Below are 71,479 nucleotides of genomic sequence, written 5' to 3'. Positions count from 1 at the left end.
AAAAATATAGCTTTATGAGCAATATCGTTTATTGATTAGGTTTTCTTTGTAAATGTGTTTCAGCCAACGTGAAATCAAGGAATCGCTAATTCGCTCACCAACCAACAACCCAAAAAACAAAAAATGTACCGTGTTTCATCTGGTCTTGCAACGACATCAAAACTCTCTACCGTAAGTGGCACTAAAACTGAAAAATCATCGGTTGATGGGTCTTCAAGAAGTAGTGGCTCATCAAGCTAAGGATTGTGACAGAAATCGCCAATGTCGGTAGGCAACAAGAGGCTGTTATTACTACTATCTTTCCGGAAAATCCTGAAAGTTTTCAGAAATTCTGTGAACTGGTTCGTGTTTGATATACAACATGTAGCAGTTAATCCTGTTATATAATACATCTGATATGATGCAGGTTGGACCAATGAATATAACTGATTCAGTATAGATGTGGGTCTGAAAAGGAATTTGTTGTACTGTACAGGTAAGTTTATTCATGGAAATATTCTTTTTTTCCCCAGGCTGTTGTTGTTATTCGTCCTCTAATCCGGACAGTGTTGTTTATTGATGGTTAGTGTTGGAGTGCACACACCCGGAGAGCTCAAAGCACTAGAGAAGAGAATGGAATCTTCTCAGCTCTGAACTAGGAACCTCACAACCAGTGACTTAGTGAAAGATCACCTGCGTTACTTGGTAAGTCTCTTTAGGCAATAACTCTCGTTGATTAATGCAAGTGATATGTGAACCTCACTTTGTATATGTTCAGATGGGTGGAAGATCAAGTGTTGAAGAAGAGGTTCTCTGCAAGTTCACCTTCCCTGAGAGACATGGTGCTCTGATGAACTTCTTGGACTCTTTCAGTCCACGTTGGAACATTTTTATTAATATAATTATGCAATTGTTTTAGGCTTCTCCTTCGTTGGTGATATTGACACTTCGGCTCCATTCGAGTCAGTGAGAGAAGCCGCCACTCGCTTTGGCGGATTCGGTTTCTAGAAACCTTCTTCCCTTAACAACATCCCAAAGCATCTCAGGTCTCATCTCTCTCTCTCTCTCTCATCTTGGTTTATAGGGTTTATTTACTGAATTTGTTAGAAAAACATCTTGCTTAAATCTTAAAATGTCGTGATGCGTGAAGCTTAAAGTTTCGAACTTTTGCTACAGGACGATGTGGACAAAGCTAATATTGTGGCGAGTGAGTTATAGAAAGAACTTATCTCCAAAGAAGGAGAAGCTTTGAAAGTCTTGAAGTCTCGAGTCGACCAAAGCCATAGTTGAAGAGCTCAAATCAAAGCTACACGGAAAAGAAGACAACGAGAACTGCGACATGAACGTTCTGAAAGAGCTAAACCAAGCCAAGACGAATCTTTGCAAGACGACAGTAGATCTCGCTGCTATATGTGAGTCCGTCGAGTTACTAAACAAGAGACTTGAAGAGGAGCGAGCTGCGCTCGAGAAGACACGAGAGAGGTTAAACTCTGAGAATGCGGCAGAGATCTCAAAGGAGATTCAGAGACTAAGTGATGATGTGTTGGAGTTTAGTAAAACAGGGTAAGAAGCGCGTTTTGCGGTTGATAAAGCTGTGTTTGAGATCGAACGGATGAGGAGCAAGATCAAAGCTGCTGAGATGCGTTTGGTCGCTGCTAGGAAGATGAAGGAAGCTGCTAGAGTGGCTGAAGCAGTTGCAATAGCTGAAATCAAAGATGTCACCAGGAGTAGCAGAACAAGAGAGACGTTGCATGAGGAGACTCTTGAGAAGATAGAAGAAATGGCTCAAGAGATTAGAAGCAGCAAGAGGACAATTGAGGAAGGTCTGGAGAGAGTGAACTCCGCAAAAATGGAAGCAGAAGAATAAGAGACACAATGGCAGTGGTCAGAACGTAGGAGGAGATCATCATCATCTTACAAGGGCAAGTACAAGAACAAGAGAGAGACAGTTCTGATGGATGTAAACGGTCTGGATATGTATTACAAGATCAATCTCAAAATAGGATAAGAACAAATCTGTAACTGCAAGTCCACTTTTTTGTATTGATTCGAAATGTTTTGTTACAAGAATAAGACAAGGTTTTCTCTCTCTTGCACTACACTCTAAATCATACATAATGCTCACAGACGTTATTCATTACTACTTTATAGCTAGAAAGGACATACAGTCCCATGTGCTGTTGTTCTCGCACGTGAGACAGCTCCTCTTCCTCTCCACGCTTTATTTCTTCACTTGCTTTACCCTAGATCCTTCTGCTCCACAATGAACCAACTCACCATAGGCCAACTATTTCTTTATGTTGCTTACTTCAGATGGGCCTTTCCTTTCCTTTGGTACTGATAAATCACAGGTGGGTGTGTAGCAGCATATGTATCAATACCTCCTCCATTAAAATTGACCTTGTCCTCAAGGTCAAAGTCAGGAAACTGACCCTCGATCACTTGTCGCCATTCCCACGAACTGTCAAACGCCGGTAATCCTTTCCACTTGATAAGTACTTCTTGCTGACCGGTTACTGGATGCTTCCTGGTGTTAAACACTGCTTCTGGCTCAGTGATCAACTCCCCTTCTTCTGTTAATTGAGGTGGAATGGTGACTGCTTCTATCTCATCCCCTACCATCTTCTTCAGTTGAGAGACATGGAAGGTTGGATGGATCTTCGCTTCTGCCGGTAAGTTCAGCCTATAAGCCACCTTGCCTACTCTTGCTGCTACCTCGTATGGTCCATAGTAACGAGCTGACAGCTTCTCGTTAGCTCTTCTTGCTAGAGTATGGCGTCTGTAGGGTCTCATCTTGAGAAACACCTTATCTCCCACCTCAAACTCCACGTCATTCCTATGACCATCCGCTCTTAACTTCATGGCCTGCTGAGCCTTATGCAAATGCCCTTTCATCACTTCTAGCATCGCATCTCGCTCCATCAATCTCTCCTCTAAGTCCGCATTTCCTGTAGACCCGTTCTCGTACTTCAGCAGAGTAGGTGGTTCTCTTCCGTAAAGGGCCTGAAACTGTGTCATCTTGATTGCTGAGTGATGTGATGTGTTGTAACTAAGCTCTGCCCACAACAAGTACCCAGCCCAAGCGCGTGGTTTGTCACTGGTGAAGCAACGAAGATAAGTCTCTAGCCCTCTGTTTGTGACCTCAGTCTGCCCATCTGATTGGGGGTAATAAGCAGTACTGAAACACAATTGCGTTCCCGCTAGCTTGAATAATTCCTTCTAAAATTGGCTAGTAAACAACTTGTCCCTGTCAGATTCAATCGTTCTTGGAAAGCCGTGAAGCTTCACCACTTCTTGATCAAACACCCCTGCCACATCAACCGCCATATAGGGATGCTTCAACTTGATGAAGTGTACGTACTTAGTAAGCCGATCGATCACTACCAGAATAGAGTTGTATCCCTCAGAACGAGGTAAGCCCTCTATGAAGTCCATGGATATGTTGTCCCATACTTTCTCCGGTACCGGAAGAGGTTGTAGTAGTCCATTGGGAGCCAGCGTCGAGTATTTGTGACGTTGACACACTTGGCAAGAAGCCACATGTCTTCGTATCTCTGTCATCATACCCTTCCAGTAGAACAACTCCCCAATTCGCTTTTGTGTCCTCAGTACTCCACCGTGACCTCCAACCTTGCCACTGTGGAACTCCTTCATTATCATTTCCCTCAACGGCGAGTCTGCTGGTAACACTAGCTTCCCCTGTCGTAAGAGTCACCCTTGAGCCACTGTATAGTCTGTATGCTCCGTTGAACTTTGCGACACTGAATGTCTTATCGCGCTCAGCCCATGATCTCGATCTACTTCGCTTGCAATCTCCTCCAACTAAATGGCCTTTGGTACTGATAGAGCCATTAACTCTGGTGCTCCACCCTCCTTGATAAAGCGTCAGCAGCCTTATTCTCCAACCCGGGCCTATACAGAATTTTGAAATCGAATCCCAATAACTTAGTTAGGCACTTCTGATACTCAAGGTTGACCTCTCTTTGCTCTAGTAAAAACTTGAGACTCTTCTGGTCTGTGCGCACCATGAATTTTCTCCCACTAGATAGTGCTTCCACTTCTGTATGGCTAGTACGATTGCCATCAGTTCTCTCTCATACACGGACTTGAGACGCTGACGATCAGATAGAGCCTGGTTGTAGTAAGCTAAGGGTCGTTGATTTTGCATCAACACTGCTCCCAGACCTGTACCTGACGCATCGAATTCAATGACAAATGTAGCCTCGAAGTCTGGTAGTGCAAGAACCGGTACCGTAGTCACCGCCGTCTTGAGGTTTTGGAAAGCAAGCCTGGCCTTTGCTCCCCAACTAAATTGGTCCTTTCGGAGTATAGTGGTTAAGGACCTTGCTATCAGTCCATAATCTTTAACGAACTTCCTGTAGTAGCCAGTTAACCCCAAGAAGCCTCGCAGCTCTTTTATGTTCCTCAGTTCTGGCCATGCTACCATAGCTTCTATCTTCTCTCCATCCGCATATACTCCTTCTGCAGTAATGATGTATCCCAAATACTCTATTTTTTTTTACTTCCAAAGCTGCACTTTTTTCGGTTAGCATATAGTTGGTGACGCTCCAATTGTGCCAACACTTCTCTCAAATGGTCCTGATGCGCTTCCTCGTCCTGACTGTAAACGAGGATGTCATCGAAGAACACCAGCACGAACTTCCGCAAATAGGGTCTGAAGACTTCATTCATCAGCGATTGGAAGGTTGCTGGTGCGTTTGTCAACCCAAAGGGCATGACAAGGAACTCGTAGTTCCCATCATAGGTTCTGAAAGCTGTTTTTGGTACATCCTCACTCCGAACTCGTATCTGGTGATACCCTGCTCTCAAATCAATTTTGGAAAACACCTTTTCCCCTTGCAACTCATCGAGCAACTGGTCTATCATCGGAATAGGATACTTGTCTGCCACCGTTGCTTTATTTAAGTCTCGATAGTCGACACAGAATCTCCAGCTCTCGTCCTTCTTGCGCACTAATAGAACCGGACTAGAAAACAGACTGTTACTCTCTTGAATGATGCCTGCAGCGAGCATCACCGCTATCTGCCTCTCTATCTCTGCTTTTTGAACATGTGGGTACCGGTATGGTCTCACGCTCACTGGACTGGACCCTGCTGCCAACGTAATTGCATGCTCTCTCCCCCTTGAAGGTGGCAACCCCGTCATCTCCTTAAATACAAGTCCAAACTCGTCGTTAATCCAAAGATAGCCTGGTGGAAGCTCCTATGTGGCTCCTTCCAGTGCCGCTTGCATTCCACCATACTCAACAATCAGTCCCTCACATGTCTCCTCCATCGCTTTCCATAGCGCTTTCAGAGAGACCTGAGCCGAAAACAAGATTGGATCTCCTTGTATGGTAATGGTCTCACCTCTGAGTTGAAATTTCATCCACTGTAACTTCCAATTGTTCCTCGTTTCTCCCAAGGTTTCTAGCCATTGTACGCCCAAGATAATGTCGGCGATTCCCAACTCTAGGGGTAAGAAGTTGGAGTTCACCTTGCAAGTCGAAAGTTTGATTGAGACACCCTCACAAATTCCTTTCCCTCTCACTGTCACCCCTGCGCCCACCATTACTCCAAATCCTTGAGTTGTACTCACCGTCAATCCCAACTGTTGCACCAAACTCTCCGAGATGAAGTTGTGCGTGGCTCCGCTATCAATCAGCACCACGACATCTTCCCCGTTGACGCTCCCTCGAAGCTTGATCGTGTGGGGGGAAGAGATTCCCACCACCGTGTTTATTGATAACTCCGCCACATCTGTATACTCTTCCCTATATTCCTCATTTTTCTCATCGGACTAGTTCCAGATCTCCCTTTCTATCTCATTCTCGTGGACCACCAAAACCATCAATTCCTTCCGCCCACATACATGAGTGCCCGTCCACTTCTCGTCGCACTTGTAGCACAATCCTTCGCTCCTCCATTTTGCGTACTCCGCCGGCGTGAGCTTCCGAAAAGGAGTCTTCAATCACCCATGAGCCGCCGGAGCTTGATTCTTGTTGTTGGGTCCCTGAAACGTCGTCGTAGGGGTTTGCGTTGAGTGAGATGGTATTTTGGGCTTGTAGTTATTGGGCCCTTGTCTGATACTCGGCCCACATGTATTCTTCTCCGAATTGGGCTTTGAGTGTTTAGGGCTTCCTTTTGAAATGTTGGCCGCCGGTTTGATCTCCGACGTCGACAACTCTTCCACCGTTTTTGCCAAACTCATCATCTTCTTCAGGGTTCTGGGTTCAAACATCTTAACACCGGCCCTGATTTTTGGTTTCAACCCCACCATAAACGCGAGCTCCAGCACCGCCTCTGACAGTTCTGGTGCGTTATTGGCCAGCGCGACAAAGTCGCGAATGTATTCCTTCACCGTGCCCACTTGTCGTAAGGTGAGTAACCGTTCCCCCGCGGTGGTATCCTGTACCTCCGAGAACTTCTCCAAAATCCTCTGCTTCATCTGTTCCCAACAGGTGAAAGGATTCCGACCCTTTCCCACCGGTACCACATCAACGCCTCTCCATCGAAACACATCCGTACGGCCTTGAGTTTTTGCTCCTTCGTTAGCTCTCTGAGTTCAAAATACTGTTCAACTCGTAACACCCAGATTTTTGCGTTCTCTCCGTCGAACACCAGCACCTCCATGCGACGTTGTATAGACCGATCTGTCGTTGCGAAGAAAAAGTTTGTGGGGTCTTGGGAAGTTGTTTCAGAACCGCATGGCTCTGACGTCTCTCCCCGTACTGCTTTGTTTGCTTCTGGCTCCTTCGTCGTTGACGCTACACCGGTAGCGCTCTTCTCTTCGTCACCCATCACAACATCGCCACCTTTTCCCTTCTCAGCGGGACTTTGCTCTAGCTGTAACATCTTCCCACGCGCCATCGCCATCAACCGTCGCTTCTCCTCTTCCTCCTCGAGGAAACGTTGTTGCATCTGCTCGAGAAACGAGAAAGACTCCAACTTTTTCTGCACCGCAACCATGGCCAGTTCCAGGGATTTAACTCTCTCCCCTCCCTGCCTTTGTTCGACCAGCATCGTTGTTATCTTTCCCATCTCTTGTTGCAGCTGCTCCATCGTCGGATCAACCTCGGTATGCTTTGGTGCCATGGTTTCTCCAAGATAAACTGCTCTGATACTACTTTGTTACAAGATCGATCTCAAAATAGGATAAGAACAAATCTGTAACTGCAAGTCCACTTTTTTGTATTGATTCAAAATGTTTTGTTACAAGAATAAGACAAGGTTTTTTTTCTCTTGCACTACACTCTAAATCATACATAATGCTCACAGACGTTATTCATTACTAATTTATAGCTAGAAAGGACATACAGTCCCATGTGCTGTTGTTCTCGCACGTGAGACAGATCCTCCTCCTCTCCACGCTTTATTTCTTCACTTGCTTTACTCTAGATCCAATCCCTCTGCTCCACAACGAACCTACTCACCATGGGCCAACTGTTCCTTTATGTTGCTTACTTCAGATGAGCCTTTCCTTTTCTTTGGTACTGATAAATCACAGGTAGGTGTGTAGCAGCATATGTATCAATATGATGATGAATGGAGACGAGACAGCGTTTTCAATTGCTGTCTTGAAACCAGCAATGACTATTGGGCAGATACTGAGCAGGAAGCTACTTCTTGTGGATGAGTCAGCGATGATGATGAACGGAAGAGTGTCTTTGGGTCAGATTCTTTGAAAGACTAATGTGAAAGAAAGAAATGTTGAAGGGAAGGAAAAAGAGAAGATGGTCAATGGGAAGAGGAAGAGGTTCGGATTGGCTAAGTTATCTGTGATGTTGAACAAAGAGTGCAAGAAGAACAAGAAAAAGAAGATAGCTTTGAATTTAAACTAATGAAGCGAGTGACTGACTTATTTGAAAATGGTTAAATCTCTTATATGTGTTTGTGTGTGTTGGTTTTCTATAGCTATTGGTTTTCTATAGCTATTGGTTTATGATAGTAAAATGTAGTGTCCTTTGTTTTTAAGGGTTTTCTATATTATAATGAGAGAAAAGATTACAAAGCTAAAACTTACATAGTCATACAGTTCGAGAAAGTATATTCAAAAGAAGGGGAACTTCTAAACACAAAGGAGCAGTATAAGTTGATGAGAAGTGAGGAGGAGATAGACCGACATGTCTCCACGGCCGCTGTTCAACACAAATGTCTGTGGTGGGAGATAAAACTCGCAATCAAAAATTTAAATAAATAAAAGTAAGGTTTAGGAACACATAACAGTAATAGTGTCGACGTTGATTGTATTTGTGGTGTAGGAAGTTGTGTAAACGGACCACATAACAATTAGAACATATTAGTTTCTTTTTCTTTTGGAAATTGGAACTATATGCAAATTGCTTTTCTTTTACTGCTTTTCTAACTATCAATGGAAAATCAGTAGAAATGCAGCCTTAATCACATCTCGCCTAGGTTTAACACTCAAAACATTGATTATTTATAATATGTATATATTTTTGAGTTTAGTTTTAGGTTTTTTTTTTACATATTTTATCTTAAAATTAGTGATTTAAATATTGCAATTGCAAAAATGAATATATGATTTTCTTTTTTTGAATGAATATATGATTTTCAGTAACAGGAAATTATTTGTTTTGATAACATAATGAAGATATCATATTAGTTATTAAATATTTAAATAAAAATACATGACTGAATATTTTATGTTATTATATTTGAAGACTGAATAAACAATATATATCAAATAACCAATTAGGTGTTATAAGAGAAATTTTACACATTAATTTTAGATTTTTTTTAAACATTGACTTTTTATATATAATTTATTTCTTTTTAGGGAAGGTTACTGTATTTTTTTTCTGATTTACTAGACTATCATTTATTTTAAATATAAGTTATTTTATACACATAAATCATGTGAAAATAATTTTTTTTACTATAACTTCAGATTAATCAATGTTTATTCACTAAAATATGCATCTTCTTCTTCACAATCAGAACATAGTAGACGGAAAGCGAACTTAGACATTACTCTATACCTTACTAATAAAACCTTATAAATAAAAACTTGACGAAAAACATTACTCTTTCTCTTCAGGAAATGTTTTGCAGGAATGAGCTTAGATGTTGTACAATAGTTTTGGTTTTGAAGGTTCCTTTTTAAAAAGTGGGTTGTTTTGTGGATGGAATCTGTCAAAGCTACTAAATTATAGGTTTTCATTTTGATTTGCTTATTGTGGTATGTCTTTTGTTTTGTTTTGTTTTGTTTTTAGGGGAAGTTCACTACTGAACATCTTTAAATAAACCAACTACAAAAAATGCTTTTATGGAAAAATTAGCGGTCACTTTTTTTCTTCTTTGTATTTGTATATTGTTATGTATGTGTTCGATTTATGTTTTATTACAGATTTAGTTTATTTTGTAAGTCTGAAGTTCACAAGAAAACACTTCTAAGTTAATTCTACAATGTAACTATGTAGGGTCATAGTCTACCCTCATAGACAATGCTTATCTCTATTGAAATAATCTGATGCTTCAGAAACTATAACAATAATGCTTCTTTGATTGTTTGTTTCTTTTTCTAGGTAGGCTTCTTCTCCCATTTTTCCTACTAGAGTTAATTAGAAATCAAACCAAGCTTTTTTATTTTCTTCACATTAAATGTTTTTTTCCTTTCATTCTGTTGTCATAAATTTATTAATCATCTTATGATCATTCATTTATTGTTGTGTTTGAAGTATTTTGTGGTGTTGTAAGTTTGGGATCTAGTGAGTTTGCTTAATTATGTTAAGTAATTCCTCGCTGAAAATTATTACAAATTTTTTTATTTGGTCACGAATCTCTGTTTTTCCTGCATTCATTTTTGGTTCTCCAGAAACAGCTTTGTGGTAACAATGCAGCCATTTTCCGCAATGTGAGATTTGCAAGTTTGGGCGTACCGGCAAATTTGATCTCTCCATGAGCTCTTATTCTTCTTCACTAAGCTACAGCCCGACGGTTTCATCACTCACTGGCATGCCCCTCATGACTTACCCTATTGAGTCCTCGTTGTTGAGCATAATAGCTCCATCAACATCATCCTCAAATGAAAACTCACAAAGCTTCACTCTTCGAGATCTGACTGAACTCAAAACCACAACACAGGTGGTGGCTCTGGACTGTTGCAGATGAAGTCTATATGTTTTCTCTTTTGACCACCAGCCTGAGCAATTCTGATTCTGTTGAGACCAAAAATAAGACTCAATTAGCATTGAGTTTAAGACTTCGAAGTTAAAGGTACAAAACTCACAGGAGAAAACCTCACTCTACTTCTTCTATTGTTCTCTCTATCGCTCTTTTTTTTTATCAAACTTGCATGAACGGAAGAACATGAAAGCTGTCTATAAACTATAAACATGTTTGGGACGAAGTAAGATTATATAAGGAAGATGAAGTTTCTTTCATGATCAAAATTTGAGTATTACTACGAATTTTTTTAACTTTATATTCTTAAATAGTATAGATTAAAAAAATTACAACAAATAGAAACATATGCAATTTGCTTAAAAACATCTGTATAAATACCCTATTAAGTAAGAGTATGCTGCACTAAAATAATGTAAAGCTTATTGATTGCTTGGTCAATAAGATATTGCTAAACAAATAGAAACATAACAAAACCAAAAGAAAGTCGATCCAATAGGCTACTAGAAAACATTACATACAATTGACAAGTCCATACAAGACAACATTAACAAAAGTAATAGTCCAATGTCTCTAATGTCCCTATAAAATACAGCCGACATAGGTTAGAACATATTACATGTGTAACGACTTGAAGTCACCACCTCTTTCAAATATCCCATACAGAAACAATCAACACAACATGAAACTAGACAATGCCTAAAAAACAATTGCTTTTACAATTATGTTCAAATGGAAAGGACACGTAATCCAAATTCAGCGCGTAGCGCGGACCGACCCTAGTATACTAATATACTACGTGTATTAGTCAGTTTACTTGGAGTACTGCCCAAAAAATATATACGGAGACTGAATGAATACAATTAATTTACATATCAAATATGCCATTTATTTACAATTAGATACACATATATAATATACTTAGAGTAATGGTAATATTTGCAATATACTAATCACGTAATATAATCTATGTATTAATGACAGTGACTATATAGCTAAAATTTTGTATGTAATAATTGATTTTATATTCTAAAATTTTGTATGTAATAATTGATTTTATATTCTTATACGGAAGTGTTTCAAAAAACAATTCTTATATGGCAATTTAATTTACATGTAACCACTAATTTAATCTATTCATACGATAAAAATTTGTTATAAACCGAAATAACTAAAATTATTAACTAAAAAAATCAATAATATAAAACTAAAAATTTTAACAAAATTTTATTTATGTAATATTAATATTTTTTAAAGTATTTCATCATGCTCCTTGGACACAGGCCACCCAGTATAGTTATATAAAGTATTAAGACAAGTATATTAGAAAAGTGTTATTTTTGGGTTCACCGAGGTTGAACCCAAGAACAAGTCATTAGAAAATATATCTGGAATAGTAACGGACATTCTGATCTATATAATGTAATCACATGGATTCCAAATAAATAGCCTATATTCTGATCCGGATCGAATCAAGAAGCGACATAAAATAGGGACCTACATTCAAATTTAATATCATATCGAGAAGACTTTTTATTCCATATCTGTATTTGCTTCAAAAGAGGAAGGAGGCTTTGCTTAGTGCGGAATAATAAATAATCTCTCAACTTGGTGAACATTGGGTTAAATGTTACGTTTATTATGCTTAAGAGTTAAGAGATCCAATCCAGTCTTGGTACATAAAAGAAATAAGCCAATGAGAAAGGTCCACGTATGTGGATAGAGATAGTTGATAAATGTGAGGGACAATCGAGTGCATCATCATCGAGATCATCTCTCCTTCAACTTTACTGTGGTGGTATCAATCAATCACTTCCCCCTCGACTTTTTTCTCAATCACGTCTCTTCCTCATTATCTTCGGATCGTAGAGAGAAAACGTGTTTCTCAGATTGATTCTTTGATTGTAAATTATGATTTTGCGACAGGTAGATTTGGGGGGTATGGAGATTCGTCATTTGCTGCTGGTAGTCTCTGTGTTGTTGAGCTCAGTTTTACATGGAGAAGGTGGGATCACAAGTAGCTATGTCCGCTCCGAATGGCCCGCCGTCGATATTCCACTCGACCACAAAGTTTTCAAAGTCCCTAAAGGCTACAACGCTCCTCAACAAGTGAGTCATCTGAATCCAACATTTTCTTTCAGGATTTGGAATCGAGAAACTAATTAACAAACAAACATATGATAATTAAATTAAATTAAAATTAGGTACATATAACTCAAGGTGATTATGATGGAAAGGCTGTTATCATCTCTTGGGTGACTCCTGATGAGCCTGGCTCCAGCACGGTCCATTACGGCGCCGTCCAGGGCGAATACGACTTTGTGGCTAAAGGCACTTACTCTAACTACACTTTCTACAAATACAAGTCTGGCTACACCCATCACTGCCTAGTCTCTGGCCTTGAGGTAACAACAGTACCCACATGTTTCTGTTTCATTGGTGGCAAATTGTGGACATGGAACTGCATATTTTTATTTGATCTTAGTTTATATATCACATGCAAATTATTGGGGGTTAATATTGCAGTATAATACAAAGTACTATTACAAGATTGAAAGTGGTGAATCTTCTAGGGAGTTTTGGTTCGTTACACCACCACATGTACATCCAGATGCATCTTACAAGTTTGGTATCATAGGTATGTCACTCTCTCAACTGGTTCTTCTGCTACTGCTGCTCTTTCTTATAAGATTTCATTGTTAGGCGACCTGGGACAAACATTCAACTCCTTGTCCACACTGGAACACTACATGCGGAGTGGAGCTCAAGCTGTCTTATTCCTTGGAGATCTCTCTTACGCTGACAGATATCAATATAACGATGTTGGTGTCAGATGGGATACTTGGGGCCGTTTCGTGGAGCCCAGTACCGCTTATCAGCCCTGGCTCTGGTCTGCAGGCAACCACGAAGTCGATTACATGCCATACATGGTAACATATATCTTGAGACTCATCTTACTTTGTTGTAACTTGTCACTCTATTCAGGTTTTGGCTTGTGTCTTTTTTCTTACAGGGGGAAGTGACACCTTTCAAGAATTACCTTGAGCGTTACACTACGCCATACTTGGCTTCAAAAAGTAGCAATCCTCTCTGGTATTCCGTTAGGCGTGCCTCCGCTCATATCATTGTCCTCTCCAGTTATTCTCCTTTTGGTAATAAACATCATCCTCTGCTTCTAACACTTGTCTTATACATAAAAGGTTGGTTTATACCACTGAGTAGATGTGATTGTTGTGCAGTGAAGTATACCCCTCAATGGAGATGGCTTGATGAAGAGTTCAAAAGAGTTGACAGGGAGAAAACTCCTTGGCTAATTGTTCTGATGCATTCCCCGATTTACAACAGTAATGAAGCACACTTCAAGGAGGGTGAAAGCATGCGAGCAGCTTTTGAGGAATGGTTTGTCGAATACAGAGTTGATGTAGTCTTTGCTGGACATGTTCATGCCTACGAGAGATCGGTAACATAAACTTCATTTAACTTAAAAACTCTCCATAGATTTTTTTTTTTTGTGTATGCTTCATTGTAAAATCTTTGTTTGTTTTAAATCATCAGTACCGAGTATCAAATGTACGGTATAATGTGTCAAGTGGAGACCGCTTCCCAGTTCCAGATACGTCAGCTCCTGTTTATATCACAGTTGGAGACGGAGGAAATCAAGAAGGTCTTGCGGGAAGGTGAGTGACATTAACAAATCTAACAATGAGCCTTGGAATTTGATAAGGACAAAGCTATTCTTATTCCAGTTCATCAAAACTACAGTAAACCTAGAGCTAAGACTAAGATTTGAGCCGCTGAAAGCTGATCCTCTTTTGGTATCAGGTTTATGGAACCACAGCCAGATTATTCTGCATTTAGAGAAGCTAGCTACGGACACTCCACTCTGGACATAAAAAACCGAACACATGCGATATACCACTGGAACCGCAATGATGATGGGAAGAAAGTAGCAACAGATGAGTTTGTGCTATACAACCAGTACTGGTGAGTTTGCTAGTTCGCTTATTTACTAACGCTTAAAGTAGTAACTGCAGAGCTAAGTGAAAACAAAATTGCGCATGAATGCAGGGGAAAGAACATTAGACGGAGAAAGCTGAAGAAGCATTATATCAAGAGTGTCGTGGTTGACTGGATTGCCAGTTGATTTGCTTACTAAGTATAGGCGAAGATATTCGTCCAACTCTTTGCTCTTTTTCTTTACTACCTAAACCAGATCTTGATTACTTATATGCTTCTAATATTTGTTTGTGCTTATTCATCCATGAACTTAATAACACATAAACTGGCTAAAACGTATACACTTGCCTGTAACATTGTTAGTTAAACTGTCGACAGTTGTAGAGCCAGTGATGTGCTCAGAGATTTACGCTTGAATGTATTCAAGCAAGTGAACATCAAAATGCATTAGTATGGTTACCTTTGCTATTTTCCTGTGTTTTTTCCTTAACATGCAAACATAAAAGCACTGACGTAAATAGCTTCTAAAAGGCTCAAAAAGGTTTATAATTTATCTATGGATAACCTATCTGTTGTATAACGCTCTTTGATGCTTTCTAGCAATGAAGAATATTAGTTAAGAGAGTTACTTCTCCTAACAACCTCATTAATGTTCGTTCCAAAGAAGAACACAATTAATTTTACATGGGGAGAAGTCGCTGTGGCTTTGGTGACTAGAAGAAGCTTTTCTTGTAGCTTCGTTCTAACTCTCTAGTGGGACCGTCTGTACAGTCCCAACCAGTTTGAAACTGTTAAACCAGAAATAAATTTTTGAAAAAGAAGTGTTTGGAAATTATTTCATTGCATTTATTTGGTCTATAAAGTTTGTTCTGAAAGATAGGTACACTTCTTTTTCTAATCAAAAAATTGAATGGAGCTGTCATAAAAGTCCAACATGCAGCAGCTCCCCTAAGCACATGCAGGTACAACAACGTTGGGCATATGCACAAACACAATAGAATATGGAGCTATTGTTATTGGATCTGTTGAGTTTACATGTATCGGTTCCAGTGGAGGTATGTCACCTATCGAGTTAACCTGCAGTGCATGACCGTTGAGTAGCATAGTCTGGCTGTGTAAATTTCCGTCCTTTGCTGTCAAATGGTACTCTTCTCTTTGGGTTTCACCATCAGAGACCCAAGGCATCTGGGAAGTCCTTGCTATTTTCTGAGACGTCTTCCTGTGTCTTAGTTTGTAAGTGTTATTTAGCTCTACGTTCGCCACAACTGTTGTAGTGTTGTCAAGGTTCATCAGTAAAACTGTGATCCCTTTCTGCATGATTAAAACTTTTATTGTTACATCAGAAGAAATAATGCGTTTTTTCTGAGTTACAAGTATGGAAACTATGACTTACCGATTGTCTTGCACAATGGGTGTATGAACGTATCTTTTTGGTTCCGGAAAAGCTTGTGAACAATGCCTTTCTTCCCATAAGTCGTCGCCAGATCAGAGCACTGCAATTTGACAAGTAGCATCACTTGGTTAAAATTTTAAAATTTGTTCACAGGTTTCATCTTATATTAGTTACCTGTAATAGTCAGGGTTAGGAGTGAAATTAGTAGTATTTAGCAGGCCATAGTTTCCTCCGATCAGAGACTGTCTACAATAAGTTTTTGTATCATAAACTGATGCCATACCAAGCTGGTCCAGGTACCTACCATCGTGCAATATATTATCATTTTTGAGTAAAAGTCAAGCTAATATGTCTATATTCTTCTTCTGGTATGATGTCCTTTTCTTACCAGAAACTATAAACGAAAGCATTAGAGACAAGATTACGACCGCTATTGTAAGCGCCACCAGCCTCACCAACCCATGCCACAGCCTTTGTTGAGGAGTTGTTGATTATGTTCTTTAGGCTGCGAAACGTTATTGCCTCTTGGTCCAGGTACGAAGGGTTTAGAATCTTTTCTATCAGATGCTGGTCCACCCCTAATGCATCAAAAATGTAGTTTTGTTTTCTCTTCCATTTAGGTGATAATAAGGGGGCACTGAAGAAGCTGCTTGATGATGCGAAACCTTTACCTGGACCGAGATTGTAGATGTGACGAGTAGTTGCATTGAGAGAATTTTCAGCTTTGTTCAAGTATTCTGTGAACCAAGCAGCGTCAAAGAAACCACCAGGACCTATCACCAGTGGCATGGGACTCCCATCCCTATAAACCCGGTTCACAATGTTTCGCAGAGCTATGGTGTCCGTAGCATACTGACTTGCTGCAACTCTTGTACCAACACCACTTCCACACAGCTCATTTCCTATTGAGGAAAATTAAAAAAAAGATTAGAGAATGTAAAGATATTTGCATATTGTTATGTCAGGTGACTTACCGAGCTCCCAACCATCGACCGTGTGGTTGTTCTGTACTATATATCGGATGAATGATTCAGCATTGGTGTAATCCCAGGCTCCGACGGCTTCGCCATTAGATTGTATGCTCCGACCAGAGAGTGCATTCAGCCCGAAGATGACTTTAGCTCTGATTCAAACCACACAAGAATGTAGGAGAGGATGGAAACATAGTTGAAAGAAAGAAGATAATTCAAAAGGTTACCCGGTTTTGCTAAAGAAGTCATTAAGCTGGTTCCATCGGCGCATGGGCAGACATCCTTGTGTGTAGCCAAAGAGAAGGGAAGTGTTTTGGGTGAAAGGAAGACAAGGCTGTTTCTGATCTGGTGTCTCATATATCACCAAGTCTTGTAATGTTCCTCCTATTCTTATTTTCAATGGAGCAAATTCTGTATATTTTTTTGAAATTGAAAAATGTCAAATTTTGAACATTAAGATTTAGAATTATCAGGAATATGATATGGTTACATACCTCTGATTGCATTCTGAAAAATAGTGTTATTCAGGTCCTGCAAGAAAGATCAACGTATATCCAAGTTAAAGTACGCTTCATTTTACTAAAAGGGCATTGGATTTGGATCTTGGTACATAATGATATTTGACTTCACGTTCCATAAATGGTAAAAAGAGTAATAAATGGAGTTTTATATTATCTACAATGTTCTTTTCTATTTTATTAATTCCATTTCTAAAAGAAACAAACAAAAAAAAAAAATCGTCTCAAACAACAGAAAAGAGACCACATCAAGATCTTAGCTAATAGTCGGCAGATATATGATTTCCAGAGATAAAGCCAGAAGGGCTAATCACCCAACATCCCAAAAACATGAAAAAACTGCAAATCCACCTCTTAAAGCTATACTAGCTCAAAAAAGCTATACTAACTCAACATACAACAGAGTGAACCTCTACTAAAATAAAATAAAAATAAACTTCTACTGTTTTATTTCCTGGTAAAAGATTTTCAACAGAAAGTAAAGATTTTCAACAAAAAGCCTGCTACACCGACTTATAATACACGTGAAGTGTTTTTCTTTTTCTTTTTCTTTTTAAAAATACACAAGTTGCATTGTTTTCGACAGAAACAAAAACGGCAAAAATGTAAAAGAGAGGAAGAAGAAAACCAGGTTAAGAATCGAAGCATGGTCCCAAGCACAAGTTCCGTAGTCACATTTCTGAGGTGGCCACCAATCCAAAGTGGCGCAGATGAAGTCTTCGTCTACTGTTCCCACGGCCGCTCTTCCGTACACAAACACCGTTCCTTTCTCTTCTACGGCCGAGCTTACGACGGTCTTGTCCGGAAACTGGAACACCCAAAGGAATAAAACTATCATCGATAATTGACGACAACCCATTTTTCTCTTCCTTATTTTTTCATATAATAAAATGGGATCTGGTTTGGTGGTGGTTTTTATATATATGCAAATGGAAGACAGAGACCTCACTGAAAAAGTAAAATTGTTTTAATTTTCTTAATTTAAGTTATTTATGTATTTGCTTTTGTTGTTTGAGTTGTTTACTTGAAGTTGTTAAAAAAAGAGTTGTTTACTTGACCTTTCATAAAGTAAATACATAAAAAGATGATCTAATTAATAAAGCATATTGAGCCAAAACATTAATAAATAATAATAAAGTATACAATCTACCTGCACAACTTTGATATATTATTGCTTTCAAGTTCCATGAATATTTTGCTTACATGCAAAGGGTTTCCACCAAATCAAACTCTTAATAAAGCCAAAATAGAAAGGAGATAGCCTAACCACCTTAGATTACGAATCATCCGAAAGGGATGTTTAATCTAATAACTACTCGTGGCCTGGTGGTGCGAGCATGGGTCAGTCTCCAATACTCGAGTAGTTGCACCGAACTTATATTATATGCACTTCAACATAGAGGGCATGTCAATTGGCATTACAACGCAACTCGTAATTAAGAAGAGAGATAGATTCTCTTATTATCAAAGGTTCTGAAGCCAATAGGGATGAGCAAAGCCACATACGACTCAAAAAAATCAAGCAAAGTAAAGCGATGGGCATGGTTTACCTATATAACCTATGGCCCAAATTAAAAACCCAAAAAGATGTTGAAGAAAACTTTAAAGTTATGAAGTGGAGCTGTGAAGATGAATTATCATCATAAATATTAAGACAAAGGGGATGCTATCATACTAATACATATTATCTAGACAAATAGACTTGCAAAATAATCTAGAAACTAGGTTAAGATCTGCGCCTTGACTTGCGCGGAATGAATATTATATATAAATTATTTTTATGTATTATATGTTTTTTACATATTATTAAATAATAAATATATATATTGAATAATTAAAATTTTAGTAACTATTACATATATAATTAAATTGGTGTCAATACATAAATAAATTTTATTAGTCTAGACAAACACCTTTTTCTATTTTATATAGTATAAAATTAAGTTTAAATGATATTAACATAGACATATAATACATTTTTAATATTGACATTTGTTATAAAAAATTTTATACTCATATTATTTTTGATCATTTGTATTTCTTTATAACAAATTTTTTAAATCACTGATAACAATAAACAATTTTTGGGATGTTTAATAGTTTTAGTAATTTATAATTTTAAACATCATTCAATGCAAAGTTAAAAATCTAAATATTAAGTTGTCAATATTTGTTCAAAATGTTTTTCAAAAAAATTCAAAGCAAATTTCGAAATTAAAATACTTATGTATTTTATATGGTATATAATTTATTTTAAAAAAATATTAATATACATATATACATAATATTTATTAAATGAGACTTCCTATTTATGTAATTTCCTAATCAATTGTATCTTGTTATACCAGAAATTTTAAACTATGGATCACAAAATTTTTAATGTGAGATTTTTAACAACTTTAGTCATTTATAGTCGTTTTTAAAAATTCAAAATATAACTTATATGAAAAAATCTAAATTTTTATTATATAGTTAATGTGGTTGTTTAATTTATTTTAATAAGTTAAAAATTTTAAAAAATGATAGAGAATAGACTAATTTTTATCAAATTTTTATTACTCAAAATCATTAATTGTCATATATACTTCAGCCACATTAAGTAATTACGTGATTTCTATTTAAGGAAACAATGAAGAACATTCATAATTAATTTATGGTTAGTTTAATAAAAAGCTTATTATATATTTATATGGACCAACATGTTTTTATAAGGATTCTAAGAATGATTGTGGTGATGACACGTGAGTACAAAAATATGTTATAATGCTTCTCTTTTAATATATAAAGGATGCTAAAAATGTGTATATATAATGTTTAGAGATTATTTTATAATAATTTTAACCTTTCACTAGTATAAATATAGGTGTTTGATGGCATTTGTATTCATCCATCCAAGAAGCAAAACATATAAGAGTGTACCCAAATAACTACTCCCGTAATAATCCGTTTCTTAATATAAAAGATTTTACTTAAACTTTTAGTTGCCTACTTCCCTCTTAATCACTAGAAAAAGTATTATTGGATAGTTTTTCAACAATTGTGAGATAGTTTTTCAACAATTGTGAATTTCAAATTTATTTGCGAATTCAATCAATTCACACAAACATTAAGAATATATTTTATATGTTCATCCTTAATATTTTACTCGGAACCAAGCATCACCGAATTAAAATCTTTGCTTAGAAAGTTCATATGTCACAGAGGATGTATAATCTTATATGACAGTTGATAACTAGACATATGGCTGTGACAAAGAACCTGACACTATGTCATATGCAAGGTGATAATTATTGTCTAAGGTTTCGAGAACAAGATGAATCTGCTAATCATGCCATTTTTTAGTGTCCCTCAACATTATAGGCATGGACCTTATCAGCTACTCCTTCTAACCCATATATTTCCCGAGTTTCAAATATCTTCACAAATACGGATTACCTTTTATGGAGGAAAAACAATATTGAAGATCCGACATTAGATGGAGATTCACATCCGTAGATAATTTGATATTTCTGGAAAGTTTGGAATGATCAATTATTTCGAGCAATTGACATGGATCCGTCAGAAATAATCAGACATGCGAAAGGGGAATTTCATGCTTGGTATGCAGCGAACGAAATATGTTCTCAGACCCAACAACCAGAATGTGTGACAAGCCATATGCTTGCAAAACATATGTTTAGTGGATGGTGCTTGAACTTATACAACACAATTTAGTGGTTATGAATGAGTCTGAAAAAAACGTGACACGACAAACCTAATTAATGGGCATAAATAATCAGATAAGAAGAGAGTCTTCATTGCACTTTGAGCTCGAACCACTTTCTTGGACAATGGAAAACATGTTTTGGTATTTTACATGTCAAAATTTTGAAACAAACTGCAAGAATTTGATTGCCATGATTCTGGAGCCTAAAACATGGCCAAACATTTTAATAGAGCTAAAGGTGATAGAGGCTCGGCAACAAAGATTCCACAGCTTTAAGATTTTTTTACATTTCTAAAAGACAAAACGTTATTGCTGATTTTTAGCTAGAACTGCAAGAGTTTTTCATAGGATTTTATATTTTGTTGGTTGTTCTATTCCGATCTTGCTATCCAAACTATCTCAAGCTGAGTAATAAAATGATTTTTGATGACAAAAAAACTTTATAGTTAATTTTTTTTATATAATTTGGAGTATGCTCATCGAATGTGGGGGACGGGAAATCATCTTTGCATAGATGTTTTCTTATTTTCTGCAAACATATGTTAATAAATAAGAATTTGAAAGTTAAAAGCATTCTTTTTATTCTCAAATCTCTTAAGATATATTTTAATTATTTCATATATTTTCCTCAAATCCCATATTTCTTAAATTTCTCTTGAATTCAAGATATATTAAAAAAAAATTAAATCATCAAAGCAAAGTAAAATACTATTTCCATTAGCCAAATAGAGATAGTTTGATAATTCAAAAGTTAAAGAATATGATCTCTAACTGAAATCACAAAATACCTTAATTTGTTTAACATATAAAAACATATTTTTTTTACCTTTTCATTATTTGATTTCTTTTTTGACACTAAACAATTATTCTATTATTCAAATTTGAGGTGATCCAATAGCCATACATGAATAAAACAATCAATCAAATACCTATCTCTATGAAATGTTCTTGCTATTTTTCTAATTAATGAATATGCCAAACTGCTCTCTGATCAGGTATAAAATTATGAAGTCTTGGAGTCTTCTTTTAAATCTGATAATTGAAAAACTTGTCATACTTCTTGGTCTTCAATCATCTATATGAGCTCCATGCTATTATTCATTCTAAAAGGCTGACATATTGAAAATTCAAACATACTTTCCCTTATCCCATGGTACTGCTTCTAGCTCTACTTGTAAGGATGCCACTCATTGTCTTTGGTTCTTAATACTATAATTAAGTTGGACTGAACCGATCAAGTCTTTCCAAGTCCAGATATAACCACTATAGAATGATTCATAAGTCTAATATCCATCCACCATTCATATTGGCTGAAAGCTTACGTCTTATGTAGGTTGTGAAGCTTGTTGTGTTTCTGCTAACAGCTTGTGTAGGTTGTGAAGCTAGGCACTCGCTCTCCGCCTCCTCAAAATTTCTAAAAGATCTTTGTTGATTCTTCTAATAACTTTTCTTTGAGGGCTTTCCTAACTTAACAGACTATCTATGAGTAAAGATCTCTATACATGTCTATATTTTCAAAATTATTTTTTAGACAAAATAAATAATTCATATTGGTATACACATTTATATCGAATTTTAGGTTCATCTTAGCATATGGATTTTTAACATATGCACACAATAAATGTGTTATAAACTCAAATACAAATTCTATAATAATAAGAAGTTAATAAAATAAAATCTATGAAAAATCTAGTCTTATGAAATGATTGCGAAATCATCCACCAATTCCATAACATTAAAGGATACATTTCAAAAAGTTTAATCCCAAATATTCCCTTGCTCACAACTAACAAATGTAATATTCGAATTCAAACAAAAAATAAACCTCATTTTAATTGGAAACTTTAATACCCGTAAAATAGTAAATTTTCAACTTCTTCTCCGAAGTTTTAGTTTAACATTTGATTTGTTCTTCTTTTAACATTTGCTTCTTTTCTTTTGGCTGTGTTTCAATGTCTCTCCTTTCTCATTCTATTCTCTTTGAATAGATCATAAGCCAAACTAAAAAAAAAAAACAATGAGCGAATCAATGAACCATCATCGCATGTCTTTTACAAAGAAACTCAAATCAACTTTTTCCATCGCCGGGTGTTTCCGAACGACCAACCATCCCCAAAGTCTCCCTGAACAACCACCATCTCCGACAACTCCAAATGAGACATCTACACAAAGCCCCATCAAGACCAAATCTCCTAGACTCACTCGAACCTTGTCCAAATCACACGAAAAATGCAAAAATCTGATCCACCGGATCGGGGAAGGCGGACACGGTAAGCACATTAGACGCCACACGACTGATTTTCATTATGATCCGTCGAGCTATGCGCTTAACTTTGACAGGGGAGAAGAGGATCAAAATGTTAATCGTTTTCCACGTTACAATTTCTCCTCTAGGCTGCCTCGTTCACCGCCTTCCTCCACCACGGCGACAGAATCGTCGTTCACTATTCATAACCTTTTGCGGTGATCATTGTTTGACTCAGATTTTTTTATTTCGTTGTGTCGTTTTTGTTCTTCCAAAATTGTGGATTCTTTTATGTTTCAAGAAAGAAAAACTTTCAAGAAAGAAAAACTTACGAGAACTGAGCAATGATATCGTAGGCCTAAGAAAAACAAATTTGTACATAACGTATTTTATTTTTATCAGTTTCAGCGGGTTTCAAAAACTTTTGATTGATATCTTATCTCTCTCTTATGTAACTTGAGTAAAAACGTCTTTGTAGTAATAACTCATAATCTAATGGTATGGAGAACTTCACGCGGCTTATCAGTACGTGTACGTTCGTAGTCTGTTTTGAACAGGAGACCTGCTCCGGTTAGCAACATGTTCTAATCAGCTCCGCAACTCAAACTTTGTAATAAGGGAACATGTGTTCCTTTACTTTCCGTTGCCCACATAGCAACGATTTTTTTTGTTCCCAAGCTCTACTGTTCTTTGGCTTCTTTGAAAACGCAGAAACTGTACAGAAAGACCCTGAACACGATTACTCAAACCGCAAACAGTCATTTCCCGTTGGTGGTTTTCGTCCCACTTTTTTGACAATTACATTCTTTTTTTTGTAACTTACTTTATTTATCATTTAGCAAAAAAGAAAAACAAACTTACTTTATTTATGGATAATCTCAAGTATTTTCTATATTTATAAGTAGTTTTAAAAATGCGTATATGGCTGGATATTCACTATATTTTTTTTCTTCACTAAAGTTGTTTTTTTCTTCACTAAAGTTGTTACATATGACAATTACATTCTTTTTTTTTTTGTAAAAAGACAATTACATTCTTTGAAGATAGATTATTTCAAATTTACAACCATGCGTCTTCCACTAGAAGGTTAATTCCAGAGAACAAGTCAGAACCCCCATAAGCTCTTAATCTTAAGCTACCAGCTGATGAAAAACTTGAGTAGGATTAAATAATAATGGTTGAGAGTACAAGCATGATTGTGGAGGATTACTATATGTGAGCAATGCAATGAATGCTTAGTTATGCTCAAGTGAGGTTAGTGAAAGTAGAAAACAAACATAAAATCTGAATATCTCATTCAACAAGGAAACTAGAATAGAATCAGTGTCATGCGTGGCTAAATTTTATTTTAAACATTTATTTTGTTCTATAGATTGTTTGAGTTCGTCTTTTCTATTTTCTAGAAGTACCGTAAGTTGTCATTGGGATCTGAAAACCGAATATAAGTCCTCGTATATGAAATGTCAGGCAGAAGTCTATACCAACTCTAACTCTAAATTATTCATCTTGAACTACTAATCCTAATCTTAATTTTCCATCCAGTTTTAAATGGTTTGAGATCTTTTATAAATATTTTTTTATAATAAAATTTAGATGATTTAGATGAACTCGTGTTTGATAGTTCAAAATTATAATATAATATATGAAGTCCAAAATATGAGTCTAATTTAATATATTGGATATATTTTAATATTTTTTTTTAATTTCAAATACAAATGAATATTTTTTAAAAAATTCTAACAATTAATTTATTTCCCAAAAGCAATTAATTTGAATTTCAATTATCAGTAAAATATAATGAAATATTTTATGTGATTTTAATTTTAATTTTTAAATCAAAATTGAATTAATTTTAATTTTAATTATATTTTAATGATAATCATAATTTTAATTAATTAATTACGAAAATAAATTACAATAATGTTTTAAGATTTTGTTAGAATTTTTTAAGGAAAGCTGTTTATTTGTATTTCAGGATAAAGATTAAGATATTAAAGGGTATTGTAATTAAATTATGTGTAATTTGATAAAAAAAATTTAAGGAATGGTCAAAATAAAAAATCATACCTAAAAAGTCATAAGACTCTAATTTAATAGATTAGATATAAAATAAAAAGATTTATGTTTGTCTTCGAGAAATAAAAATACCGAGTGGTTTATCCTTTATATACTAAAGCACAAATCATTTTACCAATCATATAATGACATTTGGCAAAGCTTAAAAAAACAATTAAATTTTCCTTTTTTTCAATCTCATATTTTTATGCAATCCAAATCTTAAACTAACCAAATTTCTTTTCTCTCTAAATTTTAATCACACGTTACTTTTTTAATCATCAAACTGTTTTCTTTTTCTCCGATATAATTTTTAAATGTACTGGTTTTCTTTTCTACGTTTTATCTATTACCAAAAAGTTTTCCATTTGTTACTGAAGTATCAGAACCATGAGCCATATCACGATATCAAAAGGAAGAAGTAAGTGCTTCATTGTTATTATTATAAGGATGGAAAATCTGAGTAACCAATTCCAAGTTTTCTTGCAACTACAAGTCTTTTAAAGAATAATTTAAAATTTTATAGATTAAAATTTTCCATCTGTTTTTGTCGACTATATTTTTAAAAATTATGTTACATATATGCTATATATAGAGAAAATGTATGTGAAAGAAGATGAATCATTGAAAAAACTTGAGGAAACATAAATGTTTTAAAAGATAAATTGTTAACAACGAGGAAAGCATGAAGAAACAAATCATAGCTTCATTTGATCTTAACTGCAAAAATTAAATCCCTTTTTTTCTGTAACTATAACCATATCATGTTCTACATATCAACAGTTTCATCTCCTATATATCATTTATTTATTTATTAGTTTTCTATAATTGTACCTTCCTCTTCTGCTTTATCATTCCATCATTTTGTCGTTTCTTTTTAGTTTTGTATATGGCAAAGATATTTATTCTACATTCTTCTCTTTCTTTTTTTCTGAAAGAATTTTACATCATTCCTTCTGCATAAGTCAAGTTGAAGATTTTATCAGATTATACTTCTATTTTGTTACTTTATTTTTATAGCATAATGGAAAATTAGGGTTTTGTTCAGAGACGCATCTACATTTATAACTATGATATTTAAAGTTGTTTAAATAGATGAGTCTCAGATTTGCATACATTTTTTTTATATCAGAAGGATCTACAATTCAAGCTTTTGTGATTTTTTTTTTTTTTTTTTGAAAAACCTTTTGCAAAGCAAAACATGATAAAAACAACTTAAAAGACAATTAAAAAAATGAGATTATGGTTGATTCTTATTTTCTAAGTATATATGTATATATTATTTAAGGTTTGTTAGATTTACTAATTGTATTAAACTTTCTGCAGATATATAATTTAAATATGAAAACATGTGTGCAGATAATTATTCATTTAAGAGATTTAATGACAATTTACATACATTTATAGATTAAACACGTTCTATGAAATCTATACTTTTATACAATGTATTTAAGTTTATGTTCTAATGTGCTATCTAGATTTTGAAAACATGTGATAAATTAATAATTTATTTTTTCATATCCTTCTTTCAAGGTAGTAGATCTTTACCCTGTGAAACAACTGTCTGACCCTTATTAGATGATTATCAAAATTGAAAAGGCTTTTGTGAAGATGAGCTTATTCATCATATAAACACCCCAAAAACTAATTATTATCTTGTCGTTTCAGGTCTAAAGGTACGAATGTGCATTTGAGTATCACTTCTCAACAAAACCAAGTATGCACTCATCAAAAAATCATACGACATATGAATATGTGACTTAATCATCTCAAATTTAGCATGATACTCCAATATTCCTTATGTCTCTTTTAACTCTTTTAACTCTGTAATCAGATTATCAAGAATTTCATCGGATCTGCTCTAATCAACCGTTTATATATGTTCTCCAACTACACATCTCTTTGTTCATCATCATGTATCACATATTGATGCCAAGTAACTCCATCTAAATGTAAGGATGTGATTCCTACCTCAAATTCTTCTCAAGTATTATCAATCACAAAAATGTTAGCTTTGTTTACCATTTCTCACTATCAAATCTCAGAAAGTCAATTTTTGTTAATTGTGTTAACTTGTATAGTGATTAGGCATTATTCCTTGAAAATACTTATGAAGAATATGTTCACTTTGGATATTCGGCATCGCTGATATTGCCGACAATTATTCTGATCCTTAGTGTTAGATGAATTCCTCACACTATGTGACATCATCTTGATCGCTTCAACCATATCATCAATTCTCGAGCAATTTAATAGTTATGTGATGCTATTGTACTCTCCAGTGACAGAGCTTGATCCATAATTTGATTGAATCAATGCACCATTGCTTTCTCTGCTTTGCATCACTGTTTTCTCAAAAGAGCTTGTGCTTGTGTTTCTACCATGGAATTCCCCAAGATCGTTGCCTCTAATACAGTGACAGAGGTAAACACAGTCTCCATATATGAAGATCAAATTTCCGTTCGTAAAACAACAGCCCGTAGCTCAAACATAAAAGGTTACAAATTAAGAAGAGCCTTTAAACGAAATGAAACGAAGTACGGATTGTATTAGATTTCAAGAGAAGAATTACGATGAATATTTCTGATTGAATCTATGTACAAAAATGAATCTACTATTTATCTTCTTTGAACGAGTTGTAGTCATTCAATTATGTTATTGCCACATTTCGACCAAATGTTGGTTGCTCCCAACTGCCTCAACCGGCAAACGGCCAATACCAACAAAACCACTCAACTTACTTCTTTTTATTTACTCTATCAAATTACCATACTTAAGAAGACTCACAAGAGTTGAAAAAATGATATTGTATGCCTAATTGATAAAATGTACATGTGTATTTTATTTGAATCAGTTACAGTAACGTTTTGAAATTTTTTTGATTGATCTCTTATCTCTCCCTTATGTAACTTCAGTTAACCTTCTTTGTAGTAATAACTCATAATCTTATGGAGAACTCAACATGGCTTATACCTTCGTCTGTTTTGCACCAAATATTTGATCATGAGTTAGCAGCTCTGTTCAAGTAAGCTCCACAACTCTATCTTTGTAATAAGGTAACATATGTTCTTTTGCCCACGTCAAGACAAAGATTGGTTGAAGTTCTATTATAGTTCTGAAGAATGTTCTTTGGCTGCTTTAATACACATAATCTGTAATCAAAGACCCTGAACACATCACTCAAACTGGAAACGGTTAAACTTTTTTTGTAGTCTATTTTGCACCTAATACATGATCATCAGTTAGCAGCTATGTTCAAGTTAGCTCCACAACTCTATCTTTGTCATAAGTGACCATGTGTTCTCTTTCCCACGTAACGTTTAAGTTTGGTTACAGCTCTAAGAAATGTTCTCTGGCTCCTTTGAAAACGTAGAATATGTAACGAAAGACCCTGAACACATCACTCAATCCGCAAACGGTCATTTCCATTTGTGGTTTTCAATTGGAACTATTTCTTTGGCAATTACATTTTTTGCAAATGTTTACAAATTTACAACCATGCACTTGAACTAAAATTAGATTTTCATCTTCATTTGAAAACACGAGATTATGTAAATTATAACTACATTCATAATTTATATACTTTAAGTTTTTTATAATTTTATTTAAATTTGTGCATTTTTCTATTAATTTGTTTTTAACAAGTTTAAGCTTTAAATTTTAAGAAAATTATAATTACTACTCTATGTGGATTTTATTAATTTAAATATATGAAATTATATGAAAATAATTTATGAGAAATGTTAATTTTTAGTTTTATTACATGTGTATAAATTTAGATTTCAATTTTTGAAATAAACCAAAATCGTTAATTTGAGATGTTAATATATTAAATGTTTTAGATTTGATGAAGAGTAATTTTTAATATAAAATGCAAAAATATTTGTAATTATTATATTAGCTAACCCATATTATTACACAATATCATAATTTAAAAATATTTTGCTTTTATAAAGTAGTCATTAGAAGTTTAATATGTATTGCGTTAATTTATAATATTTCTGTTTTACGGAATAACATATGTTCAAAAAAAATTTATTTATGTATTTAATATTTTATAGTCTAATTAAAATTTTATATAAATAGAAACTATATAATAATCAAAAATATTTTAAAAAATGAATAATAATTTGTTTCTTAGTGTGTCGGGCATTTGTTTGAAAGAGAAATGTACCTCTTTTAATGTCTTACATTCGTCAATATTTGTTTCTATTAATATAAATGAGTAAATGTATTTGCTAAAATCGTCTTGTATTTGATTAATGTATTGTATAATTGATGAAATGACCCGTAAAAATCTATAATTGTAAAAATATCAACCTTAATCCGTTTCAATATACTATAAAATAATATAAATAAAAGTTAAATCTTTAATGTTTCATTTTTATTAAGTGAATATATATTTATCTAATTTTCAATATCTAATTTCTTTAAAAAATATTTTGTAAATTATAGTTAATTATCATAGATTTAATATTTACTTTTTAACTAAATTTATAAATGAAAGTATATTGTAAAATCTAGGGTTTTTGTTATTTTGTGTGTATATGTAATTTAATTTAAAAAAGTGTAATTTAATTTACTTTTATAATTTACAAATTAATTAAGAAGTTAAATTAGTTTATTCTATTTATTACTTAATTTTATATTTTATAACGAAATAAAGTTATATATAATATAATAAATTTTATATTGCATACATAAGTCAAAATTAAAATAATATTAATGTATAATAATTAGTTAGAGTTTTATCCAAATCAAATTTATACTATTATTAAATATCATGTTATTCCCAATAAACATCAACCAAATCTACCCTTAGTTTATTCTATTTATTATTTAATGTAATATCTAAGTGATGGAATAAAACGACATCAAAAGAGACTTATCAATAGTTCTCTTTTTTTTTTTGTAACAGACTGTCAATAGTTCAATTACAAGAAGACAGCAACAAAACCATGAATTTTAGCAAAAAAAAAAAACAAACAAACAAAACCATGAAGAATCAAAAGGGAAAAAGCATAACAATTCTGGAAAAAGATATGATTTTGATTCTTCACGGTTTTCCCGATAAATTTGTCATGATAATATAATAATATAATAGCAGACACCAAGTAAGAACCACCACAACATCAAAGGTTAAGACTAAATTCAGATTTATATGACAAGGTGTTTCAGGTATATTTCTTAGTGTTTCAACTATAAGATCTTGTATATGGTAATCTTTAGCAACCAGCAGAAGAACTGTTGAGTAGAATTGAATTATAATTGTTGAGAGTAGAAGAAGCAGAGGATTACTATAAACACAAAATAAGAAAAGATTTGACACACATCATATATACTTAAGGCAGAGATGGAGAGAGAGAAGGCTTAGTGACCTTAAGCTCTCCACAGTCACTAATGAAAACCGTCTTGAGAGGTCTGTTCCACAATGATCTTGCGTTCTGAGCTCTTTCATCTCCCAGAAACTCTGCAAAATCGTTGAACTGTCGAATCTTCTCCGACGGCTTAAACGTTGGCACTGCAGCTATACTAGTCACCACATCTAACCCTGTACAGAGATTTTGATTTCTTGAAATTAAACTCAACATTAAGAAAAATGTCAACAAATAAAGTTGGTTTTAAATTACCTTCAAGGACAGTTCCGAAGACAATGTTGCCACCGTCGAGCTGCGGACAAGGACCAGGTCCTGTAGTGATCAAGAACTCGACATTTCTGTACTCCGGATCGAGTCTGGTTTCATCGTCGTCGTCGTTTTCAGACAAGCAAAGAGAGACGAGTCCAGGACGAGCGTGAGGGAGGAGGAACGACTTGGAATTGACGACGTCGGTGTTTCGAGGCAAATTAAGAGGACCAACCTCCGCCGTGTCTCGACGTAATCCTTGTCTTCCGGCGAGGAAAAACTGACCGGGGAAGATTTTGTGGATGGGAGTGTTTTTGTAAGATGTAGAGGAGGAAGTGCACATGAGTTTGAAAGTGGAGACAGTGAGAGGAACATGACGGCCGTATAGTCCGAGAACGACGCGGCCAAGAGGAGTGGAGTCGGAGCAAGGCGTGGTGGAGGAGAGTGTGGCGGAGGGATCGGAGCGGAAGTAAGTGGGACAGAGGGAGAAATCGAGGAAGACGCGATCGGTGATTGTTACGTCTGGGGAAGGAATCTGAGGGGACGGGGATACGGTAGCGATTGTGGTGGAGAGGAGGAGGTTGCGACGGCTGATGGAAGCGGAGAGAATCGGAGGGATGAGAATGGATGATGATGCCATGGTGGAATGATTGCAACGTCTCTCTCTCCTCTGATATTTAGCTTTCTTCTACGACGCCGTTTAAACAAGCCATGATTACTGGACCGGGCCGACACGTTTCGTTCTTCTTTTTTTCTCTTCTAAACCGCATTTCTTATGGGATTCGCCTGATTTGTATTCTAACTATTTGGATCATATTCCAATCAGAATTTTATATATTTATCAAATATAAAAATACTTGTAGACATCGATTTTTTCTTTTCAATATGAAAATAATAATAGTATTAAAATAAAATATAAAATTATATAAATATATATTACGGAATATAATGCAATGTTATAAATTATTTAATATATATATATTAAAATTATTAATGATATAAAAATTATATTCTGATTTTAGATATTGGAAAAGACCTAGATTAAATTTTTACTGATACAAATTCTACCATTAAAATTTTAATCTGAAAATTTATATATCTGAAATTTGTAAATGATTTAAAAGTGCATCACTACAAGAAAATACGCTATATTCCGACGGACAACAAAGTCGTCGGACACATTTGACGATTTTCCGACGGCATTCCAACGAAAACAAAATATACTACTTCGTCGGAAATTCGTCAGAATATACCGACGACTTTCCGACCAAAGAGTGTGCGTCGGTATATACCGACGCAATTCCGACGACATTCCGATTAAATATATAACCGTTACGTTCGTCGGAATTCGTCGGTATATACCGACGACTTTCCGACGACATTGCGATCAATAATATAACCGTCGCTGTCGTCGGAAGTTCGTCGGTATATACCGACGAATTTCTGACGAACCTTTTGACTGTTGCCGACAAATACATATGATCGTTTTATAGCCGTTGAGATAGGAAAATACCGACGGAATTTCAACGGATATGACCGTTAAATTTATGACGAACCTTTTGACTGTTGCCGACAAATACATATGATCGTTTTATAGCCGTTGAGATAGGAAAATACCGACGGAATTTCAACGGATATGACCGTTAAATTTATGACGAACCTTTTGACCGTTGCCGACAAATACATATGACCGTTTTATAGCCGTTGAGATAGGAAAATACCGACGGAATTCCGACGGATATGACCGTTAGGGTCGTCGGAATGTCGTCGGACTGCCGTAAGCAATTTCCTATAAATACAATCTCTCCTCATTCAACTCATTCACTCCTCATTCTCTCTTCACTCTCTCTAATCACAACAATTCCGAGAAAATCATGTCTTCAGGAGTTTATTATCGTTCGTGGATGGATAAACCTCATATGGATCCCAACACCAATTTACTTACAGAAGAATACGTTCAAGGGATTGGAGAATTCATGAAGCTTGTTGAACAGCAACCGAATGCAAAAACCGGTATGTTAAGATGTCTCTGCTCTACTTGCAATAATAATAGGATTATAAGAGAATTTGATGTTTGGACTCATTTGTATATGAGAGAATTTTCACTTAATTATAAAGTTTGGTATCTTCATGGGGAAACTGGTTATGAATATGGTAGTACTAGCGAACCTCAGCCTGTTAACGAACCTCAGCCTGATATTAGGTTAGAAGAACCTAGAACGGATATAGATTATGGTGTAGGTACTGTGCAGATGGTACATGATCATTATAGAGGGGAATAACCAAATCCCGAATCTAGGAGATTTTTTGATATGTTGGATGCCGGAAAACAACCTTTGTATAAAGGTTGTAGAGATGGTCATTCACCCTTATCATCTTCAACTAGATTGATGGGTATTAAGAAAGACTATAATTTGGTTGAAGAATGTGTGGATGCGATTACTGATTTTGTCAAAGGTATTCTACCTGAGGATAATCTTGCACCGGGTTCATACTACGAGGTTCAGAAACTTGTTGCGGGTCTTCAACTACCGTACGAAGTGATAAATGTATGTATTGACAACTGCATGATCTACTGGGGAGCGGATAAGGAACGAGATAACTGCAAATTTTGTAGGAAACCTCGTTATCAGGAGACGAGGGGAAGAGTTCCGATCCCGTTCAAAAGGATGTGGTATTTGCCTTTGATGGAAAGATTGCAGAGGTTGTATCAGTGTGAGCGCACAGCAAAAGCAATGAGATGGCATGCAGAGCATTCCACAAAAGGTGAGATTAGACATCCTTCAGATGCGAAGGCTTGGAAACATTTCTAGTCAACATATCCAGAATTTGCGGAAGAGAGAAGAAATGTTTATCTTGGATTATGTACTGATGATTTCAGCCCATTTGGAAAGAGTGGAAAACAGTATTCTCTATGGCCAGTTATTGTGACACCGTACAACTTACCGCCAAGCTTGTGCATGCGACGAGAGTTTTTGTTCCTCTCAATTCTCGTCCCTGGGCCAGAGCATCCTAAGAGATCACTAGACGTGTTTCTTCAACCACTGATATATGAGTTGCAACAACTATGGGCGCATGGTTTTGAGACATACGATGTTTCGTGCAAAGAAAACTTTTATATGCGGGCAGTACTTATGTGGACAATAAGTGACTTTCCAGCATATGGTATGTTATCCGGATGGAGAAAACATGGGAGGCTATCATGTCCATATTGTCAAGATGACACAGATGCTTTCCAACTAAAGCACGGAAGGAAAACGTGTTGATTTGACTGTCACAGAATATTTCTACCACCTGATCATCCATACCGTAGGAGTAAGACTTTGTTTACGAAGAACAAGCAGGTGTTTGATGGTCCACCTGAGGAAGTTAGTGGGGAAGATTTGTGGAAGCAGTTGAGGGATTTTGGTGCAGATAGGACGCCAGACGTAGGTGGACATGAAAACATTCGAGTCGATGCGGTTGGAGAGCTACATAACTAGCACAAAAAGAGTATTTTCTGGGATCTGCCATATTGGAAGGATCATCTATTGTGGCATAATTTAGATGTCATGCATATCGAGAAGAAATTTTTCGACAATCTGATGAACACAATCCTTAACATCCAAGGTAAAACGAAGGATAATTTGAAGTCAAGGTTGGATTTAGTCGATATTTGTGATCGTGATCGTTCTGAACTTCACGTTGATGAGAACGGTACGGCCCCTTTTCCCATTTATCGGCTGGATGGTGCTGGAAAAGAAGAGTTCTTTGATTGGATTACAGATAGAGTGAAATTTCCAGACGGTTATTCATCAAATTTGCGAAACTGCATTGATAGAAGCGAAGGAAAGTTTACTGGCTTGAAGAGTCATGATTGTCATGTAATTATGCAGCGCCTCCTTCCGTTTGCTTTTTCCGCACTATTGCCACGTAATGTTCATGAAGCAATTGCAGGTATAAGTGTTTTTTTCCGCGATTTATGCACCAGAGCAGTGACTGTAGAGGGTATTAGTAATCTGAAGGCAAACATACCAGTCAGCATGTGCAACCTCGAGAAGATATTTTCTCCATCATTCTTTGATGTAATGGAACATCTTGCTATTCATCTCGCAAGAGAATTGGAACTTGGTGGTCCTGTGCAGTACCGATGGATGTATCATTTTGAGAGTTATATGCATCATCTGAAGAAGAATGTCAAAAATTTAAGCAAGGTGGAAGGATCTATAGTCGCCTAGGTGATCAATGAAGAAACTGCAATCTTTGCTGAAAACTATTTTCCATCAGAAGTGCATACAAAAAACCGAAGACCTGCTCGGCATGATGACAGAGGGGAGAGGGCAACATATCATGTTACTGTCCCAAGCATGTTCACGGAAATAGGACGACTTAGTGGAAAACCCACGAAGCGGAGACTTACGGAGACTAAGCACGCTCATTTGCAAACATATTGGCTCACCAACTGTGAAGATGTTCTACAATATGAGAGGTAAAAATAGTTATTCATTTAAATTTTTTGATTAATATTCAATAATTTTATTTTATATTGATAATATCTTTTTATATAGTGTTTATATGGCAGAGTTGCGTATGACTCACAGGCATGCAACAGAAGATGAGCTTCAACAACTCAGACATAACGGATTTGCTGCATGGCTTCTTAGTTATGTGAGTCATATATCATATTACCCTATGCATATGATTAATTTATATTTAATATAAAGTAATTAACTTTTCACTCATATATATATATATATATGTTTTTAATTTATAGGTGAATGATGGTTTGGCCAGAGGTTTTGTGTTCGATGATTGGATACGCGAATTTGTGCGGAGACCAAACTATGTGGTCAAATCATATCCAAAATATTGTACGCGAGGATATGCATTCACAAGGAAAGGTCATTCTAGGACAACATATGATGATGGTGTTTCGTCTTGTTCCGGTGACGATGTCTACTATGGCAACATAGAAGAAATATTGGAAATCTAGTTTCCTGGTATGGTTGGATTGCGGTGTGTAGTATTCTATTGTGATTGGTATGACACCACCCCAGATAGAGGAGTGAAGACTGATGCGTTTGGTGTTACATCGGTTCATTCGCGGCGGAAACTTCAATATTATGATCCCTTCATTCTTGTTTCGCAAGCTGATCAGGTATGTCAATTTATTCATAATTAATGGTTTATATTTTACTAATACCTTGTATAATTGATAGGTGTGCTACATCAGTTACCCTCGGGTGACGTACAGAGACGATCCTTGGGTCACTGTAACGCAAATCAACCCAAGAGGACGAGTGGATGGAACTTCTGATAATGAACCATTACAACCAGACTCTACCAGCAACTTGAGTGCAGTTGAAGATTTGACAGATGTTGAACTCGTTGAGAATTTTACCGAGTTTGGACTTGATGATGTTGTACATTCAGAGGACGAAGCTGAGGTTGGGGAGTTTGATGAAGATTCTAATGATTCTGATTAGAAATTCTTATTATTTGACTTGTATTTATTAGTTGTTGTAATTACATAAGTTGTTTTTTTTTTAAACAAGTCCGTCGGTATTCCGTCACTATATACCGACGACATAGCGACGAAATATGGTTTCATTCTAAGTGGACAAGTTCCTCGGAATATACCGAGGACATTCCGACGAACTTGTTAAATTTGTCGGAATGTCCTCGGTATATTCCGAGGTATTTCCGAGGACTTATGTTTTTAAAAATTTTCATATCAAAATATATATAAATTTGGATACCGAAACTATGAAAATAACACATAATAAGTGTTTAGTATAGTATTAGATCGTAACCGTTCAAATATAACAACTCATTAAAATATTTATGTATGTATATCATGGTTTTCATAACATCTCATCATAACACTCATATACTTATACAATCATACTCATCTAATCTTATACTACAAAAATGTTTTTTGTGTAAATCGTGTTATGTAAACATTTTTATAGTTAAATCTTTATGTAAATACTATATATATTATCAAAGATTTGGATTTTGCATTTAGAAACTTTTGTTCAACCCCTAAACACTACGTCGTCGGAATTCCGTAGGAAAAACTCGTCAGTAATCCGTCGGAAAATACCGACGACTTACCGACGACTTACTGACAGATTTAATATCCAACGAAATTCCGACCACATTACTAATTCAGTCGGAAATCCGTCGGAATATCAAATTACCCGGGAAAAGCAAACCGCGTGAAAATTTTCGCGAACCGCCAATTGGTATATATAGTTAATGATTCCGACGAAATTCCGACGGATACGTGTCCGTCGGAATCATTAAAGATAAAAACCCTAGACACTTCCTTCTTCGTCATTTCCGCCTCTCTCTCTAAACTCTCTCCGATTTCTCTCTCTTTGACGGCGACTCCGGCGATTTGCGAGCTCCCATCTCCGGCGATTCCTCTTCCCACCGTTAGATCTCTTTCCCACTCCACAAATCATGTAAGATTCTATAAAACCTTTGTGTATTTCAATTTTTTAGGGTTTAGGAAGTTAGATCTTAGGATTTAAGGTTGTTTGATTGAAAACTTTAAGATTGAATGGATAGTTTAGGATCTATTAGTTAGGATTGTTGTTTAAATTTTTTTTTTGATTGAAAACGTTTTTGTATTTTTAAAATTATTTTTGGGGTTTCCATTATTATATTATATATAATAAAACGTTTTTTAAAAGTTTTATATATTTAACAACCTTTTCTATATTTATAAACGTTTTATAAATATTTTTTTATAGAAAAAAACGATTTTATATTTTTTTATATAGATAAAAACGTATATATATATATATATATATATATATATATTTTATATATTTAACAACCTGTTCTATATTTATAAACATTTTTAAAAATATTTATAATTTTTTATACATACATATATATATATATATATATAAAATTTTTAGATGTAAAAATAATTTTTAATATATTTAACAACCATTTCTACATTTATAGTTTTTTTAAAACATTTATAATTTTTTTATACATACATATATATATAAATTATTTTTATATTTAAATATATAAATTAAAACATTTTAAATAGAAAATCATTTTTTAAATATATTTAACAATCTTTTGATGTATTAACATTTATTTTTTAGGTCCGAGGAAGCACGCCATTCCGCATCCCGTCGTTCTGCACCCCGTGGCGGCCGAGGTAGTTCGGCGAGCAGTTCCCGTCCATCGGGATCATCTCACGAACAAAACTCGGTTCCCGCATATGTTCCCGCTCCCGCTCCCGCTCCCGCTCCCGCTCCCGCTCCCGCTCCCGCTCCCGCTCCCGCTCCCGCTCCCGCTCCCGCTCCCGCTCCATATGTTCCCGCTCCAGGTGCTCAAGAGGATCCGGGGGTCATGTCAGTTCAACAATTGGTTCAACAACCAGGTCGAGAGCATCTCCCGGTTCTCCATCCCAACCCATGACCGGGACATACAACTTGGTTAGTATTTTTATTTTATTTGTAGTGTTTTTCCTTTAATTAACTTTCTAACATGCATTTTTTTAAAGGTTCGACAAGTCGAGCAATGGCATTAGCAGGAGCATCAACAATATGATGTATTCCATGCTCCGTATCGGATATTCGAAGTGGAGTGTGATTCCTCGCGAGGACCGGGAGTTGTGGTTTCGTCAGTTTGCGGTAACTCTTCAGTTTTTTTTAAAGCATTTTTCAAATTTTTTATATATATCTACTAATTAAATTATGTGTGTTTTGTAGCAAGAGTTCACTTGGGAGTCCGGTCTCCGGAAAGAGTCCGTCAGAAATTCAACGAAAAGGCCATGGACTCTTATACGAAGCAGATCAACGCTTGGAAGACAGTATGGCAGAAGAACAAGAGGCCACGGTACATCAACGGGATGGTGTGGGAGCAGTTGATAGTCCATTGGGAGAAGGACGACACCACAGCGACGTCTCGTAAGAACTCCAAGAAGCGGAAGAGCGATCGTGGCGGGAAAGGTATGTATGTGAACAACCTCGGTACTTGCTCTATGTCTTCTAAGGAGGATCAACTTGTAAGTTCTATTTTTTTTTATCTTTATATTTATTTAAATAAATATTTTTATATATTCTTTGGCTAATGACTGTTTTTTTTATTGAAGCAAATGACGGTAATCCCGTTGATCGTCTTCAAGTTATTAAGGAGGCTCACACTAACAAGAAGACGGGTCAAATTCAGGACGCCGTGATCAGATCCATTGTTGACTTGGTGGAAACTCAAAAAGAAGCTCTTCTATCTTCTCAGCCTCTCTCTGATGACGGCGATTCTACGGGAGATTCTACGGCTATTTTATAATGTAGTTTACTAACTTTAAATATTTTTGTAGGCGGTTCCTAAAAGGAAAGGAGGATGTTTAGTTGGGTTGGCCAGCCGTGCTTCTTCGTATCCGGCGTCTTCTTCGCAAGTTCCGTATACCGATCCCATGATTCTGGAGCAGCTACAGAACAAAAATGAACGGATTGTGGCCTTGGAGGAGCAGAACGCCACTATCCTTTCTGAGAATGCCACTATCCTTGCTCAGCTGGAATCCCAAAAGAAGACCAACGCCGAGATATTGGAAAAGCTAGATCGTTTGTTGCCTTCGGGTTCTTAGTTTTTTATGAATTTTAAAACTTAATGAATGTTTTTTTTTTCTATTTAAGTTTCTATGAATTTAAATTCTATAATATTATTAGTTTTAAATTTCAGATTTTGTGTATTTATTAATTTTTAATATAAAAAAATATTTATAAATGCAAAATTTATTCATATTTAAAAATGGTATATTCTGACGAATCTCAGTCGTCAGAATATACCGACAAACCGGTTCGTCGAAATATACTGACGAATCATAGTCGTTGGAATATACCGACGAGTACCAGTCGTCAGAATATACTGACGAATTTGTGTCGTCTGAATATTCTGACGAACCTGCTTGTCGCTATATTCCGACGACTCTGATTCGTCAGTATATTCTGACGACCTAATTTGTCAGAATATAGTGTTTCCGATGAATTCTATTCTCGGAATATGTTATCGAAGTGTCGTCGGAAGTTCGTCAGAATGTGGTTTATCGGTATTCGTCAGAAAGTCGTCGGAAACTCTGACGAAATTCCGACGAATTTTTTTTTCCGACGAAATGATACCGACGACCACTTTCGTCAGAAATTCTTCAAATTGTCTCTATTCCGATGAACTTCTGACGATTTTGTCCGTCAGTATCCGCATGTTTTCTTGTAGTGCATTAAGATTCACATTTAGCCCGAGTATTTTTATTTGTAGCAAACATATGATAAAATTAAGTTGAATTCTTAATTAATGGAACTGCTATAATCTAAAAGGAATTTTTTTATAATATGAAATGGAGTTTAATCTAAATCATATTTTGTTATATATCAACGAACCTGCAAAACAAGTAATATGGCTCGTTGTTATATTTTGAAAAGAAAACAACACTATACAAAACTCTAGTGTGAAGCCAGCCATCTTCTCTTTTTATTGCTGTAGAATTTTTTGCAAAACACTAAACAATTGCTTTGGATATTTGGCTCTGCAGAGCACTTGTATAGCTGTAGGTTATTTCAAGAGCTGTGGTTTCAAAAAAAAAATGTAAAGCTTGATTGCTCTGAATTTGGTGCTGTAGAAATAAATAGGACCGTGGACACCTACAACAACTACCAATCACCCATGTTGCTGAGAGACGGCTGTGAGATTGGAATGACCCGCTTTGTGGCCCAGGTCTCCACCACTCCCCGTCTAAAACCTATTCATAAGCTGCCTTTCCAGAATCAAAAGCTCTTGGAAATAAAAGTTGTAAGAGCATCTCCAAAAGACACTTTATAACTTTAAATATGAAGTTTTATGTTCTCCAAAAAGAAATTTCAAAACTTCAAATTTAAAGTTTTGAGGAGTGAAACTCTATATTTGAAGTTTCACTACTCAAAACTTCAAATTTGAAGTTTCATATTTTTATTTGTATTTTGGTCCCTACAATCACATATCACCTTTATGATTCATAAATATTTTCCCGTTTATTGTTTTAATCCTTAAAAAAATTATATCTCATAAATATTTTAAATTTTGTTTATAGATTTTAAATATTACACATAAAATTAAATAAAACTTTGAAATAAGATTTAAAATATTTTAAGCTAGATTTAGACAACAATAATATACAAAACAAAACTTAACAAATTTTTTTTTAAAAATTACATGAAGACATAACTATTACACAAATTTAAATATTACAACAACACTAATAGTCAGGTAAGTTTGATCCGGAACCTTCAAAATTTTCAAATATGTCCAAATTTTTTTGTGTAACTGAAGATGGTTGTTGTTGTTGTTGTTTTGATGTTTTTTTCGTATAATTCTTTCTTGTTCATATCAAATATATTCACGAGTATTAATATAATCGAAAAGAAATTTGTCTTTTAGCAATATTTTATGTTTCTCTTTTACTTTCTTATTCCGATCTAATGTATTTACAAGTATCAATATTACCCGATTTCAACAACTTTTAGTTCGTAATCTACAAAGTAAAAATGAGGAGAGCCATTTTTACTTCGAAATGCACTAATAGATCATATATGCATTACGAAAATCATTTTATGAAATAATATGGTATTTTGTTTGAAGTTTAATATTAATTAATTTATTTTTATTTAAATTTTATATTTTAATAAAATATTTTATTAATTAATATTGTTTCAATATGTTTGTATATGTGCTAGTTATTTACAAAAGTTTTATGAATTCAAATTAGTTATGACAAATATAAGGACCATATTATAAAATATAAATAATTTTGAAGTTGATTTTGAAGTTTTGCTTTTGAAGAAGAACACTTTTAAACTTCAAATATAGCGTTTTGAAAACTTCAAAATAGAATTCCCTTTTGGAGATGCTCTAATGTCGTTCATTTCTCACCCTAGGTTGATTTTCAAGAAAGAGTTGTGAATATGGAATTGTCGGGGAAGATTTTGTTAGACTCTGAACCATTGGGGTCAGCTTATATTATGGGACATTTTGTGGTACATGCTTTCCATGTAGGTAAAGTCCATGCAATTTTAATTAGGATTTAATCCTTACCAGACAAACCTGTCAAGATTGATGATGTAGTCCTTAGTTTGAGGGAGGGAATGAGAGATGTCAATCTAAGTACCACATCGGAAGTTTAAAAAAGGAGTGTCTAATATATAAAGAGAAGTTCAACTCTAATTAGTACGAGGTCTTTTGAGAAATAAACCGAAAAGTAAATCCATGCGGACTAAGCCTCTTAGTCCAAAAGTGGACAATATTGTACTAATCTGACATTAAAGAATTGGACATGAATTTCACAGTCCCAACAATTGGTATCAGAGCACCAGGTTTGATGAAGATGTGCAAGAAGACTAAAATACTCTTCAAGTAGGAATGGATCCTTCGAGTCAGAAGATGAGGTCTGTGGTAGAAACGTCAGAAGATCATGGAACCTGTGATGTTGTGGGAGAAACATTCTCATAGGAAACCCTGCGATTACTGGTACAAGGTGGTACCAAGATGATTCGCTAAAGGAAAAATACACGAGATGAGTGTAGTCATTAGTTTGAAGGGAAGAATGAGAGATGTCAATCCAAGTCTCACATCGGAAGTTTAGACAAGGAGTGTTTAATATATAAAGAGAAGTCCAACTCTAATTAGTATGATGCCTTTTGGGAAGGACACCAAAAAGTAAATCCATACGGACCAGCCTCTTAGGCTCAAAGTGGACAATATCGCACTAATCGGACAATAAATAGTTGGACATAGGCCCACAAAATCACAACAGATGCATAGTTCATCAGCCCTATGACGGTCTTGTTTCACATAGACAATCCTTAACTAAAAGCAAGATCCTCAAAAGAAACTTATGGCATATTACATATGTCTTTGGGCATATTACAGATGTCCCTCTGGTTATACGGGAATGAAGCCCTACAACAACTTCCGATCATCCCGACATCACAGGGACGACCTAAAAGGAGTCCCAGATCATCTATTCTCCCATAATGACCTCACCTTCTTTGGTGATTTTATCGGAAAGACATTCAAACTTCACCCAAACATGGAGTGTTGTGTTAGACTTGAGGTTGCTTGCTTACTAGTTGTAGTGAATCGAAAGATCCCTCCTAGTGAGTATTTCTTCCGTCGTTCAGGGGTTGTTATCCATGTTAGATATCCATAGCTTCCACCATAGTGCTATGGACGCCAGGAATGGGGACTTGCTCCAAAAATAAATAGATCAAGAAAAAATTATAGAATGAACAACACAAAAAGAATCTAAAAGATAAGAACGTGGAGACTATACCATGGAGAAAACGTCAGATACTGAAGATGCAATAGCCAGTGAGAATTCAAAGTTGATTGACATAGAGAAACCTGTGCTGGAAGTGGCAAATCTAAACCTCACTACGGATGAAACCATCACCCAAAATTCTGCAATAGTGGCAAGTCATGATAAGGAAAGTTCTCCAGCAACTGGATACAATGGTGAGGTCCCAGTTAAGGAAGTGAATGATAAGGTCAAAGTTCAGGAAGACAATGATGAATGGTCGACAGTACCTCATAATAAGTCACCATCTGGTTGCATGAAAATGGCAATCTAGTAAGTATACTGACATTGATCATACTGCTACTAGCTCGCTGTTCTGGTACCATCTGCTCAGCAACGACTTAGAAGAAGGAGAGGTTAAGGAAGATATTTCTAACAAGGATATTTAAGTGGAGTCTCAAGCTGCATTAGCCAAGAGAAAATAAATGGTAAATAAAAAAATGGGGATCATAGTAAGGAGAATCAGAAAAGCAATCTAAGTGTGAACAATGGGACAAAGAAATATCAGAATAAAGGTGTCTAGAACAAACAAACAATTCAAGCTTCCACACGGAGACACTATATGAAGATATTGATTTTCATCCTGGAAAACCCGTGGCTTCAACAAAAGGTACAAACATACAGGTGTTCGATTTTGGATTCAGTTTACCAAACCATGTTTTGGTTGTCTAATTGAAACACATGTTCAAGAAGATGATAGTGTGACTGTTCTTAACTCTACTTTTTCTAATTGGAACTTTCTAAATAACTACGATCATCACCGTCTCATCAATATCTTGGTCTGCTGGGACACAAATTTTACTGTCTCGCTGCTGTATAAGAGGTACCCAATGAATTACCCAGTGAACAATTTCTCTGCTTTTGTGTCTACGCATCAAACTTCTTATTGGATCGATAACAGTTTTACTTGTGTCTACCGTTAGGAACTAATCCACTGTTTCTTTTTGATGGCGGATGAATCAGTGAGAGTCTCACATTTTTCTGTAAAATAAAGAGATTAACATTGTTTTGGACAATCCGTTCCTGGCAGGCATTGTGATAAAAATTAGTGTTCTGATCTCCCAAAATCATTCATTGAATTATAGACTTATGCCAATATAACTTCTCTTCAATGCATGCTAGATGAAGCCATCTATCTATTCATAATTTTTAAAAGACTTCCATTCCGGCATAGCTGAATTAATCACTGCAACGTGATTGTCAATGCATTATGATTTTTGTTTTCTCTACAAAACACTCTAGAGTGGGATTATTAGATGAATCTTACAATTTAAATCTTAAAATATTTATATTAACAATAGATTTCGAAGTATTTATCAAAATGCAAGTTCAATAACACTAAATTTTAAAATAATATTTTAAATTAATGTTTGAATAACATGAATTATCATTTTAATACAAATTAGCGAATTTTTTTAATTGAATACACCTTTTTCAATATTATTTTAGGAAATTGAACTATGTGGATGTGATTAAAAAAACTAAATTTTGGTTTGATTGAAGATAAAACTTGGATATTTTCTAAAAAAAAATTAAAAGAATCTTATTGTTCTTAAGCAATAAATTCAAATTTGATCAACACTAAACATTATACCCTTGTAGTGATCCGAAAAATAATTAGAATATTTTAAAAAGATAATAAATTAAAAAATTTACAGTGAACGTAATAAACATACATGAAATTTATTAATAAATTTATTGTCAAACTGATGTTTAAAATACACATTTTGACCATGCTCTCGAATTTCAGAACATCTGAACTACCTTCTACACCAAAATTTCCAAAATCTCTTTTTCCCTTTTCATTTTCTTCATTTTTTTGTATATAACATTTTCTTTTGTATTTTTTAATTATTTGGTTTGTCGTAATATGCTTTGAATATGTGTGGTAGGGATCGGCCGATCTAATTGCCGAGGACCGGTCAATCCAAGGTGATTATTTACGAAATTTTCTTTTAGAAATTTTGCATTGGTTAGCCGATCTGTTGCATAGCGATCGGTCCATCTTTGTCAAAATCCAAAAAAAAAAAAAAAGTTAGACAAAAACCTTAGTATATAGGGCAAATTTGTACTATGAAAATCACCTCCATCTAATAAAGTAATTTCTTTACTCGTAGATGTAGCTCTAGTGGTAACCCACACTAAATTTTACTATGAAAATCACATCCATCATAGTAGTCACACATAACATATGACATATTCATATGTCAGGTACCCGATTAATTCCAAGTCTTAATCCGAACGGAATCGGAATCTCAAACTCATCTGATGAGGAAGTCTTCGAGTTATTTTGTATAACCGAATTGGAGCCAAACCTCTTTTCTGGTTGGTTGGGCTTTTCGGAGATGTCAGGTTTTTCCGGGTCAGGATTATATATCTATTTGACAATTACAAATTTTATTCACATATATTTGACCGTTACAATTTATATTCACATATTTGACCATTACAATTATAAATAATAAAACAAATGATATTCAAATTCTTTTTATTTGGGAAGCAACCCAAGAAACCTTTCTAATTACACAAGAACAAAAAAGATCATTGGACTCTCTTCAAAAAATAGGTAATTGAATGTGTTAACTAATATTTTAAGCCTTCAATGGATGAATCAATATCAGACATGGTCAAAGAAGCTGTGGAAGATAACGATGCAAGCGTAGAAATAGACGAAGACGATGAAAGCGAGTGGAGATTAGAGGAAGATGAAGACGAGGTGAGATGCAGAGCCATACTATTGCCTTCGCTCCAGGACCGTGTGATAGGGAACCAGACAACCTCGGACCTTTTGTGGCGACAAGATCTTTTATGAAGCGCGCAGCTGCAGTTTTTGTGGTATGGACGTCGTTCGATGGAAGCGTCGCAGCTAGAGATGCATCCTTCGAAGATGTTACGGAAGATCCCATCCACTGATCCAGCAGCCATCATTCACCGTGAAAGAGAATCACTGTGAACGCGTTGTCGTTTACGAAGAGAGTTTTTATTATTGTCAAAGATGAATGAATTTTGATTTTGGGGTTATTAATGTTTTTTATAGTTAAGCAGAAATAGTGGTTGAAGAAGTTGGCGATCGATCGTGAGAAGCGTGTGCGTGTGTGTTATGGCTCTCTTTTCGGGATCTTTGACTAAACCACCTCTTAGTATTTCTGCGTCTAATTTCAGTCTCTTTCTTTTAATCAAAAGATTGTTGAATTTTTTTAAAATTTTGGTGAAAACTAATGGTAGTAACCGAGTACCTGGTAATAGAAAAAAAACAAATTCCCTACGATGGCCTTATAAAAGTTTTTGTGACAAATATAGTTCCTAAGAATCAAAATGACCAAAATGTTTTATTAAGGGACGTAATCAAAATGACCAAAATATTTTATTAAGGGGCGTGTTTTTAGGTTTAAAATTTAGGGTTTATGGTTTATGATATAGGGTTTAGGGTTTAGAGTTAAGGGGTGGGGATTTGAGGGTATGATTTCAAGTTTTAAAAACTGAAAAAATATTAAAATTTTCAAAATAAAAAGTCTAATTTGGTCATTTTGTTTTTTGAAATCTATTTTTGTGACAAAAACTTAAAAAAATCTCTAGAATTGCTCTAGAAAAAATCACATTGATAGCTGTATACAGTTTAACAAAGGTTCAGGTTGTAAGAAACAAAGGTTCATGTTGTAAAAAATACAAAGTTTCATATATTGTGTAGACAAATATGCGAATTTCAGTGAATAAGTGATCAATATCATATGTGATTAGTAAGAAAATATCTAAATTATTTTTTTTCGACTTTGGGTTCTGAAGTTAAAAGTTATATTGGTTAAAGTTATTAATACCTTTAATGTACGATTAAATTTTTTATATATAATTGCAATATTATAATAAAACAATTTCCTCCAAAAAAATAAAAACGTGCTTTAAAAGTTAGTTGACTAAACTATAACTAAAATATACGAAGGTTCACTACTAAACCTACTCTCATGATCGAATAATATTTATGTTTTTTGTTATACGAAAGTTCACTACTAATTAACCATAATGATCGAATAATACTAATATTTATTTTTGCTAATATATAATTAAATTATAAATTTAATTGAATATTCATCATTTTTATAATTATCATTATCTAAAATAGTTTATATTATGTTACCAAAGTGTTATTTTCCATCACAAATTTTTAAAATAGTTTCGTGAATAACATAAAACTCTTTTGATAAATACGTATTTACACATGATATACACATTATTCTTTCGCTTTTTTTTGCGCAACCAGACATTCATTAGATAATTAAAAGGGACCTAAATAAGGATTCACAATACAAAGGTGGACTTTTGCAATGGAGTCTACTAGCCCATTAGAAACCCTAAAACAGAAAGAAAAGCGACAGAAGTTGAAAGAAAAAGAAAGCGAATCGATATCCGACAGGATGCCGTGGAGTTCTGCCGGTCTTCATTTCGTTGAAATCGCCGTGATGAGCGCTTGAGCATCTGATCGTAGCCATACTGAGGTGATACTGATGGAGCTTGCGTGGAGGAGGGCCTCTCTTATCGCTAGTGCTTCTGCCATCATAGCTGAGGAGACATGGAGGTGGGACTTTCCTCCTCTACTGATCGTATTTTTTCACTAAATCTAATTTTACACAGGGTTTGACGGCTCCATGGTGACAAGATTGGCGATTTGGCAACTCCTTCAAGATCTTCAATTCTTCAGTGAGATTAAAATTTATTGCTCCTTGGTTTCAGTTGTTCACCATACTTAAATTTGTTAAATGGTTCATTTAGCGCGCAGTTGAGCTTGTCCAGAGACCATTTTAATATTGAGCATTAATGTCGGTTGAGAATGGGCAATCGTCCAGAATATTTCCAAGACCAATAGAGATATTGTCTAAATAGACAGATCCATGAACGTCCCAATAGTATTTATTATAATTTAATTATTAATTAATAGTTTTTTCTTTCCAAGACTTTGAAATTGTGTTTCAAAACTATAAACCTACGTTTTTCGTCAAATCCGTAAAATAATATTTTTCCGTTAAAACTGTAAAATTACATTTTTTGCCAAAAACATAAAACTACATTTTCTCGCCAATGAGATTGTTTTGCCGTCAAATCCGTAAAATCATATTTTCTCATCAAAACTGTAAAATTACGTTTTCTTGCCAAAATTAAAGAATTATGTTTTTCCGTCAAAACTGTAAAATTATGTTTTTCCTTCAAAACCATTAAATTGTGTTTTCCGCCAAATTAATAAAATTTTGTTATCCCGCCAAAACCATACAATTAAGCTTTCCCGCCAAAACCAAACAATTATGTTTTCCATCATAACTATAAAATTGTGTGTTTCCCGCCAAAACCGTAAAAATATGTTTTTCCTCAAAATTGTGAAATTACGATTTTCATCGAAACCGTAAATTTTGATTTCCCACTAGAACAATGTTTTCGGCCATAACCGTAAAACTACATTTACTTGTCAGAGATGTAAAACTAAATTTTCTTGTCAAAATCATCGAAGTATGTTTTTAAGAGGCTCATGGACACCCATTGTAGATTTGGTCTTTGCCGAGTTAGACCATGTACCAGTTGGTCTTTTGTCCAATTGGCCCATTTTTTAATTGGGTACGTCCCCAAAATGAATTAGACTGGGTTAGCCCATGGCGGCCCGACCATTTGATAGCTCTAATCTCACTTTTCTTTATGACTTTATGACTTTCCAACAACGAAAGCTGCAACGACGAGCTGACCTAGTCGATACGGAAATGCGACGACTCCCTCTTCATCAATGCCATTTGTTCTCCTCGTCAATCTAAAATTCCTTTGGATGTAGATTGTGTGTTGGATATGCCATAGAAGCCTTCAACCATGTCTCAAGAATCCATTAATTCTCCTAGTTTTCTCAGACCATCGCTTCCAAATAACAAGATTGTGTTTCAGTTGGGGAAAGTCTCAATCCATCTCCTGTCGCCTTCTTTCAGTGGATGTTTCAATGAATTCAGTGTCTTCACAGGCTTTATGATCTAACACCTCATTGATATCTTGATTTGCTTGTTATACGCCGTCAATGTGAAGTACATTCGCAGTGGTTGCATTGGTTCACTTTCATCCTCCTCTTCCTGCAATATATATATATATATTGTTACGAAAATCAAGTTCCACCTAGTTGTTCAAGGACGAAGAGAGTAGTGTTTCCCATTTATACCTAGTCCTTCCACACTGTATATGTAGTGATTCCAGTTACTATCTACTTCTATCTACGTAAAATATGTACAGTTGCATGGGCTGTCCCTATGGGAGAGCTTTCAGTCGGTTCCACTGAGAGAGGTTTCATTCGCCCCCACTAGGGGTACATAGACGGTGACAACCATACAACTCTTTTGCCCTTCTTTGTCACACTCTGATCTGGTCGGAGAAATCAGTTCCGATATGAATTTCTTCGCTACCCCCTTTCTACGACTACAGCACATACGCCCACCAACCATGTATTTTCCCTTTTATAAGTTCAAGTTCCCAAATCCAATAGGAACACACAAAAAAACCTAAATCACTGTCGAATTGATTTATGTGGATGAGGGAAAGTGAAGAGACAAGTAAATAAGGCTTGGAATTTGGGTTTGGACTCGACCGAGTTGGTTCGTGTTGGGTATGAGCATGACCCTCCCAAAAGGCAAACATGATGATTGTCCTGACACATGATCAAAACAAATGAGCTCGGCTCGTCCACTCGCGAGCCAGTAGTCGACTCGACTTCGGACTACTTATAGCCGGCGGAGCGAATGACCGTAAGTCTTCGGCTCGACGACTTGGTTCAGCGGCCCGACACCTAGGCCCAATTGTCGAGAAGGCCCGTTAGGTCAAGTCGAATTAGGTCAACATAAGGCCGTCTATAAAAGGAGGAGGAGAGACAACGATGAGGGGATCCGCAAATTACTATACTCACTTTCGGCTAGATCTAGGGTTTCATATCTTATCATCTCGCCGACTTGTACGGTTCGACGAACTAGCTTTCGCCGGACTAATTCCGATCACTATCTTTTCCCCTTTTGTAACTCCTTTTCGACTCCTTGATCTAATAAAACACGTCTTTGTCTTGACCCACCGACGAGAACTCGTCCTTTTTCTCTTTACTAGTTTATCGACAGTCTCGGTTCAAACAGTTGGCGCCCACCGTGGAGCCGACAAAGTAGCGTCAACAAAGATCATGGCTCGATATTACTCGCCGTCCGATGACGAGTCACCTATGACTGAAGGCGCTCCGACAGAAGCGGCCTTCGCAGACACCATACTCGAGAGGATGGCGCAGCAAGACGCCGTCCAGAAGGCGATGAACGAGCAACTCGCCGCCATCGCCGCCATCTTGGCTCCTTTGGCCGGAAACTCCGGAGATACGGCCTCGACGGTCCGAAAACAGCTGTTCGACACTTACCGAACAGCCGGCGCAGAAAACACGATGAACACAAATGCCGCCCAGGTTCAAACACCTGGTGGCGTAGATCTCGTTACCGTCCGGGAACTCGCCAAGCTTAAGCAGTCGTTCCTGGACATGAAAGACCGAATGCTTGAAGGACCTACTTCGGCACCGTTAATCGAACGTGTCCTCGCCGAAGCCCTAAAAACCTCCTTTTCTCGGCGAATCACCGACGTACCGTACCGACCAGCCGAGAAAATCCGCCTTCCGACTTTCGCCGGAAAGGCAGACCCGACTGACCATATCACCGCATTCAACATCGCGATGGGTCGAACTAACTTTTCCGATGAGGAAAGAGACGCTGGCTCTTGTCGGCTCTTCGTCGAGAGTCTTCAAGGACCAGCCCTTGGATGATTCACTGGATTGGAACGAGATTCCATCAACGACTTTCACGACCTGACGTCCGCGTTCCTCAAGCAGTACATTATGTTTACGAGACCGGGAGCGACCCTATCCAACCTTTGGAACCTATCTCAGGGAGCGAACCAAAGCCTCCGCGACTTCATGGAGAAGTTCAAAGCTGTCGCTTCGAAGGTGCATATCCCGGACAGCATCGCTGTTGATACGTTGATGAATACCCTCTACTTCAAGTCCCTGTTTCGCGAGGATCTCCACAGAAACCCCACCAAGTCGCTTAAAGACGCTATCGCAAGGTCGAACAACTTCATCCGAATGGAAGAAGACATTGCAGCGATACTCAAGAAAATGAATGCGGCCGCTAAACCGATGACTGCTCCAAAAGCTCCTGAGGCACGCTAAGAACCCCAACAGCACGCCACAGGAAACAAGTCTAATCAGCAGAAAAGCTTCGTCTATGTCGTCGAAGATAAAAACCCACCCCTAGGATCGACTGTCGTCGTGCGCGAGAAGGGTTGGAACGTCTGGGAGAACGACGAGAAGCCGCAGACCTCTTCGGCGCCTTCAACTTCGAATCCTGGCCCGACTGAGCCAAACCTATGGTGTAGCTACTACCATAAGTCCAAGGCGCACGATACGAGGAACTGCAAGCATCTGGTCGACGCCCTCTTCTCATCTTACGAAAACGGAACAGCCAACGTCGAGCTTCCTAAGAACAAGAACAAAGAGAAGAAAGCTCAGAAAAATCAAGACAAGGCAGACCCAAACACGCAGAAGATGATAAACCAGAGGAGCAGGACGAAGACGAAGGCGAAGCACAAATCGAAGAAGAGCAACCTTGTAACCGTCGACGTGTCCAAGTCATCTTCGCACGACCGAGTTCCTCCTCGGACGAAGAAGAGGACAACGAAGTCCGCGACTCGTAAGAACACTCCAACAAGCGACCAAGTGAGAACGGCGTACCGGAAGAGTCGAGTGATTTGAGAAACAAGCTCAGGCGAAAATCGCATACACTCGACCGCATGCACAACTCTAAGGACGATCTTCGCTCAATCATCGAAGAGTCCAAGGCTAAAAGAATTGAAGACTCCAGTGTTCGACCCCACCTCAAGCCACGAGTCGTCGACCTACGCGATCAGCTCAACTCAAAATTAGAAGACCTCAGGATCAAGCTCAACCGACCTAAACGTTCCGACTTACGACGAAAGCTGGAGCTGACGAAAGCTAAGAACGGTGACGGACACGAACCTATTGTCGAGGACTCGTCTAACAACCTAAGGGTTCATCTACAAAACAGATGGGCCGAGCGAGTCCCCTTCTTAAACGTGATTATGGGAGGCTCACCCCCTTGCGGCGACTCGGTTCGGTCAGTCAAGGACCATCGACGACATGCAGTAACCTCGAAGAAATGGCCATCGAAACCTGAGAATGATCCCTCGATCACTTTCTCCTCTGACGATGCCATCGGCGTTCACCTACCTCATAACGACCCCCTACTCGTCAAAGTAGGAATCGCGAAGTGCGACGTCGCCAAAGTTCTAGTCGATACTGGCAGTTCGGTTGATCTGATCTTTCGCGATACACTCGATAATATGGGAGTTGATTTGCGCGATATGAAACCGTCGTCTCGCTCCCTCACCGGATTCAACGGAGCTTCCGAGACGATGATCGGAACGATCAAGCTCCCAGTCTACGCGTGTGGAGTAACACGCACAGTCAAGTTTTCTGTTATCCGAACAAAGGCTCCACCTCGGGACCCCCTGGTTACATTCGATGAAGGCAATATCATCGACGTATCATCAGTGCGTGAAGTTCCCAGGACTGAACGGTCAAGTGCAGACACTTCGCAGAGACCAGCAGGCGGCACGTGATCTACTGATTGCAACGGTGAAGATGCAACAATCGACTCCGCGCATCAACGCAATAGCAAAGCAAATTCAACCTCAAAAAGATGAAATTCTAGAAGTCGCGATCGACGACTCAGACCAAAAAAAAGTAGTCCGAGTCGGCGCTTTCCTCTCCGAAGAAATGCAACGCGTGATGATCGACTTTCTGAAGCAGAATGCATCAACGTTCGTTTGGGTGACGTCAGCTATGAGGGGAATAAATCCCGCCATAACATCCCATGAGTTGAATGTAGATCCAACCATCAAGCCTATTCGCCAAAAGAGACGCGAGCTTGGCCCCGAACGAAGCAAGGCCGTCAACAAAGAAGTCGAGCGACTCCTCGTAGCCGGTTCAATCGCCGAAGTATGATACCCGGAGTGGTTGGCAAACCCGGTCTTCTTCAAGAAGAAGAACGGAAAGTGGCGCGTCTGTGCCAACTTTACCGATCTAAACGAGGCATGTCCCAAAGACAGCTACCCACTTCCACATATCGATCGACTGGTCGAGTCGACCGCTGGAAACGAGCTCTTGACTTTCATGGACGCCTTCTTAGGATACATTCAAATCATGGTGCACCTAGACGATCGAGAGAAGACAGCGTTCATCACCGATAGAGGGAGGTACTGTTACAAAGTGATGCCATTCGGCCTTAAGAACGCCGGTGCGACTTACCAACGACTCGTCAATCGAATGTTCGCCGACAAATTGGGGAAAGCGATGGAGGTCTACATCGACGACATGCTGGTTAAGTCACTCCGCGCGGCGGAACATCTAAATCATATAAAAGAATGCTTCAAAACGCTGAATGAGTACGGAATGAAACTCAACCCGGAAAAATGCACCTTCGGCGTCACCTCAGGCGAATTCTTGGGATACATCGTCACCCAGCGAGGAATCGAGATGAATCTTAAGCAGATCACAGCCATACTTGATCTCCCTAGTACAAAGAACAGCAGAGAAGTTCAGCGACTCACGGGAAGGATTGCAACATTGAACCGCTTTATCTCTAGGTCCACAGATAAATGCCTCCCCTTTTACGAGCTACTGCATGGAAATAAACATTTCGTCTGGGACAAGAAGTGCAAAGAGGCGTTCGGACAGCTCAAATAGTATCTTACGACTCCTCCCGTGTTATCCAAACCCGAAGCCGGTGATACACTTTCTCTCTATATCGCAGTATCCTCTACCGCGGTCAGCAGCGTCCTCATCCGAGAAGATCGAGGAGAGCAAAAGCCCATCCTTACACGAGCAAACGAAGGACCGACCCAGAAACTAGATATCCCACCCTCGAGAAAATGGCTCTTGTTGTCGTCACGTCAGCAAGAAAGCTGCGTCCTTACTTCCAATCGCACACGATCGAAGTACTGACGAATCAATCACTCCGCACGGTAATGTAGAACACTAATCAATCCGGACGATTATCGAAGTGGGATATTGAGCACGACATTGTGTTCAAAAATCGAACAGCAGCAAAATCCCAAGTCCTCGCTGACTTCCTGATCGAGCTCGCGACAGAGCTAGAGCAAGACCTAATCCTTCCAAGTCAAAATTGGATACTCCACGTCGACGGATTGTCAACAAACAAAGGGCCAGGAGCAGGAGTCCAGCTGCAGTCCCCAACAGGCGAGCTAATCAGACAGTTTCAGTTTCGGCTTCACCGCTTCAAACAATGAAGCGGAATACGAGTCGTTGATTGCAGTATTACGACTCGCTAAGGCAGTCAAAGCAAAACGCCTCAATGCATACTGCGACTCACAACTCGTTACCAGTCAGTTTAGCGGCAACTACGATGCTCGCAATGAACGAATGGACGCATACCTTAAAGTCGTTCAAACACTCGCTAAAGACTTCGAGTTCTTCGAACTCACCAAAGTCCCCAGAGGAGAGAACATGTGCGCCGACATCCTCGCTGCCTTAGGTAGCAGGCTGTGCGATCAAGTGAAACGAACCATTCCCATCCACAAGATCGACAACCCAAACATCGAGCTCTCGCCTAGCGAATTGACCGTTGTAGCACCCATAACCGAAGCCACTCCCATGGACGAAGACCCCGCAGCGGAACAAACTGAAGCCGCGGACTGGAGGACAGAATTCATCAACTATCTGGTCGATGGAAAGCTACCTCCCGAGAAGTGGATTGCAAGACGACTCATGACACGGAGTGCCCACTACGGCGTCTTGGATGGAGAGCTCCATCGATGGACCGCAACTAAAGTACTCTTAAAATGCATCAACGGCGAAGAAACACATCTTGTCAACGCGGATTGCGAAGCAGACGCTCAACGATGCGACCAATGCCAGCGACACGCTTCGACAATCCATTCTCCAACAGAGCTGCTACGGACGATGATGGCACCATACCCTTTTATGTGATGGGGAATGGACATAATCGGCCCTATGCCGAGCTCTCGACAGAAGCGCTTTGTCCTAGTCCTAACAGACTACTTCACAAAGTGGATCGAGGCGGAAGCTTTCGCCAGCATAACAGAAAAGAAGTTCAACAGTTCGTGTGGAAAAACATCATCTGTCGCCACGACCTACCTTACGAAATATTGACTGACAATGGCTCCCAGTTCGTATCGAACAAGTTTTGATAGTTCTGCGAAAGATGGAGAATCCGACTCAACACATCGAGTCCGCGGTACCCGCAGAGAAACGGTCAAGCTGAGGCATCCAACAAGATCATAATCGATGGGTTAAAGAAACGCCTCGACTTGAAAAAAGGATGATGGGCCGATGAACTCGACGGTGTTCTCTGGTCGCATAGAATGACTCCTCGAAGAGCAACGAAATCAACTCCTTTCTCAATGGCCCACGGAGTCGAAGCTATGGCCCCCGCCGAAGTAAACGTAACCAGTCTACGTCGGTCAAAAATGCCCCAAAACGTCGAGCTTAATAGCGACATGCTGCTTGATGCTTTGGACGCTATCGAAGAACGACGCGACCAAGCCTTGCTCCGCATCCAGAACTATCAACATCAGATCGAAAGCTACTACAACAAGAAGGTCAAGTCTCGACCTCTCGAACTGGGTGATATCATACTCCGCAAAGTGTTCGAAAACACTAAGGAGCTGAATGCAGACAAACTTGGAACTAACTGGGAAGGACCGTACAAGATCGCCCAAGTCATTAAACCAGGAGTCTATCGACTCGAGACTTCAACAGGCGAACCTGTTCCCAGAGCATGGAACTCCATGCATCTCCGAAGATACTACTCTTGAGAACGTATCTAACGATCGAGCGACTACCAGTGTAGCTCGATCAGACCTCAAAACCAACGAGTGAATGACAATCAATCACTTTCACTCGCCTAAAAAAAAATAGTGAATGCGCATCCACTGCCACTTTTGCTCATCAAAAAGGAGCTACGAATGGCTTGATCCTCTCCCAGAGGTACGTAGGCAGCCTTAACCGGTCCAGTTATAACCAAAAAATCAAAACAAATTCCCTCGACGAGGGGAAGTGAGAATTGTTTTGGCGATGCTTACGCACGAGCACGACCATGTCTCTCGGACGAACGTACTAGCACTCGCACCCACTAACGAGCATGTCCTGATCAGACACGTGCTCGGGGGACTCCCGGTCGTATCACCGTCCCAGCCGATACAATCGAGACGACGGCTTTCAATCATCTTATGATCCTTTAAAGTCAGGTTTGGCTAACCTAATATTCTAGGATTACATTGATATCGGTTGAGAACAGCTGTCGCTCGAAAAACAAACAATTCTCTTTGAAATCGGAAATTTTAAGTTTTCGATGACTCGAACTGACGGCACAACGCGTCAAAACTCGATAAACCATATGATCAGCCTTGAGTGTTACTTCGAGATGCCGATCATATTGCCAGATTAAAATCGTTAAAATCTAAAGTCAGAAACAAAATTCGACGACTCGTCGAAAGACCTTTGGCAGTTCCGAGTCCAAGAAGCCTCGTTTCACGACTAAGGCAAACTTCTTTTGAAAAATTTCTAAGTCCAAAAAAAATCATAAGGCTTACTGAAGGTTCAAAACAAAAAACAAAGCCACGAAACAAAGAGGTTCGGAGTTACAACAACACAAGACCTCGAAGGGTCAAAAGACAAAACAACTAAGAAAGATTACAACAAACATAAAGAATCAGCCCTCGAAACGGCCAGGGTCGTCTACTGAAAGTCGAGGAACCGGATCAAGAGCATTCTCGACAACTCCGGCGTCGGAAATGAGTGGGTCAGCCTCCAGTGACCTTCTTTCAGGTTCCTCAGGGACTTGGGCAATCGCTTCCTCGCTCCCTCTCTCCCCCCTCTCAACTGATGATGCATTCAATTCTTCCCCTACTCCGGGAGGTGATCCGTCGCTGGACTCGTGCTGGCCGCTTCTTTCGATCGAAGAATCAGACAACTCGACCAGGTCATCAAGACCGGGTCTCGTTTCTCTTCCTTCGGCGGGGAGGACCGGATCTGCGTCGCCAGTACCAACCTCTCGAGCTGGTGCCTCTTCATCAACCATAGAGCTTGCTCCTAAGGGAGCTGAACCAGGATCACTCGAGGGAAGTACGGAAGGAGCTGTCAATCCCCTGACCAACGGAACAGCGGTTCCGGCATCGATCAAACCAGCGTTCGACCCATACGGATCGATCGCCACCAGGACGTTCTCATTGAGGAACTTAGACGCTAGAGCGAGAGGAAACAGGCAGAGATACTCTTCAGGAATTTCACCCACATCAAGGCGAGCTGCTTCTTCACCATACTCTTTTTCCTGCCCGGCGAACAGATCGATCGACTCCTGAGAGATGTCGATCCCTTTCTCTTTAAGCGCCTCAAGACATTTCTTCGTCCCGTATGCTTGACTGTAGAGACACCTCGTGGTTTCAAAATCATCACGACGAGCCTCCCGCTCGCGAATGTTGTTGAAGCGCCTATTGCACTTCGCGATCATCTCAGTCTGGACGCGGACCCTCTCAAGGGTAACCTCGTAGCTTCGGGAGTCCCTCAACCGATTAATCTCCTTTAGATGCCTTAAGGCTGTAGCGGCCTTCTCCTTCTCCCAAGCGGCCTTCTCTTCCTCAAGAGAAGCTTTCTCTCGCTCAAGAACTCTGATCTTCTCACCAGCAGTCTTGAATTTGCCCTTCAGCTCTCCAAACTTCTCCGTGAACTTCGCCTTTTGGGCCTTCTTCTCTGCGAGTAATCGACTCTGCTCTGTCTCAGCCTTCTCGATCACTGCTTTGAACTCACTCGTTTTACGGTTAAGAGCTGAGTCCTTCACTCGCATGAGCCTTTCAGCGTTCTTCAACTTGGAGTTAGTTTCTTTCAAGGCCGTGCCGAACAGCTCAACGACGTAATTCACGCTACCATCACTCTGCATAAACAAAGATTGAGAGTCAGGACCAGAAGCATTAAAAAGATAGAAGGAGGAAAGCAACCCTTACCAGAACCTTGGTCCTTGCCGCATCGACATAAGCATCCTTGAAGATAAGGTCTTTAACCGGCGGCATATCTTTTGCACCGCCTCGGATTTGGCGAACTAACTCAGCGCATTCCTCCGGGGCGTAGGCGAGCGGCGTGTAACTGTCGTATTTGAACTCCACGTGATCAGGGAACTTGACGGAACCTTTCTTTCGAGTAGAGCTGCCTCCGGGCGCCGACGGCGTAGAACGAGGAGTGGTGGCAGTGATCAATTGAGAAACTCCTGCTTCGTGCCTCCCTTCGGGCGTCTTAGAATGGTCTCAGCCGTTGGAACCTCGATCAACAGGTGGCCCAAAAGGCAAAGCCGCGTTACCACGACTCGACTCTTCGTGAACCACGAGCTCTCGATTCTCTGCCCCGACACTCGGTACCGGGTCCTTTTCAGGAGGCTTCTTCTTCTTATCCTTCTTCTTCTTCTTTTGGGGAGGTTCATCCTGACGAACCTCGGCAGCAATTTCCGATGAACCCCCCTGAACCACAGTGATAGATACGTCAGGAGCCGGTCTCTTCTTTCCTTTCTTCTTAGTTCGCGCCGACTCGTCGACTTGTGGCACCAAACTTTCCTTTGAAGGTTCGGAACCGACAGGGTCGGGAACCGGCGATGGTCGGATGACCGCAGGAGGAGACTCCCTGCGATCAACTTCGTGAGGAGTCCTCGACGACACGTCACTAGATGAGCCACTCAGTCTTTTCCCGATGATTGCACTTAAGTCTGGAAGGGCCTTCATCTCTCTTGCAGTGGTGATCTTTCCCTGTTCCACTCTCGTGAATAACGAAAACAGACGTTTGCGACCAGTCACTAGTGGCAAAAGATCAGATCTCTAATCCTCTGCGAAAGATCGACAAGTAAGAACGATGAAATAACAAAGAAACGCGAGTGAAATAAGAGAAAACTCACTTCGCGAGATCCTGTCGATGACTCGCTGAATCCTTTCCACAGTAATGTTATCCCAACTTTCTTGAGCGAGCAGTGCGACAGCCCGAGCGTTCTCTATAAATTCTTCGGGATAAGCCGTCGTATCCGGATGATCAACTGCATTCAAAAGAAAACTAGTAAGATCAGGGAAGCAATCAATTGCGAGTTATCAGCAACAATCTACCAAGTTCAGAGTTCCATAAAAAACGAAAGGTGTCGCCGGGCGGCTCCTCGAAAGAAAACTCGTCCGACTTGACGTAGAAATAAAAACGCTGCCAGTTGTTCGTCCTGTTGGGATGCCCGACGATAACGTTGTAGTTCGGCCTCATCTGGATCGAGTACAACCCTTCCCCCATCGAATTAAGATACGTCAACTCCTCGAAGGCTCGAACATTCATCGACACGTCGATCTCAGCCGCCATCACTAACAATGCTACCGGGAGATGAAACGAACCATTTAAGAACTGACTTATCGCTGCATCACGACGCCTCACGTAAGACGTGACGAGCTTAGGGATCGGAAACCAAAGCCTGGTCTCATTCTGAAAATAGGATTCGTAAACACATTGGAATCCCACCGGGGGTGACCATGGCCTCTGGGTCTTAGTTGGAATCAGAAAAGTCACCCCGACTCCAACACACTCCCTCAACAGAATCTTCACGCTGCTTGGAGTCGAACGAGTCGCCTTAACATTCTCCCACGATTGTCCCTCCACGACCAGAGGACGTAACAGCCCTGGTGCCAACGCCGGAGATCTTGGAAAATCCCCTCAGGATGATAGCAGCATGGAACAAAATCAGGAGGAGAAATCTCTCCGTCGTGGGCTCCACCTCGACCATCTCTCGCACAATCTTGCGTGACCGAATCAACGGTCGCCCTTTCCTCGCGAATTAGGCGCACCGACTCAGCGACCAGGACCCGCTGGGACATATCCATATTCGTCGTATCCATCATGGCCTCACGATGTATCGCCTCAAAATCAGAAGGCTGGGTCGAGTCGACGACTCGTACGGGGCTCGTCTCCGTCGCCACAGCCTTCCCTTTCTGTTCCTTAGAAAGCCTACCGCCCGACGACATGGCAAGTTTCTAGGAATCTATGACTAAAAAGGGGTAGAGAGAGAAGCAGAGAGAAAGAGAGAGAAAGTACCTGAGTCGGGTGAAGAATGAAGAAAATGAGAGGCGACAGGGGTATTTATAAGGAGAGACTGTGCACCCCGAGGCGTCATCATTAGACCTTGATGGGTCTATTTAGGCCCATTTAGGCGCGTGAAGTTCACCGGATCTCGCGACGGTTCGACTTCTCGAGGTAAACCGGAACCGGTTTAGACCAAATCCATCGATTGCAACAAAAGCCAAAGGAAACCGCCGGTTCGAACCAATCCAATGAAACTGCGAGTCACGAGCAAGCGAGTCGTCCGTGTAGTCGAGGAGTCGAGCGGGATCGCGGGTCCAGGACAATTATCTTGTAAACCCTGCTTCCAAATTCGCTGAGTCGGCTACGCTACTCACCAGCGAACTGGGGGGACTTACTGTTGGGTATGAGCCTGACCCTCCCAAAAAGCCCACATGATGATTGTCTTGACACATGATCAAAACAGATGAGCTCGGCTCGTCGACTCGCGAGCCAGTAGTCGACTCGACTTCGGACTACTTTTAGCCGGCGGAGCGAACGACCGTAAGTCTTCGGCTCGACGACTCGGTTCAGCGGCTCGACGACTCGGTTCAGCGGCCCGACACCTCGGCCCAATCGTCGAGAAGGCCCGTTAGGTCAAGTCGAATTAGGTCAACAAAAGACCGTTTATAAAAGGAGGAGGAGAGACAACGATGAGGGGATCCGCAAATTACTACACTTACTTTCGGCTAGATCTAGGGTTTCATATCTTATCATCTCGCCGACTTGTACGGTTCCACGAACTAGCTTTCACCGGACTAATTCTGATCACTCTCTTTTCCCCTTTTGTAACTCCTTTTCGACTCCTTGATCTAATAAAACACGTCTTTTTTTTGACCCACCGACGAGAATTCGTCCTTTTTCTCTTTACTAGTTTATCGAAAGTCTCGGTTCAAACAGTTCGGACCAAATTGCAAAATTTTTAATCGAGTGGGTTGGATTTGAATTTTATCAGTTGGTTTTCGAAATGGGTTGATATTTTCTGGTTGGATGATGTAATATCTTCAACTTTTCATGGATACAACTGTCATTTACCATTTTAATTGGGGATATTTATGATAAAATTTTCAGTTTGAGGGGCATCTCATCCAGTGTTCTGGTAGTTATTCTCACAAGTATGAAGTTGGTGCTTCGTGGGCCTCACGATGGGTTGGGGTTCTAGGTTTCACCATTCGTGTAAGATCCGTGCTCTCTATTGGTTTGAGGTTGCTTTGTTGGTTCTCCGGGAGTTTCTGGCTCCTAGTGGAGAGATGGTTTTGTCGTTCGTTTCCGGTTCCTAATGGAGCTACGGTCTTTGTGTGTTTGTTGACTTTCTCTATCCCCTGCGACTTTCTGATGGCAGGTTGGTTACATTTTTAGCGGCCACTGTTAGGTTATCATAAGCCATAATTAGTGAGAATTGGTCTTTTAGAGAAGGATCTCAAAAATTTGTGTTCTTTTCAAGCCACTATTGTGGATAAAAAAGGAGCCAGTTTAAAAGATCTGAGTTTGTGCTTTAACAATCTGGACCCTAATTTTGGATCTTCGATATCAAAGACAAATGGCACATAACTGTGTCATCTCTGTGATCTCATTTGTTCATGCTTCAGATGCTATCTTGTACATGTTGCATTGTTCATGCTTAATGCTTAAAACATGGCGTGAATTTTTAGTTCATCGTTAATAGTGTCACAAGTGGTCACCGTTATCAAGCGTATCTTGCGACATGTGGTCCTCAATGGCTTGACCTCACTATCCGAGAAGAGGCATTCAATGATGGCGTATAGTTAGATGGATGTGGCGCTGTGGATATTCCGTTCTCCATGCAGTTATCCTTCGCTTCTTCAGTCCACTGCAATTTGATATGACACCTAATGGTGTATTCTTTTCACTTTCTATATTATGTTTCTTGTTTTCCCTCAATCCTCTCTTTGTGAGGTCTGTGTGCTTCAGGGGGTTCATTTGTTAAACTATTTGTTATTGAATACAATCAGCGTTAAAAAAAAAAGAAGTTGGTGATTATTTCACTTGTTAAAATCAATTTTCTTACTTCAATCGAAATAGAGCTGCCTTTTAGATACTATAGTTTACCCCTTTGGAAACCTCTTAGGGAATCAAGGATAGTGCTGAAAATTTAGGTGAGATTTTTATGGGATGTCGGATCAAGAACTCTCCCTATAGGTTTAAAATTTTCAAGAACGAGAGTAAGATATTTGTGTCACAGCGAGAACCTTTCTTCCGATACCTTTAAATTCCTGAAGAAGAGGATTGATGAGAAGAATCAAGTTAATACCTTGCTTGATAACTCTCTTTCGATGGGTATGTTTTGAGGTGGACTGGTTATCTTGTTGGCATCAAGGTTCAAGATGTTTACTTGAATTTTGTATAAGTACGAAGAGGTTCCTAGTGTGGCTCGTTTTATGGGTACTGGTGATTTAAAATGATGAAAGAAAGATTCTGATGAGACTGGATTTATTTTTGTTGCGTTTGAGGTGGTTCCTTGTAGTTTTGCTCATAATGCTGTCTCCACAACGAAGTTAAAAATGTATGAGAGATACACAACTCCTATTAATGTGATTCCACTAGTGTATTTATATTTATCACGGAAGACCAGTCCATTGTCTTCTCTTATGAAGTCAGTTTCGAGGAGACTGATATCAAATGGTCATATAGATGAAGATGGAAGGTTCATTGGTTTCAATCTTGAACTCTCTTATGTCATCACTTTCTTGACGAGTATTTTCCTTGTGATATTCTTGAGGACTGGTAGGCGGAATTTGACCCGTTATGAGGAGCTGGACAAGGATGCTCAAGCTCATATGAACGAAGAGTTGTCTTGGGTGATGTTTTATGTGCTCCATTAAACAATTCGCTCTTGTGTGCAGATTCTTGGCATTGTTGTTGTAACTATCTTGTTTGATATTCTTGGGTTCACGTGGAACACATTACGGGTATACTCTTCTTCTGCATGATTCTTGGTATTGATGATGGTTACGTCTCTGTTCGTCATTGGCGAACACCCTGGATGAATGTATGTTGCATGGAAAGCTGCTTGCTTTTTTGGGTATTGCGTTTCTGATACATATACTGGAGACATTCCTTTTTTTTATTTCTATTTGTCATCCTCATCCTCATGTGGTTTTGCATCTCACTCTAATCAGTGGTTATTTTGGAGCCTCACATTAAATTTTCATTTCGAACCAAATAAATCGCCTCACATTAAATTTTCATTTCGAACCAAATAAATCTCTCAAGAAGCCGCAGCCCAAAAATACCCATCATGGCTTTTCGTTTTTGGCGCGAACACTTCCATTTGGGACCTTATTCGTCGAGCTTGTTTTCATCGTGGCCAGCATCTAGATGGGCCTTATCTACTAAGCTCCTCTTTGTTATCATGATCCTTCTTGTGGTGGTATGTGATGAGGTTACGTACATGCATTTATGCGTGGAAGACTACAAATGGTGGTGGAGATCTTTCTTGCATTAGAATATGTACAACTTTATGTATTCCATAAATTATCTCGTTTTCAACATCAAGAGTTTGAGTAGACCCGTTTCAGCGACTTTTTATCATGGATATTCTCTCGTCATTGTTTTGGCTATTATGCATGGGACAATTACTCTTGGTTTCATGTCGTGATTCGTGCACTAATTGTTTTTTTTTTTCTTTTGGTGAAACTTTGCTAAGGATCGGAGGCTCACGGTTTAAGGAGGCTGTTTAAACTTCTTGAAGAAGAGAAATAGTATTTTCATGCAATCCAGAGGTTCATAGTAAATGTCATATTAGCGATGTTCGTTTCATAACCGCCACGTCTTGCGGCAGCGTCAAAAAAATCAGCCTTTTATCACGGCAATACAAACCACCGGTAAGATATAGGTGACTTATTTTCAATCGCAGCGGCAACTAACAAGAAGGACAAGGAACACTGAAATTATCTGCGACACAAGCGTTTCTTTTTTTGTGTCTCCGGCAATTCAGTAGCGTTTACCACAACTTTTGATTCTGTTATTTTGGTCTCCTTCGTAATACATTTTCTTTGCCGCTGTCGCTAAACTCTGCGGTTATGAAACGAACAAGACTATTGAACCTTTAATTCTTTTTTGTATATGTTGTTTTTTCATATTCAATGCTTTTTGAATTTGAAAATGTTTAATTTTAAATATAAAATTTTGATTTTGAAAATGAAATGGGGAACAAAGTCCTTTCGGGAAATCAATAAAAATTGGAATGATACTGAGAAATGTTCATCTTTTAGAACAAAAAACAAACTAATTGGTTGTGGTTGTGGGAAAGACTCTAATTGAGAAGGAGGGGCTCTGCCAAAAATATATGTGGTGGCCGTTAAATGAAAGATTTTGTATTTGATCAAAGGGAGGAGAGAGAGAGAGAGGCTTTGACAATGGCGTCTCTTTCTCTCTGCTCCGCTCACTTGTCTTCAACTCCGTCTCGCTCCTCTCTTCCCACTTCATCGCTTTCTACTCCTCTTTCTCTCTTACAATCACCGATCACCCGCCGCAATAGTAGTATCTTCTTCACCGCCACCCCACGCCAGATTCCTCAATCCTTCCCTACATCCACTGCTCTGGTTACCTCTATTCAATTAAACAACTCAATTTCATAGCAGTATTATATAAATGGTTTTTTTTTTTTTGTATGGATTTCATAGGTAAAGTGTTGTGTAAAGGAGCCATTGAAGGTGATGATTTCGGGGGCTCCAGCTTCAGGCAAAGGCACTCAATGTGAGCTCATCGTTCAAAAGGTAAAGCATGCTACTATGAATGGTTTTGCAGTCTAATCGCACTTGTCATAACACAACTCTTATTTATTAAAACATATTACCACAACGATGTGTGTGTTTGGTTAGTTAGTTGACTACATATGTTTTGAACGCTTCTGTAACTAATCCTTTGAAGAAACTAAAACAGCTTCAAAACACTGAATTAAACCGCTGGTGTATACTCTTCGATAGTCTCTTGTCTTATAGTTTCTGACTCCTGGTAGCTTCTCTCTGGAGTGGCGTGACTATGCATATGCAGTTACAATTCTCTATGATACTGAACAATGCACATAAAACGCTTAATGTGCATCATTAAATATTTTTTTTGAATATTGAGCTGCACCATGCAGTTTGGTTTGGTGCACATATCAACGGGGGATCTCTTGAGGGAAGAGGTGTCATCTGGGACAGAGATTGGGAATAAAGCAAAAGAGTTTATGAACTCGGGTAGTTTGGTTCCCGATGAGATTGTTATAGCGGTACTGATGATATAAAACTTATTACTTGATTCCCATGTATAAATTGTTTTTCTATTCTTCGTCTGATATCATATCTTCCACACTTTTTTCTCTAGATGGTGGCTGGAAGATTATCACGTGAAGATGCTAAAAAGAATGGATGGCTTCTCGATGGATTTCCACGGACTTTTGCTCAGGCACAAAGCCTGGACAAACTAAACGTCAAACCTGACATTTTCCTCTTATTAGATGTACCTGAAAAATCACTCTCCTCAATTATTGTTAAAAGGCAATATATCAATGGATATATGTATCTTTGCTTAAATGCCAATTCTTAATTACAGGTTCCTGAAGAAATTCTAATCGAGAGATGTGTTGGTAGAAGGTTGGATCCAGTGACTGGCAAAATTTATCACGTTAAAAGTTACCCTCCCGAATCAGACGAAGTTAAAGCAAGACTGGTTATGCGCCCTGATGATACTGAAGAGAAGGTTTTTGCCTTTTGGACTTGTTGCTCGCTTGCTTTCTCGATGTTTAAGCCTTACTCAAGAGGTTTTCTTTTGAAGGTAAAAGCACGTCTTCAGATATACAAACAAAACTCGGAAGCTATTATTTCCGCATACTCAGATGTTATGATCAAGGTAGTGGACTATTTTGTTTCTTTCTCACTTTTTTGGTTCAATAAAGTATTAGGATCTTATTTATTGATATTTTTGTTGTTGTTGTTTGGTATCATCTATTTTGAATACAGATTGATGCAAACAGGCCAAAAGAAATGGTTTTTGAGGAGACCCATACTCTTCTGTCTCAGATAAACCTAAATAGAATGATAAAGACTGGCAAGTAGTCACACATTTCTTTATAATATATGTTTTCAATACATGCAGTCTTAACTTTAGATCATTCAGAAAATACTTTTTTGTTCTTCCATAGAAACAGCCCTCTTCTTTCTGGTGTTCTTACAGTTTTTGAATTACGCCTTCTTAACATTAATAGACTCTTAGAGCACCTCCAATGGGTAGAACCCATTGGAGTTATAAACTTGCATATATGTATATGTATATATTGTATATGTGTATGTAGTTGTGGGGTCCATTATTTTGGGAAAAACCTTTCCTAGAGTCTCTTAAATCTTTGATTCTGAATATACATATATGACAAGTTTAGAGCACCTCCAATGGGGTTCTATCCATTGGAATTCTAAATATGAATATGTGTGTATGTATATATTGTATATGTGTATGTAGTTGTGGGGTCCACTAAATAGTGTAGAACCCCTACCCAAAAGTTCTAATTCCAATGGGTAAAAACAAAATATACATATATGCAAGTTTATAATTCCAATGGGTAGAACCCCCGTTGGAGGTACTCTTAGAACTCCAATGGGTAGAACCCCATTGGAAGTGCTCTTAGATACTTTTTTGACGATTTAGGACTAAACTACTCCTATTTCTTGTTTTCATGCAAGCGATGCTAATTATTAAACAGGTCCTTGCAGATAAAGCATCTCCTGTTCAGGTCCTTGAATAATACTTTTTTTTCTTTCTTAAAGTAGCAAGTAAATTTTGAGATTATTTAAGATTTTTTTTCATTTTTTTCCAGGATAATTGGAGAGGAATACCGACAAGATTGAATAACATTCCTCACTCGAGGGATATCAGATCTTATTTTTATGAAGATGTTCTGCAAGCCACAGTTAGGTCGATCAAAGATGGAAACACTCGTCTTCGGGTGAGGACAATCCTCAGAAATATTAAGTTTGTCGGTCTATATTTCACAATTGACTGGACTGATGCTGTTACAAATGAATAGGTAGACATAAATATCCCTGAGCTAAATCCTGAAATGGTAAGTTATTCGTTTTACTAGCTGTGTTATAGTGTTTCTGAAGCCTCATTAATTTTATGCTATTTGTGATATACGTAGGATGTTTACCGGATAGGAACCTTGATGGAACTGGTGCGAACTCTAGCTTTATCATTCGCTGATGATGGAAAAAGAGTGAAGGTAAGACATGGTCTTGAAGACTTATTTGAAATTATTTGTTAATTAAGCTTCTTTCCTCTTCCAGGTTTGCGTTCAGGGGTCAATGGGGGAAGGTGCACTCGCTGGGATGCCACTGCAGTTGGCGGGAACTCGAAAGATTTTAGAATATATGGACTGGGGTGATGATGAAACTTTGGGAACTTTCGTCAAGCTTGGTGCAATTGGTAACATCCGAAACTGACTGTAGTTTTCAACAAAAAACCATGTTTAAACACAAGAGAATCTTACAAGAATTTGTAGTGTAGAAACTTGTGATGCATAATCAAGTTGGATACAATTAACACAAATTATCCTGCTATTGATTCTCAGGTGGTAAAGAAGTTGATGAAGAAGACGACCTTTTCATCTTAGTGGCTCCACAAAATGCCGTTGGAAATTGTATCATAGATGTAAGGAGCTTAGAACTTCTAGGCATTTTCATTCACTTCAACGTATTAACCCCCATCCTATAAAATATATACATTTGGTTAGGATCTACAAGCGATGACTAGTGCTGCTGGTAAGAGGCCAGTTGTACTTATTAATCCTCGCCTCAAGGTACACTTTCTGCTTTCACTTTTTGATAAAATAAACTTTATCTGTTAAAAATACCACTATCTCTTGTGGGTAACCATACATTATTATTCAGGACTTACCCGCTTCAAGTGGCATAATGCAAGTAAGCACACACAGTGATTTACATAAAACCATCTGAAAATAAGGTTACGTTGCTTACCATTATTTATTTATGTGTCTCAGACAATGGGCAGGGAAAAAAGGCTGGAATACGCCTTAACATTTGACAACTGCTATGTATTTCGGCTACTTTATTATGCTGGAACACAATACCCGATTATGGGCGCTCTAAGGTACCTTTTGGATGTGAATATAATATCAAGAAAAGCACAAAAATTGCCTCTGAATCTTTTACACTGAATATATGGTCAGGATGTCTTATCCTTACCGGTATGAGCTTTACAAGAGGGTGACTGAGGAAAATGGAAAGGAAAAGTATGTATTGATATCAACATACTCTGAAAGGCCAACCCCTGACCAAATAAATGATGCCTTCTCTGGAAAATCTCGGTAAATATATATTGTTTACCAATGGTGCTTGCTTCTTAACTCGCTGTCCGGTTTATTAACAATTAATAAGGATTTTCCACATTCAGGGAGGAAAGCAAGAAGCCTTCAGGAATCTGGTATTGGAAAACTCCAGCATTACTTAGATAAAGATTCATGTATGAGTGCGTGAAGCTGAATGTGAGGAATACTTTTGCAGGGGGTTCCTAGGCAGCGGATTTTTCTAGAGGAGGGGAAGCTAAAGTTGTGATACTACTTTTGGCCCATTTTATTATGTCTCAATGTTTTGATGATCTCAGTGTATAGGGCACATTAAATATTTGTGATTATTAGTCTCACAGAACCAAAGAGTAACCTCACTTTGGTTCACTATGGCCGAGAACTTAGTCTACAAGTTTTCAGAACCACCCCAACCAAAGGGCATTGTTGTTGCCATCAGGTTAGATATGGCTAGAGTTTTAGCTGAAGCTAACTTACAAAAACCATTGGTACAGAATATATATCATTTATGGACAAGGGTGGTTCAAAGTTGGAAACTGTGGTGAGCTGCTTCCACCAAAGTGTAATGTGTGTCAGAATTGAGGGCACAATGGAACTGACTGTTTAGTAAAGAATCTGACTATTTTACAAAAGGATAAAGTAAGGAAAGTGCAAGTTGCAAATGTTTTCTCTTATTGCTCATCGTGGTTCTCCTCCATGTCTTGAACTCATAGTCTCCAGTTACAACGAGGATCATCACTCACTAATTTGGACATTTCCTAGCCATATGTCCTCTTCTCTAACAGTTAAAACGTGTGATAACATTAGGCAAACCGCAGCCATGACATCTTTAATTGTTTTGAAATTACTTTTCTCCAGTGTAGTTCCCTTTTGGGGTTTAGGCTTCTTGAATCTTGATTTAACATATATTATTGCCTTTACTTTGTCAGTGTTTTTGGTTGGTGTTTGAATCCACGTTGATTTGTGATGTTAGGAGTTTTCAAGGCTCGTAAGACAAATGTTGTAGTATAGTGATTGTCGAACCAGTTCTGAGGAATATCAAAGCACCGAGAATGCAAGTACTCACTTAATCTAAGTGCAACCGATAATTTAAGAGGTTTTTAAACTAATGATTAATGATAAATGAAATGATTTTCTTTACTAAGGGAAAACAGAACTCATGGGCATATGGATTAGACCTTGGGTGATCAAGTTTCGAACTAAGGATGGCAAACGATCAATCAAACTATCAACCTTAAGCCTAGACATAATTCTAAACAAGCTCTATGTCTAGATGAATGCTCATTTGCTAACATATCTCAAACATCAAATGTCTTTGGTTGAATAATGTAAAAGCAATCATTACTAACAAGTCTATTAGCTATCTTAGCATCTTTAACAACACATGTCTTTGGCAAAGTATACTAAAAGCCTAGGAGAGTTGTCTCAGGCATTTCATCAAACACCTTTTGGGTGGGAAATGCCTATTGATCAACTTTTGAGTGGCCAACTCAGAAGATGCATTATGAATACTCTGCTAGCAAAGAACAAGAATGATCTACACTAAAACATCCTAGAACTAACCTAATCACCCTTGATCTCCCTAACCCATGAATTCAAAAGGTGATTACTCACTAATCTCCATGATTCCTCTTAAACCCATGGTGGATTTCAAATTAATCATGTAGAGAAATAGATAAGAAATCAACAAGAACATGAGAGCAATGAAATCTGAATCAAAAGAAGTTGTTTCTGGTTGTTCTTCAGAAAGGAGATTATTTTCTGGTGGCTTACAAAAGTACTTAAAACATAGGTTTTTGAAAAGTAAAAACGTGCATAATAAAATGACCAAAAGGCCCTTGAGAAATCATGAATTCGCCAAATAAATAGACGCGGAGCGACCTCGGCACGTCGCTGCGAGAGGTCGCTCCCGGGTAGTTTCTTCGCGAGCGACCTGGCTGTGTCGCTCCGAAGACGTCGCTCCCGGGTCGTCTCCTCGCGAGCGACCTGGCTGTGTCGCTCCGAAGATGTCGCTCCCGGCTTGCTCAGAAACCATAGACGCGAGCGACCTTAGGGTGTCGCTCTAGGAGGTCGCTCCCGGCTTGTTCGTCGCTCTCAAATCGACACAACCCGAGCGACCTCTGGGTGTCACTGTGGTGAGGTCGCTCTAGGAGCTGGAGCGACTTCGCCTTGTCGCTCTAGGAGGTCTCTCCGAAGCGTAGATGGCGAGCGAGTTCATGGCGTCGCTCTGGTAGGTCGCTCCCATGCATTGCTCATCCAATGATCACCTTAATCACCTCTCTTGAGCTCCAAATGCACCCAAATGTCTCCAGGAACTCCATGTGGTACTCCAATACCTAATAGAGACATATGTATGCAAAATGCAACCTAGACATGGCTAAATCCTAATCTATATGATGAAAATGCACATGAATAAATGAATAAAACAATGTGAATATGCATGATATCAATTTGGCTCCACTAGTGGTAGCTACTTTTCAAAATCATAGTAGGGCTGTCTCTTTACTTTTCTAGCTATGAGTCAGGCCGTTCAGGAGCTGTGCCACGAGGTGCCTTCCTTAATTCTTACGCCTATTGCGATTTGCGAGCATGAAACCATATGAGGGATCCATGCTACCACCAATAAATGTGCATACTCAAGCAACACCCTTCCAAAAGTCTTCTCTAGTGATTGGTGATCAGCTAGGCCTTCCGCCATGACGACTCCACGAGAACAGCTTAAAGAAAAGAAAAAAGCTTTAGCATTTGGGAGATTTAAGTAAAAGGTATCCCTCTCATTTGGTTTGACAAGAAGTCACTATTGAAACCTGATGAATTTGTTTTTGGAAAATGATACTCAATTTGCATCTTCTAAAATTTGAATAGAAAATATTAAATATAATTAAAAGATAAATACGAAAATAAACTATCCAAAAGCTAAATTTATAATATATAAAACTATCTTATAAATATCAATTTATTTACTATAGTAATCTATCCTAAACAATTTTTTTTTTTTTTTTAAAACTTAT

The 71,479-nt window shown here is 38.0% G+C and overlaps 6 protein-coding genes, 1 long non-coding RNA gene and 1 pseudogene across 8 annotated transcripts; 5 read left to right on the top strand and 3 right to left on the bottom strand.

Moving 5' to 3' along the window:
* Positions 1-447: 447 nt before the first annotated feature.
* On the top strand, positions 448-1,707 carry LOC106377355. The gene is made up of 3 exons (XR_001275790.3): positions 448-475; positions 567-684; positions 758-1,707. It is a non-coding gene; the product is annotated as an uncharacterized LOC106377355 (long non-coding RNA).
* A 9,982-nt stretch (positions 1,708-11,689) lies between these two features.
* Positions 11,690-14,549, top strand: LOC106390905 (bifunctional purple acid phosphatase 26). The gene is made up of 10 exons (XM_048765538.1): positions 11,690-11,922; positions 12,051-12,233; positions 12,329-12,529; positions 12,651-12,762; positions 12,828-13,054; positions 13,138-13,276; positions 13,364-13,584; positions 13,680-13,801; positions 13,947-14,108; positions 14,193-14,549. Exons 2-10 carry the CDS (start codon positions 12,066-12,068, stop codon positions 14,266-14,268), a joined length of 1,428 nt encoding a protein of 475 aa, XP_048621495.1. The 5' UTR covers positions 11,690-11,922; positions 12,051-12,065; the 3' UTR covers positions 14,269-14,549.
* A 354-nt stretch (positions 14,550-14,903) lies between these two features.
* On the bottom strand, positions 14,904-17,867 carry LOC106449539 (heparanase-like protein 3). Its single transcript, XM_013891288.3, has 9 exons — positions 17,592-17,867; positions 16,940-16,976; positions 16,673-16,856; positions 16,449-16,597; positions 16,146-16,376; positions 15,863-16,052; positions 15,649-15,774; positions 15,475-15,574; positions 14,904-15,392 (listed from the first exon to the last, which is right to left on the bottom strand). Exons 1-9 carry the CDS (start codon positions 17,820-17,822, stop codon positions 15,030-15,032), a joined length of 1,611 nt encoding a protein of 536 aa, XP_013746742.2. The 5' UTR covers positions 17,823-17,867; the 3' UTR covers positions 14,904-15,029.
* A 3,855-nt stretch (positions 17,868-21,722) lies between these two features.
* LOC125575078 lies at positions 21,723-29,411 on the top strand. Its single transcript, XM_048765537.1, has one exon. It carries the CDS (start codon positions 22,687-22,689, stop codon positions 23,134-23,136), a length of 450 nt encoding a protein of 149 aa, XP_048621494.1. The 5' UTR covers positions 21,723-22,686; the 3' UTR covers positions 23,137-29,411.
* A 782-nt stretch (positions 29,412-30,193) lies between these two features.
* Positions 30,194-31,359, bottom strand: LOC106449550 (peptidyl-prolyl cis-trans isomerase CYP28, chloroplastic). The gene is made up of 2 exons (XM_013891298.3): positions 30,600-31,359; positions 30,194-30,520 (listed from the first exon to the last, which is right to left on the bottom strand). The coding sequence occupies exons 1-2, from the start codon at positions 31,231-31,233 to the stop codon at positions 30,312-30,314; spliced, it is 843 nt and encodes a 280-aa protein (XP_013746752.1). The 5' UTR covers positions 31,234-31,359; the 3' UTR covers positions 30,194-30,311.
* A 13,942-nt stretch (positions 31,360-45,301) lies between these two features.
* Positions 45,302-45,946, bottom strand: LOC106377381. Its single transcript, XM_013817606.3, has one exon. The coding sequence runs from the start codon at positions 45,853-45,855 to the stop codon at positions 45,511-45,513; it is 345 nt and encodes a 114-aa protein (XP_013673060.1). The 5' UTR covers positions 45,856-45,946; the 3' UTR covers positions 45,302-45,510.
* Positions 45,947-61,290: 15,344 nt separating this feature from the next.
* LOC106362392 lies at positions 61,291-64,877 on the top strand (annotated as a pseudogene).
* Positions 64,461-68,881, top strand: LOC106449562 (adenylate kinase 5, chloroplastic). 2 transcript variants are annotated; one of them, XM_013891312.3, is made up of 19 exons: positions 64,461-64,710; positions 64,792-64,884; positions 65,253-65,381; positions 65,477-65,611; positions 65,705-65,851; positions 65,927-66,001; positions 66,112-66,199; positions 66,859-66,878; positions 66,963-67,091; positions 67,173-67,208; positions 67,287-67,367; positions 67,432-67,570; positions 67,716-67,795; positions 67,878-67,943; positions 68,035-68,064; positions 68,145-68,254; positions 68,334-68,471; positions 68,558-68,587; positions 68,668-68,881. In XM_013891312.3, exons 1-19 carry the CDS (start codon positions 64,471-64,473, stop codon positions 68,693-68,695), a joined length of 1,794 nt encoding a protein of 597 aa, XP_013746766.2. In that variant the 5' UTR covers positions 64,461-64,470; the 3' UTR covers positions 68,696-68,881. The 2 variants fall into 2 exon arrangements, with proteins under 2 accessions (XP_013746766.2, XP_013746759.2); XM_013891305.3 differs by having other exon boundaries at positions 66,829-66,878.
* The last annotated feature ends 2,598 nt before the right edge of the window (positions 68,882-71,479 follow it).

This window comes from Brassica napus, chromosome C8 (assembly GCF_020379485.1).
Source record: "Brassica napus cultivar Da-Ae chromosome C8, Da-Ae, whole genome shotgun sequence".
NCBI classification, from domain to species: domain Eukaryota; kingdom Viridiplantae; phylum Streptophyta; class Magnoliopsida; order Brassicales; family Brassicaceae; genus Brassica; species Brassica napus.
This window is presented reverse-complemented; position numbering and strand designations above follow the sequence as displayed.

Excerpts from the sequence above, each read along its gene's own strand:
- LOC106390905 (XM_048765538.1), top strand. The coding sequence starts at position 12,066 with ATGGAGATTCGTCATTTGCTGCTGGTAGTCTCTGTGTTGTTGAGCTCA. Across the intron at positions 12,530-12,650 it reads GCCTAGTCTCTGGCCTTGAG|TATAATACAAAGTACTATTA; the intron begins GTAACAACAGTA and ends TTAATATTGCAG. Across the intron at positions 13,585-13,679 it reads TTCATGCCTACGAGAGATCG|TACCGAGTATCAAATGTACG; the intron begins GTAACATAAACT and ends TTAAATCATCAG.
- LOC106449539 (XM_013891288.3), bottom strand. The coding sequence starts at position 17,822 with ATGGGTTGTCGTCAATTATCGATGATAGTTTTATTCCTTTGGGTGTTC. Across the intron at positions 16,377-16,448 it reads GGTCGATGGTTGGGAGCTCG|GAAATGAGCTGTGTGGAAGT; the intron begins GTAAGTCACCTG and ends TTTCCTCAATAG. Across the intron at positions 15,393-15,474 it reads CCCATTGTGCAAGACAATCG|AAAGGGATCACAGTTTTACT; the intron begins GTAAGTCATAGT and ends TTAATCATGCAG.
- LOC125575078 (XM_048765537.1), top strand. The coding sequence starts at position 22,687 with ATGAGCGAATCAATGAACCATCATCGCATGTCTTTTACAAAGAAACTC.
- LOC106449550 (XM_013891298.3), bottom strand. The coding sequence starts at position 31,233 with ATGGCATCATCATCCATTCTCATCCCTCCGATTCTCTCCGCTTCCATC. Across the intron at positions 30,521-30,599 it reads CTTCGGAACTGTCCTTGAAG|GGTTAGATGTGGTGACTAGT; the intron begins GTAATTTAAAAC and ends ATCTCTGTACAG.
- LOC106377381 (XM_013817606.3), bottom strand. The coding sequence starts at position 45,855 with ATGATGGCTGCTGGATCAGTGGATGGGATCTTCCGTAACATCTTCGAA.
- LOC106449562 (XM_013891305.3), top strand. The coding sequence starts at position 64,471 with ATGAAAGATTTTGTATTTGATCAAAGGGAGGAGAGAGAGAGAGAGGCT. Across the intron at positions 64,885-65,252 it reads GTGAGCTCATCGTTCAAAAG|TTTGGTTTGGTGCACATATC; the intron begins GTAAAGCATGCT and ends TGCACCATGCAG. Across the intron at positions 68,255-68,333 it reads CCGATTATGGGCGCTCTAAG|GATGTCTTATCCTTACCGGT; the intron begins GTACCTTTTGGA and ends ATATATGGTCAG.